Source organism: Pinus tabuliformis, chromosome 8 (genome assembly GCF_031772625.1).
Source record: "Pinus tabuliformis cultivar Carrire ecotype Pingquan chromosome 8, CPIR1, whole genome shotgun sequence".
In the NCBI taxonomy this organism is placed as follows: domain Eukaryota; kingdom Viridiplantae; phylum Streptophyta; class Pinopsida; order Pinales; family Pinaceae; genus Pinus; species Pinus tabuliformis.
In genome coordinates this window covers 692340123-692412211 of record NC_142294.1, presented here as the reverse complement: position 1 = coordinate 692412211, position 72089 = coordinate 692340123, and the positions used below count along the sequence as shown (strand labels likewise).

At 34.5% G+C, this 72089-nt stretch overlaps 1 protein-coding gene and 2 long non-coding RNA genes across 8 annotated transcripts; 2 read left to right on the top strand and 1 right to left on the bottom strand.

Moving 5' to 3' along the window:
- Window positions 1–16465: 16465 nt before the first annotated feature.
- Window positions 16466–17570, top strand: LOC149237500 (uncharacterized). Its single transcript, XR_016245286.1, has 3 exons — window positions 16466–16728; window positions 16833–17025; window positions 17227–17570. It is a non-coding gene; the product is annotated as an uncharacterized LOC149237500 (long non-coding RNA).
- A 29486-nt stretch (window positions 17571–47056) lies between these two features.
- Window positions 47057–51818, bottom strand: LOC149237499 (uncharacterized). The gene is made up of 18 exons (XM_089369297.1): window positions 51780–51818; window positions 51248–51430; window positions 51006–51144; window positions 50872–50906; window positions 50410–50477; window positions 50234–50361; window positions 50048–50086; window positions 49886–49929; window positions 49510–49688; window positions 49303–49413; window positions 49158–49265; window positions 49055–49119; window positions 48795–48892; window positions 47931–48073; window positions 47599–47682; window positions 47455–47514; window positions 47317–47358; window positions 47057–47132 (listed from the first exon to the last, which is right to left on the bottom strand). Exons 1-18 carry the CDS (start codon window positions 51816–51818, stop codon window positions 47057–47059), a joined length of 1641 nt encoding a protein of 546 aa, XP_089225423.1.
- A 4161-nt stretch (window positions 51819–55979) lies between these two features.
- LOC149237498 (uncharacterized) lies at window positions 55980–57013 on the top strand. 6 transcript variants are annotated; one of them, XR_016245284.1, is made up of 3 exons: window positions 55980–56225; window positions 56303–56349; window positions 56566–56765. It is a non-coding gene; the product is annotated as an uncharacterized LOC149237498 (long non-coding RNA). The 6 variants fall into 6 exon arrangements; XR_016245283.1 differs by having other exon boundaries at window positions 56303–56373; XR_016245281.1 differs by having other exon boundaries at window positions 56303–56468.
- Window positions 57014–72089: the final 15076 nt, after the last annotated feature.

Here is a 72089-nt window from a genome sequence, read left to right as displayed (position 1 = left end):
GGAGTGGTTTACTGAAGAAGAAATGGTTTATATCTGGCGATAATTGGTAAAGTTCGGAGCTCACCCGATTCCATTCATCGAGCGCCACGTGGCAGCGAAGGAGAGAGAGGAAACCGCTTTATCGGGTAGGTATCCCTCTCTCTTGTTGCTCGAACGATATGCGTGGTAGCCATTAGATCTTTTGAAAATGATCTAACGGTGGTGATTGGTCGAGTAGGGTGAGCGTATAATGTTGGTCGGATGAAGTGTGGACCGTGAGATCAGTGGGAAGAGTGACGGCGGGGGACACGAAGGTATGGGATGAAATCAAGAAATGTGCAAAGGGGGGGGGGCATATGGACGGAGAGGTAAGGTTTTCAGGGGCTTTTGCGCATTAGTGCACGTTTTCATGAGCTGTGAAAAATAATAATACATAGAAGGTAAAATGGATTAATTCCCATAGGGCCAAGCCAAATGTGAGTTTTGTTATGATGTGAGGGTTGGGTTAGGACATGAGTGAACGTGGATGGGAGTGGATGAATGAGAAAAGTGAGGTGATGGACTGTATGGGAACCTCTCCACGACAACAGAATAGACCATTTCCCTCCTTTAATATTCAAAATAGCAGCACTGCACCTTAGGGCTAACAGGTCCTGTCACTTTTCATAAACCAATTTTGTGCACTAAATAAAGCATAACAGATAAGGATACATCTTTGAAATTCTACATCTAATGAAAATTAAAGCAAAGCTTTCGTGAAGTTGTTTGTCCAAAACAACATTTAATCATTAATATTCCCATAATTCTAACTAATGCAAAATAACGTTTCATTTATGCATATGCATCTAATCAACTATCATTATGCAACATTACTAAATCCAAGCCAATCACATAGACTTCTCTTCGTTAAACAAGCTATTAAACAAATTTATTGATCAAAAGAGAACTATCACCTCAAAATGAGAACTCTAGCTAAAAAAAACCAAAACAAACATGAAAAACTAGGTTACAAATGAAAAGTTTTAATGCTGGAATAACAATGATTTTTCTTTGTGGTAAATTTTCAACATTTTTTAAAAATGGCAGTAAAAACATTTTTTTGTGCAAAAGACACCCTAAAAATGAAAAGTGTTGATTTTGGAGTAATGTCTTTTCTTTTGGGGGTAAATTTTCAACATTTTTTAATAATGATGTTAAAGATAAAATATCATGACTACCAAAAACTTTAAATTTCCAACAATTTTCAAGCATGTCATTAAAGATAAAATATCATGTCTTTGAAAATCCTTGAAATACCAACGATTTTTATGCATGACATTAAATATAAAATATCATGTCTTTGAAAAACCTTAAAATTCTAACAATTTTTAGTCATGGTGCTAAAGAAAAAGTACTTATACCTATTTTCAACCATAATATTAAAGATAAAATATCTTGACTTAGAAAAACATTAAAATCTTGATAAATTTTCAACCATGAAGTAAAACCAAAGATTATGACTACAAAAAAACCTTAAGGTTTCAAAATATTTCAAGCATGACATTATGAAATTTTTTATGACTAAAAAATCTTTTAAAATGAACACCTCAACGAACGAGTCATTATATCAAGATTAATTTTTTTTTTAATGCTAAATGTATAGCGATTTTCAAATCTTAGCCTAAGACAACTTGACACATTGCAACAAAAATTTAAAAATAAACCATCAAATTCACACACAGTGTCGATGAACTCGACCCATTGTAATGAAAACTTAAAGAACGACCGTGAAATTGACACATTGTGGGGGCAGACTCGATTCATTATAACGAAAACTTTAAAATCAACTATCCAAATGCACATAATGGGATTGAGTTGCTAGTCGAGCATTGACATGGACCTTATATATATATATATATATATATATATATGAAATATACAAAAGAAAACAAAATTTCAAACAATGAAAAATAAAAAACACCAAAATTTTAAAAAATAATAACAAGTAATAAAACATAAAAAAAAATAACTAAAAGACGTGAGACAAAAAAACTCAAATATAAAATATATATAAAAAAGACACAAGTAAAACAAACATAAAAATGTAAAATAAAAACAAAATTAATTTGTAAAGAAAATAAAATAAATAAATAATTTCAAAAAACACATAATTTAAGAAAAAAAATTAAAATTTAACCAAGAAAAAAAATAACAAATTTAACCAAGAAAAAAAATAACAGAAATATAAAAACAATTGTTTTAAAGTTCAAAAAAAAATTAAAGAAACCACACACTTAAAAAAAATAAAATTATTTTTTTATTTTTTATTTAATTTTTGTTTTAAATTTAAATTTAATTTTTCTTTTAATTAGTTATTTTTTTAACATTGTTTTATTTTTATTTTTTAATTTTTAATTTCTTTTAATTTTTTAATTTTTTTTATAATTGTTGGGTTATTTTTTAGTTTTTAATTTGTTTTTTCTTTTTTTTAAATTTAAAAAATAATGATTTTTGATGTTTCAGTTTTTTTTTTTGAATTAATTTAATTTTTTCCTAAATTATGTATTTTTTGAAATAATTTTATTTATTTATTTTTTGATATTTATTTATTTATTTTTATGTTTATTTATTTATTTTTTTGGTTTAAATTTCTATTTTGTTTAAGTTAATTTAGTATTTTTTTTACATTTTGATTTTTTTTGTCTTTCTATATATATTTTTATACTTGATCTTTTTTGTCAGTTTTTAAATTATTATTTTTTACGTTTTATTACCAACATGAAAATCACTAACATGTAAAGTTAAATATCCACTCTTAATACATTAGAAAATTCAAAGTGTAAAAAATAAGCCCTCTAAACAAAAATGGTTGATGTTGCATCAAAAAATTTCAAAATCATCAAGAAAATAATACTTGATACATAAAAAAATTTGAAGTGTCAAAAATAAGTCCTCCAAAACAAATGGGTTGACCCTGCATCATCACTTCTCAAGATTAGTATGAAAATCACTAACATTTAAAAAAACAAAATCATACTTGATACTTTAAGTGTCAAAAATATGCTCCAAAAAAATGTGTATTCTACATAACCACTTTTCGAAATTGGGTGATCTTTTTTCTACATCAAAAGAACAGATGATCGATAATTTTCTTGTTTGATCAGTAGTTATGTTATTAATGTTAATATATCTGAATGCCATCCAAATTTTGTTTAACGATCACAATGGAGACACCACATGTCGACATCACTTTATAATGTAATGTCATCGTTGTATTCATATGCACTGAATGTATTTCTAAAAGATGTAATTAACATATTTGTTAAATATAAGATGCATACCACCTAACATCATCATGGAATCATCAATTTGAAAATTTCTAAAGTTTAAACAAACAAGGTAATCAACATCATATTATTACTACTAGTTCTATCATTAAGTTGATAGAACCATCAAATTAGTCATTTAATGACATTATTGTGTCATGATCCAAGTTCTTTGAAACCTTCACAAACTTGCAGTCATTTGTATGCATTTCTAAACAAGCATCAACTTTCACAATCATTATAGTTTCTTGCATACAATACCATTATTCATAAAATCTTATGAAAAAAATAATTCATATAAACACTAATTTATTATTAATGTGTAAATGTCATTAACAATTACGGTAACAATCCAAATAACACCCACTTCAATAGTGTATTATTACCAATAGGCCAACAACATGAAGTAATCTTTCATAATCACTTTGTTTATAACTTGTAATAATCTTTAATCAAAATTGATTCATGCATATAACTTCAATAATTAGTCATGAAATACTAACTAATCAATGTTACCAGTCATCTTAAATTCAATCCAAATATAGCCAATACTTTAACGAGTACATCTAATACTTTAGCCATTATAGCCAATACTTTAACACTTAACCCATTTTTTATGTTTAACGTCCAAAGGGGTTCTTTAAATGTATTTTAAAACATTATGTTGTCTTATTCAAGGATAACCCCGACCTTTTACATACTTTCACTATTACATAGATCAATACATGCAGTCATTCTTTGCAAGTAGTGCATTGTAACTTTTTCCATGTTATTTAAATGCACCATAATCATTATTGTAATAATATGCATTTAAATGATTGTATTTCATCCTCATTATCAGTAATGAGTGTTAAGTATTTTTTTTAAATGAAATAGAATTTTTATTGTCCTTTGTCCAAATGAAGATTCAAATGTCATGAGCACATTTTTAAAGAAGACTAATACTCTTTCAAAGTGGCTATAAACATGCATCTTACATCTCATGTCAAAATAACCTCCTGCATATACCATTATGTAGTTTTTTTAGAATCATACCTAAGTTGATTCTCACTAACATCATACCTCTACTTCTTTTTCGCTTATCGATTCACAAAAGGAGCCAATGCTATGACCTTTTGCTCTCATACCACTTGTAACACCCCCTAGTAACTTCACGTAAAAAGCACATAACGATTAGAATTGTTTTATATAATTTATCAACTTGTATCTTTTGAATCAATATTATGTATTCCTTCATTGGCCATTAGATAAAATCTTCATCATTACATAGAGTAACTTTAGTAAAGGAATAGTAAGTTACATAACCATTAACAACTATTGTTGTAGCATATAAGCATAAACTTCTTGTTGTAATCTTACATCACTATCATTATTCACTTCATTAAGCTAGTGAATCACATCATTTGATTATGTAAGTGTTTCTTCATGTAAGGATGTAACAAAAAATAAATGGCTCAAAAGGAAAACACATCATTGGACATCGAGATACCCCGTAAACCCCGTAGGGTGAAAACCAGCAAACATTCAATTTTATTAAACACTCATGATAATGTTCATCTCTCACTCAGTGGCTATAAGGAAGTCCATCTCTTGACCATTGTCATAAATTCTTACAAAGATTTATCATATTAAATACAACATAACTAGCTATAACTTTCACATTCATCCTGATATCATTTGCCTACAAATACTTGGACATATGCCTCTGCAACCTAATTGTTTCCTTCAACAGATTATCCTGCGGAAGAAACTCCTTTAATATATGTGGACCACTATCTAATTTCTAGCCATAATATCAAACATGAACTATCTCTTTCATACGTCACAATCTTTTCTTGCAACAGCTACTGTCAGAAAATTTTGATATCATGATTAGATAAAATATTAATTAAACCAACAATACATCTTTATTAGTTATGTTTCAACATTTACTCAAGTGCATACATTAAATTGAAACAAAATATCTAGACACGCCTCTTTTATCACACATGCATTAATTAATCGAACATAGCTACCAAACATGTCTATTTGTCTTTTCATGTGGCCAGTTATGAGACATGTCTAGCCATCCATAAATCGCACGCGTAAGGAGAAATACATAAAGATAACCAAGGCATGCTCACTTGTCCCTATTTCACATGTATCATGAGAAGGGAAACAACTACAGTCTACTTCTATGCACAAAACATAGTAATATCAAAGAACCTCCGTGCTTATTGCCCTCCCTTCACGTAAGAAGAGGGAAACACTTTCTAAAATATATACATCACAACTACCACTATTTCCTTTACAAGTACACAATCCTTCAAAAAGGAAAACCACTACAACTATCCAAACTCTTTTAAAGGAAGAAATTAAATTAGCTGTGATCTTTTCTGCGTATAATTATATAAAATTTATTCAAAAGAAACTAGCCCCTTAGCTATCTTCTTTGTGCATGAAACTATGTATTATTTTCCAACAAAACTAACACAACATATATTATTTTTATGCATGCAAATGCATGTACCTTTCTAAGGAAAGCTACCATAATATATATTATTCGTGTGCACACAAATGGATGTTACTTTTCCAAAAACATCCTTTCCAAAAGCGAGGTATTCACAATAGATATTGTATGTGTATATACATGCTCTATTCCCAAAGAAAGCTAACATAGGAGTTACCATTTCTTGCATGCAAATATATGTTCTTTTCTAGAAGAAATCTAACATATTTATTGCATTAAAATAGATAATATTTTCCAAAAATAAAGTTAGCACAATATTTCCTTGGAATGCATAATATTTTTTGAAAGAGATTTATCATAATCAACCATTATTCTTTGCACATAAATGCACATCTCTTTTCAAGAGATGTAGAAAAATAACTATTATTTTGTTGTGCAAGGGTCACGTGTAACCCTTTTCAAGAAAAGTTACTTAGATAATTCATATATCATCCACACAAAATCCATGAAAACTTTATAATAAATGCACAAAATCTCCTTTCAAGGAAATAAATATATTAAACGAATGTGTGTGCAAACAAGAACCGTTGAAAGTTTCCAAGAATTCTAATGCATAAGAAAATGCAATTAAATGTTTCTTTTCCAAGGTATAACATAATACTTATTCTTTTCTGCAAGGAAATTCATGTTTCTTTTCAAAAATTCTAACACAATAATTATATTCTTTACTGTATATATATATATATATATATATATATATATATATATATATATATATATATATCCCATAATGGCTTATTATTTTCATGCAAGAGCAACATGTATAACTAAGTACAAAACAATATGTTATTTTTAGGAACACTAACACATTAGCTAATATTTTTATGTACATAAACACATATTTTCTTCCAAATAACTAACATCATGGCTATTGTTTTCTGCACCTCTATAGGTCTTCTTTTCCAAAACAAATCACAATAGTTATTCTTTCCATGCATACAAGAACACATATTTGTTTTCTAGAAAATAAATGCATCGTAGCTATTGTTTTATGCATGGATGCATATATTTCTTTTCAAGAAATAAAAAGTATAACAAATATCATTTGATCCATGTAATATAAATCTTTTTCTCAAGAAATTTATCCCAAATAGTTGTCCTCTTTGTTCATGCAATGCTTAATTCCTCCTAAACAAATTAATTGTTCTTTCTTTACATGCAAATGCATATTCCCCCTTTTTTTTTTTTTAATCTAATGCATAATAGCTATTCTTTTATCCATACAATACATATTTCTTCCTTGAGAATTCTAACCCCATAATTATTTCATTTTACATATGTAAACACATTTTTTTCATGAAAGCTACTGTAATAGCTATTATTTCCATACATACATGTTATTTTTAACATAATAACCCTTACTTCTATACATACAAATACATAATATTTTCATAAGCATTTTTCAAGAAAATAATCCTGGTTCTTACCACTACAAGATTCGTACACAAATTCAATAAAATAATTTTGACTCTTGTTATTTTTATTTTTTCATAAGCATTTTTCAAGAAAATAATCCTGGTTCTTACCACTACAAGATTCGTACACAAATTCAATAAAATAATTTTGACTCTTATTATTTTTATTTCATGCACATAAGTTCATATGTTTTCCTTTTTAAAAGATTAGCGCAGTGACCTTATACCATGCAGTTTCTCTAAAAGAACAACGTGGAAAATATTTTTATGGAAATGATATTCATTTGCATTCTTTTTATGCATATAAATATTTATTTCCTTTCCGAGGACATCTAGAAAAATAACTATTCTCTTGTGCATATTGAATTCAATATAAAATCTTATTTATGCATATTTACCATGCATCGAATATTTATACTTAATATAAAATATTATCTAAGTATTAAATAATTGCATAAAGAATGTCTTTTATTCATACTTCAAAAGTATTAAGGTGATATGGAAATTGTGTTTCAAGATGAATGCTTATTTATGAACACATGAATAATCGCAACATCACTATTGTATTATCATATAGGCATTTATTCAGTGTATCATGTAAAGCATGCAAACTATATAATACATTTCTCATGGTAATATTTTAAAATAAATATAGCATAATTTCCATGAAATATTATCACATACCTTCATATCTTGAAATATGCTTAACCATGATACAAGCCTATTCACAAACTCATTCATGGATACGTTATGGTAGCGTTGGAGAAGAAAACCCACTGGAGTTTTCTTCAATATTTCGCTCATCAAACCCCTGACTTACACTAACCAGATATAATGGTGTGGTGTGTCTAAAAGTCACATAAGAACATTGCACATGATGCGACAATTATTTTGACATAAATTCTTAGTCGAGAGTCTTTTCATGGAGCGTGAGAATGAAATATATTAACTTCCAATGTCAGTTGCTTGGTCATCCCTACATGATCTACCCCAAGCCAACCCCCGTTTTCCTTTACGACCACCACCGTCTTTAATAGTAAAGAACTCATAGGAAAGAAACTCATCGAATCAATTACACCAACTTACAACTATTCTTGGCAACAACCAATCTGAACTATGTCCACATATTAATCGATATGTGTGTAAATACATATTTATGTCCAAATATTAATCCATGTGTGTACACATATATAAATACATATTTATAAAGTCACAATGCCAACATTTCTGAATTATTGATGGAACAATTTAAATCAATATATTAAATTTCTACTATTTTTATTTTATAAATATATACTTTTCATTGGAGTTTTCATAGTAAGATATTATATGTAGATATATACTTATACATATATAACTCTTTTTATTCCATCATTGTCAATATTCAGTGTTGTTACCCATAAGAATTAAACAATTGATTTATATTACAAGTTTTGCATTATTTATGTTGCTTATTACCCTTTTCACCTCGGGTGACATTCTTTTTTTTGGTTGATACATGCCCTCAGGGGAAATACCAAAGTGAGTTTTCTAGTTTAAATCTCTTACCATTCTCCACAATAGAGGAAAATTTGATTATGCAGTTGTACTCTGCTAGCTACATGTAATAGATTTGAACATATGCACATAGAACTAAATATTCATGTACACATATCTACTTGTTACATTTACCAATCTTATGAGGATTCTTCCATAGATTTTAAACATAGTAGTGAAGCATTCTATAATCACATAGAAAATATGTCCTTTTTCCAAAATGAAATCACTCAATAAGAATTTAATCAATACCTATATACTTATCTAATTTCTTCCCAAATATATGTTAAACTCTTCCACGTTGCTCCCAACCATGCACTAGATATCCTATCTAGTTCCATTTGAGCTCCACTCATCTTTGTAAGGAAAACAACACAAAAATAATTTTCAACATTTACCTCCTAAACTCTTTAGCAGTTTCCTATTAATTATGTGGGTTCTAAACCAATCTTTCTCTCTCGCTAGTCTTCTTTGAATTTTTTTTATCTTTATATTCAATAGTTCCCTTATGCATGTTCAATCGCATGACATCTATTTACAATGATATAAACTTCTTTGTGGTCTTTCTCTACCAATAATCGTATTGGATATTGGGAAAAGGAGGTTTTTCTTCATTTTTGTTCGTGTCCCTTCTTTGGCATAAAAGATTTCAGCTATTTTCCTGACAGTTAGGAGTCAAATATCACATGGAAACCTTTAACATATTTTAAAAAATGTTAACACATTAAATCAATTTCTTCTTTTATTATTTAAAATAAATATTAACATCAACACATCATATCATTTTTATTTTCTAATTTTCAACAAAAATTTAAATATAAAATTCATAGAATAACTTTTGGAGGGGTATTATGTCTACCCTCCCATTAAAAGGGAACATTGTCCTCTATGTTTTTAGTCTTTCTTTCTCTATGGAACAACATAGGAAAGGCATCATTCATTTCATCATCCATATCCTTGGTGGCCTCCTTAGGCCCAAATTTCTCCCATTGCATTTTGACTTCAGCGATGGATCGATTTTCTAGTGTCACCTCTAATCCATAATTTGTAGAAGCTTGACCTAGAACTCTGCTTTTGGTTTGACCTTTAAAACATCCTAGCCAATTATATGAGCAGGACCATGTACATACTTTTTTAAAATAGATATATGAAACACAATATGAATGCTAATAATGCCTACTATTGCTAGTTGGTAGGTCGTTGGCCCTATCGTAGCTAGTATCTCAAATGGCCCACAGAACTAAGGGGTTAATTTTGGACAACTCCCCAATATGACGGAAATATTTTTTGTTCTTAATTTAATATAAAAATTAGCACGAACTTTAAATTATTTAAATTTCCTTTCTAAGTCTATGTAGGTATTTTTTCTTTCCTATGTTTCATTCATATTCTGTTGGATCTTTTTTGCCATCTCTTCCATTTTCTATACCAAATGAAGTTGTGGAATAGTCCTATCCTTAGGTTGAAAACAACTTAAAGGAACATGGCACTTCCTTGCATAAAAAAACTTGAAGGGTCTCATCTTGAGTGATGCTTCATAAATGATTTTATAGGAAAACTCTACCAAATACAGATTGTCCTCCTATTTTGTGGGTTGGTTCATTACATATGCGTAGCATATCTTCAAGGACCTAGTCAATTGTTTCTATTTTCCCTCAGTTTGTGGATGGTATACAATGCTCAAGTTCAGTTGCATACCCATCTGAGTGAATAGTGCCTTCCAAAAATTTGAATGAATTTCATGTCTCTATCTAACATAGCTATTTTTGCACACCATGAAGTTTTAACATTTATTCTTTAATACCTATGCTACCTATGTAGCTATATAATTAGATTGAATAGGTATAAAATGGGAAGCATTAGATAATTATTCTACCACTACTAAAATAGAATAATTTTGCTTTCATGTATGAGGTAATCCAGTAATAAAGTCTAAGGAAATCACCTCCCATTTCCCATTCTGGTATAGACAAGGGGTTTAATAACTAGCATAGGTGTTGGTGCTCCACTTTAACCTGTTAACATTCTTGAAATCTTACCAAAGTACTCAAAAACTTCTTTCTTCATTCCAAGCCAAAAAAAATCATTTTTAAGAGCAGTGGTCATCTTTTGATAACCCGAGTGATATGAAAAAGATCTCTTGTTGTGTTAATCTAATATTAATATTTTATTTACATTCGTAAAATAAAGTATGTCCTTGTATGTGAACATTCCACTTTTACTTCTTGCATAGTCATCCATTTTTCTTTTATCAATTTTATTTTTCATATTTTGACAAATTTGGTTATAATTCTAATATACTCTTGTTTCATGTTTAATATGATCATTAAAATTTGTCTCAGTTTCAGTTAATTTTATTTCATATACTTGTTCCAAACTTTGACTTAGTGCACCTGCCACCTTGTCTTCTTTTCTATTTATGTGTTTGAAGTCAAATTCACACTCAACAAGGTCATCCATCTGGCCTACCTAACATTCATGCATGGTTGGCTAAAATAATATTTTATGCTTACATGATCAGTAATCAAGGTGAAATTTTTACCAATTAGATAGTGTCTCCACATTTTAAGTGTGTGGATGAATGATGCAAACTCAAGTTCATAAGCTACATAATTCTTTTATGTTCTTTTAGTTTATGGGATTCATATGCCACTATATGTCCTTCCTATATAAGTACACCTCCAAGACATTCTAAGAATGTTTTAATATACACCTCCAATTATTTATTAGGGTGTTCTATTTTCAATACCTGGTAAGTACTAAGTAAATGATTCATGGAAATGCTAACTAAATGTTTCAATTTCTCAAATCTTTCCTGACACTATTGCATCCATACAAATTTCACTCCTTTCTTTTGTAAAGAGGTTATATGGTATGCTAACTTAGAAAATACTTCCATAAATTTGTGGTAATAACTAGTGATTCCCATGAAAGACCTTACATCCACCACATCATTTTGAAACCATCCAATAAATAATGGAATTTATCCTTCTCGAATCCACTCATATCCCTCATTTTGATATTACATGCCCAAGATATTGTGTCTTGTCTTGATAAAAGTCACATTTGTTGAATTTCACATATATTTGATGTTTACATAAGGAATTTATTACTGTATCCAAATTCTTCTTATTCCCTTCAAGGCTCTTTGAATATATTAAAGTATCATCTATAAAAATTAATACGAATTTGTCCAAGAATTGGTTGAACACATTGTTTATCATAGACAAGAAGGTAGTAGGTGCATTCAAGTCTGAAACGTAACATTGTAAATTCATTATTTACATAATGCATTCCAAAGTTTGTCTTTGATATGTCTTCTTATTTAACCCTTAGTTGGTGATAACCAAATATGAAATCTATTTTAGAGAACATAATCACTCCCTTGACTTGGTTAATCAAGTTCTCTATTTCACGTAAGGGATTTTTATTTTTAATCATCAACTTGTCCAACTAACAATGATCAACACATATCCGAAATGTTCCATCCTTTTTCTTAACAAATAGAACTGGTGCACCCCATGGTGACACATTGGGTTTGACTCTGTTTAATAATTTTTAAAATTGCATCTTCAACTCCATCCGTTCTAATACACTTATTCGGTAAGGAGCCTTTAACATCAATGTTGATCCTGGTATCATTCCTATGGAAATGTATATCTCTATCTTAGGTGGTAAACCCGATGAGTGGTATTCTGCCTTGATATAAAAATTTGGCATCCTTTCCTTGCATCATTCTTTAATTGTAATGATGATATCTAGTACACATTAATTAAGAAACATAATGGCAATAACAATAAAGGGCAATAATCAACAGAAAAAACAATTTAAAAACGGTATTACTTTCCGTGATGTGACCCACAAGAATAGGTGAAACTCTTGCTTATGCAGGATTACATTAACTCTGTATTAATTCCATTACGTAACTCTATGTATCAATTGTAGGAATTTTAGTATTCATTGCATCAGCTCAGAAACATTTTAATACGGTTTTGTTTTTCTTTTCTGCTAATCTATCTTTCTCATAAACTATTTTTCCATTAAATTAATCTAATTATCTTACATTAACTCTATGTATTAATAGAGGAATTTTAATATTTTAGTATTTATTGCATCAGCCAAAAGCATTTTAATATGGTTTCGTTTTTCTTTTATGCTAATCCAACTTTCTCCTAAACTATTTTTCTACTAAATTAATCTAATTATCTCATAAAATAGAATTTTACTTTTAAGTATTAGATTTTTCCACTAAATTAATTTAATTATCTCATAAAATCAAATTTGGGTGTGTGCATGTGAGAATTTTGTATATGTTTTTAAATTTATATTTTAAATTTTATTTTTAAAGTTGAAATTTTGTATATGTTTTTAAATTTATATTTTAGATTTCACTTTTAAAGTTGAAAAGTTAAAGTTAAACTTAGAAGAAATAATCTAAGTTTAAATTGATAAAATTAAAAAAATTTAATTTTAAAAATTCAAAATTAATTTTAATTTTTAGAAAAATCATTTTAATATAATAATTTCTAAATAATTTTGTAAAGTTTTACAAAAATATTTTAAAAAAATTTCAAAAATTAAAATTTTAATTAAATTTAATATTAAAAAAATTGACGGAGAAACCAAAACTCCTAAAAGAAAGTGAAACGAGTATAATTATTAAAAAAAACTACAGAAATCATAAATCTAAGTTTGGCCACTCCTAGAGTTGTATAGATAAAAAAAATAGGTACCACTTTTTTCAACACAAAAAAAAATAGTGAAACAAGTATACTTATTAAAAAAACTCAAATACAAATGGTATATCATAAATCTAATTTTGGCCACTCCTAAAGTTATATAGATAAAAAAATAGATAACACATCTTTCAATTGTATTAAGGCTCAGAAGTTAACAATTAATCATATAATTAACCTATCACCAAGTATTTAATAATGAACCCATCACCAAATATTTTTCAAATGTCAACACCAATTATTTTAAGATGTGTTTATTAATATTTTTTATTTTCTAAGATACCATCACGAATTATTTTGTTTTATAATAAATTTATTAATAATTAAAAATTATTTAATTTATATATTCTTGTTATTATTATTATTATTTTATTTTTATTTTTGGTTCTAATATCACATATAAAAATCAAAATCAATAACAATTAAAAAACATCTGAATCAACCCTAATCCATAAGCATCTATCCACCAAAATAACCCCACAACAACTTTTAAAATATAAATATTTTTTTAATATGTGTTTCCAATTACAATGAATTTGAAATCCTAAAAATCTTATTCACACAATTACAATCCTAACAACCTTACCGACACAGCTTTCAAATCCGAAAATCCAATCAATTAATTTATACATAAAAATTACTTTACCATCTTATCGATGAAATTATACATTGCCATTTTTAATCTCTTGCCTTTCGCAAATAATTTAATTTTATTTAAATATATGCATTGCCAGTTCTAATCTCTTGCCGTTGACAAATAATTTTATTTAAATATATTGCTATAGTAAGACAAAAGCTTACTAGAAAATTTTCAGCGGCCTCTCTTCTTTTATTTCAGCAGTCCACTACATAAGACCATGCACTAACCATTCTGATCTCTCGGCCTTTGCAAATGATCTCTTTGAAGATATGAAGTCCTAATATGGAAGTCTCGTGTTAGGCTAATTAAAAAATAATTTACTGGACAGGTTGTGATCCATTAGATCTGTCAACCAACAGAGAATTGTTTAGCAGGTGCGATAGGACACTTCCGTGAAGGCGAACAGCTAGAAACAGTCTCGAAGAAATATAGGTGGGACACGTGCCACTGATTAAGGAGAGTAAATCGGTCGAAGTCACGAGAACCATCATTCTCATTCTGTATAGTGCAAAGCGCGCCGTTGATGGACGGGAAAAGCAACGAATTGTCGGTGTTCGGCAGGAAGATCCAGGAAGGAACATGATTCATCTTCGTCTTTCATTCCAGATAATTCTATGGAATGTCGTGAAATTTCATTTCATGAGATGGCAGAACCCTATAAAACAACAGAGCACTGCAAACAAATTTGTGAAGACTTGTTTCAGTTTCTGCGTTTTTCTGCTTCGCTGCAAACGGATTTGCGAAGAATGGTTTCAGTTCCGTTTTCGCGAAATGCAATATTTGTTGATTTGGGCACCACATGCAAATTGTTTGCCCTGTCACTTTGTTACCATACCTACCGTGAATGCAAATGCAAGTGATATGACAAAAAAAAATTGATAGATTAATATAGTTTAGTTTTGATATAGTTTTAGTGGGTTTAATAGTTGATAAAGTTTAGTTTTAATATAGTTTTAGTCAGTTTAATGCTTAAAAATTGATAGATTAATATAGTTTAGTTTTGATATAGTTTTAGTGGGTTTAATAGTTGATAAAGTTTAGTTTTAATATAGTTTTAGTCAATTTAATGGTTAAGAGCATATAATTTTTTAGGAGATGTGTTTTCTCTTCATAAGTTACAAGTTCAAAACCAGAAAAATTAAACCAAAAAAGATAAGATAAAATATGTATGCCTTCATAAATTTTTAACAATCAAATTACTACATAGAAATAAATCCTTGTCCTAAACAAAAAATCTATATAAAAAAATCTACAACAATTTAATATTAATATGTATTTAGCTTAAACTATAACAATGTACTGTATCATACCCATACCCATATATATTTTATTGAAACTACATTGCAATACATTTTTTAATTAAATCAATTATATTGTAATTACTAAAAAAATCAGTTATATTGGAATTACTCAAAAAAATCAGTTATATTGTAATTACTCATGACTTATTAAAAAGCAGTGTCCTGTATCATACCCATATATATTTTAGGGAAACGACATTGCAATACATTTTTTAATTAAATCAGTTATATTGTAATTAGGTCGATTGAAATAAATTTATGTAATTTTACATCAAAAAGTAAATTTCTCTTCTATTAATTTTGCGAAAATCGATGAAGCTTAAGTGAGGTTTAGCAATTCTGATCCAATAATTACTGCAGCTCTGTGTTCAAGTTATGATACCTATTTTTTAATCAATTTTTAATTAAACTATTTAGATTATAATTAGGCCGACTGAAATTTGTTTTTTAAATTACCGTAAGTGAAAAGTATAAATATTTTATTATGTGATCGATCAATGTACATAAATTCATGTAATTCTATAATTTACCTGATTATTTATTAATTTTAACGCATTAAAATTGAACTTAAACTTGTAAAATTAATTTTTTATTAATTTAAAAAATCAATTGTAACACCTCCTGCACCTCAATTAAAAAAAAGAAAAATACTATACAGGTAACGAACATTCTCATTTACCACTATATACTTGCTATTTTCGCTTAATGAGAATATAATGAGAATATTTTTTTGTTAATTCCCGGACATGAAGTCAATATAACTTGTTTTTAACACTTTATAACACGGGAATACATCTCTGCTTGTTTAGTTCGAGAGAATATATATATATATATATATGCCAAGTTATGATGTCAAGCTGCACTAACGAGTTAATCTTTTGGTTTATATTTATAGTACATTAACAATGGTTTATAAAACCCATAAGGTTGGCGTTAATTGACATGTCCATGTCGCCATAACCCGCCGGAAACTTCTGCACTTTCAGATGTTGACGCAGTAGTCCTCCACCTGTCCTTGCAGTATCTGGTGGCAAACATCGAACGGTGGAAATCTAACGTGAATCTGGGCGGTCAATTTGGGTGGAAGTTATGATGGTAACGACCTTCCCTCTTCGCTCACGCCGGCTCGAATCATTCGAAACCCTAGCGAACGGTGGAAATCTAAGGTGAATCTGGGTGGTCAATTTGGGTGGAAGTTACGATGGTAACGACCTTCCCTCTTCCATCACGCCGACTGGAATCATTCGAAACCCTAGCGTTCTAGAGGTTGTAGCTCTGCGACCAAAATTCTTCAACATGGAACCGAGGTAACTAAGTACACGGGAATGCTCGTCTATTATGGTTGTTATTGTTCCCCTTTACTCTGGTTGCTATTGAGTATTTATTCGTTTATTACATTTCCCAAGCTCAGTAGGTTTTCCATGCATCTGTACGTTTTTGCTCAGCCGAGAGATGGCAAAGAAGGTGAATACACAGTCCCTGCTCCTGGTAAGGAATTACATCGGAATTCCAAATTAACGAACAGTGAGTTTTTCTAAAGCTCTCCCTGCCTAATTTCGTTCGCAGGGTTACGAGGATTGAGCTTCTCCTGAATAGCAACTCAGGTAAGGTTTTTACAGCTTCCACTTACCCTGTTCTATTAGTTTGCCAAATTTGTATCCCTTTCGTCGAGAAATTCGATAAACCCGACCTTCCAACAATTGCAAGTTTGTTGTATTTGGACTTGCTATGGTGCGGTCACTCACTTTAGAGTCTGCTTAAAGATTGCCCACGTTGCTGAAATAACTTATTCTAGCATGTTACAGGTTCTTGGTGACCATCCATGTTATCGGAATTTCCGACCTTATTATTCTCTGAACAACGCCACCCCTGCTTCTCTATTTGAGGTCCTTAGGGTTTGAGGTCCTTACCGTTAGAAGGATGCCTCGATATGTGGACTTGCTAGCCCTAGGATTGGAGGGTTAAAGTGTATATTTCTGCTTACAACTTTCCTTCATAGTCCTTTATGTAATCATTGTTATATAGTTTCTGGCAATTGGGAGTTTCGTTTAAGAGGAAAAAACTTTGCATTGTCCCTTGTTGTAATTTTATCATGCCTCTCGAACTAATTATAATCAATTGAATTGTTAATAATTGAATTATTTTTTTTCTTGTTGAGTTGCGGCCTGTTATAAAAGAACATTCCCAATATTCTACATTGTATTATTTATATCTAGGGTATGTTCATTTGTTGATTCTATTATATGACCTACCAATGGGTCATTCGTATAGCTCTATATTTACTTCTACGCCACAACTGCTGCTATTATAGTTTTGTGCTTGTAAAGAACTGTGTTTGGCTTCTTTCTTTCTTTCCTGTGGGTTCTAGACTTCACTGTAACTGGGTTGGGGTTTTGACCTTTAAATTTCTTGTAATTAGTAGCCATATTCCTTACATGCAAAATTACCTTACTCTGTTCCATGGTTTTGACCCTTAAATTTGGTGTAATTAGTAGCCATTCCTTAAATGTACTTAGTAGCCATATTCCTTATTTGCAAAATTACCCTACTCAGTTCCAGGAATTTTGGCTTGTGGCCTTTAAATTAATAATGTTATTCGTGGATTTATTACCCTACTCGGTTCCAAGTATTTTGGCTTGTGGCCGTTAAATTAATCATGTTATTTTTAGCTATTCTGCTGTATTGAAACCCTTAAGGTTACCTTGAAGATTTGTTTCTCAACGTGGATTTATCAATATAATTTATACTATGGGTTTTTTAACTACACCAGGTACTGGTTTTGAGCAAAGAACATTTGTTTACATTTGTTTTATACATAAATGTCTTGGTCCTAAACATTTCATTGTATTGCATATATCTTTTGTTGGCAGTTGCTTTGCAGCTATTTCTTGATTAGACATATTTTTTCAGATTTATAAACTTGTTGACATTTAGTGGCTATGCATAAACCTTGCTTGGTTTATTGTACGTTATACATATAAATGTACAAGTTTTATATATAAATGTATTGGTCCTGAGCATTTCATTGTATTGCATATATATATTTTTTTCGTTCTTAATTTATAAACTTGTTAATATTTAGTTTAGTTCTGAACATGTTTTTTTCAAGTTATGGTTAACTTTTTTGTAATGGCTGAATTTGAATTGCAAATTTTGTCTTTGGTTCAATGGCCTACTTTTGAAAATTGAATGTGGAAATCTATGATCTTGTCGGCTCTTTCTGCCTTAGTCATATTCTGGGTTCCTTTCTTGGACGTGTCCTTCCTTGGAGGAAGTGCTTTCTAACAGTTTTATATATATATATATATATATTTGTTGCTCTCAGATTACTCCTCCTGGTGGTCGACTCGTCGGAACTAACAGTCGTGCCTCAAAATCTTTATTTATTGAAGAGTTTGCCGGTTCTCAAATTAGTATTTATAACACATTTCACAGTTTAATGAAGGAACTACCTCTGAGTATTTCTCTTCTCTTTAGCTTATTATTTAACACTGTAAATTCTATATTCAAATGTTCAAGAATTAAGGGGGCCCTGCCCTTTCTGCAGGGCTTGCTGCTTACTTCAATAGAATTCTCGGTTGTTCCACGAAGGATTTTCCTTTACCTTTACATATGGGAACAAACCTATTCCAAAATATTAACCCTTTCTTTTTATTCCTTATACAAATCTTTAACTGAGTTAGGGTTTTCCTTTACCTTTACATAGGGGAACAAACCGATTCCAAAATATTAACCCTTTTTTACTTCCTTATACAAATCTTTAACTGCGTTCTTATTTCATATTCTTGCCAACTTCAGGAAATTGTTATAATAGGTTACTACTACGAGTCTTTCTATACAATAATAGTTCTATTCTGAAACACGTCAATATAGACCACAGTTATGTCCTAGAAAATTAGCAGTAAGTGTACTTATCTATTAACCGAGAAATTCTTCTGTTCCATATAATGAGTTGTACTAATTATCTCAATAATAATATTAAATATCCATTATCCATTTCCCACATAGGCTGACACAAACATAGTCTTTTACATAATCATGTACAGGAAAATTATACCATTTCCTTTCAACCAGTCACTGTTCGTTGTTGAAAACAGATGATACAAAGGAACCATGGAACCATACTTCTTCGTTCAAAAAAATGATACAAAGAAACCATGCTTCTAGAACTACAGAAATTACTTTCATATTTCAGAAAAACAAGAAAATGCTTATATGCTCCCGTTAAGGCTCGTCTCTTCAGGGAATACGGTAGCAATGAAGTTCACTCCACCCGATCAATGAGAATGGTCCTCCTTACCATTTCTCCCCCACGCCAGTTTCATTCCCAAAACAGTCATTTACAGTGACCTAACCAAGTGTGTTACAGGGCATTAAGACTATACAATCTATCCCAGGTGCTCACACTCATATGTATGGCTTCAGGATTCCACTGGGTCTAACAATCTCATGGGTCTAACAATCTCAAGGGTTCCCTACGCTTCTTTCCTTCCCTTATAACAACATGTACAAGGAACTAATTTCTTTTTCTCTCCCCCACAATTTGTTCAAGCTTTTTCTCATTCTCACTTACCTTATGCTTCCCCAATTGTGATGATTTATCTCTAGGGGTGGGAGTAATTGTCCCCCCCCACAATTTGTTCAAGCTTTTTCTCATTCTCACTTACCTTATGCTTCCCCAATTGTGATGATTTATCTCTAGGGGTGGGAGTAATTGTCCCCTAACTTTATGTTAAATGAAACTTTTGCTTAGTGACTTTTCTGGTAAATTCCCTGGCTAGCCATAACCAATTTTTTTTTAAATAAAATCAAAATAACTTCAAATATTAAATTTTCAATGAGGCTTCCACAACCTAGAGTTTACTAAGTTACTGTAGAAAAAGTAAATTAGTTGTTTAATTTTTATTGGGGGGTTGTTACATCTTCATCTTCTCCTGAGCGAAACATCGTCCTAGGTGTTTGCTTCTAGCCCTTCGCCCTAGCCCTTCGCCCTAGGTGTTTGCTTCTAGCCCTTCAACCTAGGGCGAAATCTGCTTCGCACAACCCACGGCTAAATCTGCTTCCCACTTGAAATTTAATCTACTCAAGTTATCTTTGTTGGCTAAAGTGCCTTATATGCACTTTATTTTGTGATATAGAATTTTCTTGTTGTTTGTATTTTTCGATTGCAGGTGACGAGGTCTGACCTACATTCACAATTATCAAGGCTATCATTAGTCTTCTTCAATCATTATGTAAGAAACATGCATATCCAATAATCATGTCAATCATTACAAGCATCATTAATCATTGTTGGTGTGCTTATTAAAGGTTGTCAGCATGCTGAGCAGGTTGCACAACAAATGTTAACAAAAGTTAACAGTCTGCATTCAAAATTAACAACATTATTGCAATATCAGTATTACTCTCAATAAATAATTTTCAGAATCCATTCATTGTTCTTATCTTTGTGATAAATTGAAATGAGCATGTTTTCATGCTCGGTAGCATAATTACGCCTTTTAGCTTAATTCTACTCATCACATTTGCATTAACCATATATAATTAGAACTTAATATAACTTTCGTTTATTGTCATTTTTAATGTAGTTATATTGTTCTCTGCCTTGTCGAAGTAATGCAGTGATGCCCGAATTTGGATGCTTTGCTATTTCCTTTTTAAGGGAAAACCAAGGATTCATTTGTTATATATATTATTCCTTTGTCCATTATATACTATTCACTTCTTCCTTTGTCATATATATCTGACATGTGACTACATGTGGACATGTGACTACATGTGGAATGGTTAATAAACCATAATTTTGCCTCAACAAAAGAATTATCTTATTTCAGTACACTTGTTATCATTAATCATTTCTTTTAATAACATCCCTAGTGACTTGTCTTAACCTAATTACTACTGTGCTATTCTTATTAGTCACTTCCTCTACATTGATTCTTGTTTTAAGAGAGTTAATTTAGTGAGATATTGACTGTTTATCAACTAAGGTGAACTATAAAATGGTTCTTTGCTTCACAACTACTGCATCATGCCATTGTCCAAGTCCACTGAATACTTGAAAATGGTTAATCATGCAACTGTGAATATCAAAATCAATGTGGCCTAGTCTACTTCCCTTCTGAAATCCCTAGGTGTACGATTCACCTAAGATAGTCATGACTACATCATTGAACTTTGCGGCAACAATCTCCTTTGTGGGGTAAACCTTGAAGTGCCTCCACCTTGTATCGTAGCTTCTACACATAATTATTGGTATACTGTAATTCCAAGTTCATGGTAGGCAACATTTTCTCATTAAAGGGGTATAAACAATTACTTTTATTTTTTATTAGAAAGAAAATGCTACATTGGATAAGAAAGCCGAGCAGTTGGGGTATTCTAGCTTAAAATATTTTAATATGAGAGAGGCACCAGATTTAATGAGCACTCCCGCAACTACTAGATGACCAAAATGCAGAGCCCTATGCAAACAACTCTATCTCAATTCTCTATTGCTCACGTTCCAATTAGTCCCAGCAACACGAAATTTTCTTACTATTGGCACATGATTCTCATGTTGCAATGTGAAGGGAAATAGACCCAAATGTGTTCTTTTGTGTCAATGTTTCCAGCCTTTATACTTAATACGACCAATACAACATCTATGCCAGGGATTGGTCTTACCCTAGCAGAGCAGAACGCTTGATGATGATTGACGAGCTGTGGTTTTCTTTGATTTCCCTCATTGAAAATTTGAGCTCCATACAATGTTAAAACATGTTAAATACACATAATTTATTCAATAAACTCCCACTTTACCACATTTCTAGAGGTACTCTTCCATGGAATATCACCCTGTATAAGATTAAATCTTAAGAGTTAAAGAAACCATGGCACTCCATGGTATCAAATTTCATTGAAGAATTGTGTTGGTGTGCATTTCCAAACTACCACAACTGAAATACACGGTAAGAAGCTTCACAACACTCCCTCTGGAATCCACTTCAAAATTTGAATTTTTAGGTCTATCCTAGATGTAAATCCCAAGTTATTTATGCAAACCAAAGACCCTAAGATGAAATTGTTTCCATCTTAAGACCATCTGGTTGCAATACTTGTGAAGAAGTGCCATATAATTCCCAAAATTAAATCAAATGTGGTAACTTGATGTATAAATTAGAATGAACTTATAGATATTTGTAGTACATAAATATTGTTGACATGTAATCATAGGGATTGGGTGAACAACTATAATTAATGTAAATAAAAAATAGAAGAAATGGAGAGTCATCGGAGATGAACTGAACAGTGACTCCCTCTTTTACATAATAATGAACACCCTGAATGAATAAATCAATTACAATTGAGGTGTTACCTCCTGGTATCAGAGCCAACTCCATTTTTTGGCATCCCTTTCTGCCATTGTAGCTCCCTTCTTCCATTTCTTTCATAAATTTGTCATGAATCCTTTGCAAACTGACATCTCTGTTAAATCCCTCAGAAATTTCATGCATTAATGAATGCAATGGTGTGTTAAACCTTGGATTTCATGCATTATTGAGTATATGCAGTGGATTTGTTGTGGGAACGCTACAAGGAGGTGTGATTTCCTTCTATGGCCATATGTTTCTCGGTGTGGTAGCTCTACCCTAACTAGTATTTTGCAGACACAACTTCAAGTTGTGGTGAGCCTCCTCCAGGCCGCATGAAAGGCAAATTATATGTGGTATACATTGTGTTTTTTTTTACCACTATGTTGTGTATAAGAGAATATACGCTATGTGGTATACTTTGTTTGGCAGACCTCCCCTCCACCTGCATACCATATATATCACTGTTTTGTAATATGATGTGTTTATTTTTACATTTCTTTTGAATCTGTTGTGGTATATGCCTCCACAAACTGTGATTTGGATCAATATTCAAAACCACGCCCATTATAATACCACTCTCCGTCTAGTCAAAATGTTGCTCCCTCTAATACTTGCCATAATACGCTCGATTCATAATACTTGCCTCCTTCTAACGCCATACGATACACCTGTTGGCTTATAAAACTTCACATACTCCTGCTTATAAAACTTCACATCTCTCTGCTCGTGCCCGTCATCCAATCCTTCTGCTAGAGGAAGCCTATTAGTGACCTAGGCTTTATTATCGTAAGCTTCACCATTATTCCCTACGAAACCCTGAATTGAGCTCTGGATTTGTTGGTGATTCGAATCTGAAACCACCCACTTGAATATTTGGTTCCTCTAGACTGGCACCTTGAATGACCAGATTCACCGATTCTTTGCCATTAATGATTCAAAATATGTACAGTGGTCAAGTTGGGATACCACTTATTTTTTAAGGACAAGGAATTCGTCATTTGGGAAAATAAGAACAGCAAGGCCTATGTGTTGGTTGCAGCATCAGTAAATGAAGAGGTGAGGCGCCATATTTCACCATTTTCAAATGCTTTCAAAGCCTTACAAAAACTGAAGGAACTCTCTGACTCACACTCTACACTTGAAGTTGTTCAACTCATGATTAAACTCTTCACCCTTGAATTACAAAATAATGATCCTCTTGCTCTTGCATCAGAAATAAAATCTATAATGCATGATATCAAAGTCACTAGATATTCCTTGCATAGCTTTTGTCAAGGCACTTTTTCCCACTTACTCAAATTATCTTGAGTCATTGCAAGCAAATGGAAATCTCAAGGATATTACCTTTGACTCCCTCATGAAAAAATTTGCTGAAAGAGAGAAAGATTTTGGGAAGAAGACAACTCTTGAGTCTTTTGAAGAGGTTGTGTGCCTTTCTCATAGAGAAAAGAATCTTGCTCAAGATTCTCCCAGAGGAAGAGGTGGTCAAAGAGGAAGAGGAAGAAATTTCAGAGCCCGGGGGGAGGGGCAGGGCAGACACTCTCAAGGAGAAAAGTCAGATTTACATTGCATACACTAGAAAAGAGATGGATCACATGATGCATCCACATGCAAGTTGCCTTGGGATAGAATTGAGCACATGAATCCACTCACTATGTTGTGGCACAATGTAATATTGGAGTAAATGAAGGCTTATTTAATGTTTCACTTGCTTCTTGGAAAAATGAGTGGTTGCTTGACTCAGGAGCAACTTTCCACATGAATTTTAGAAGAAATTTTTTTGAAGAATTTACTGACAATGTTGATGGAGCAGTATACTTTGCAGACAAATCAAAACTCAAGCCATCAGTGCTTGACACAATCAGGTTTAAATTGCTTGGTCTTTCACACTTTCTTCTGCATCATGTTCTATATCTCCCACAACTGAGGAGAAACCTGTTGTCCATGGTCCACATCCACCAGCAAGGAAACTCCATTCGTATGTTTGATGGCAAGCTTGAGGTGAGAAAAGCATCAGACCACTCAATTGTCATGATTGGGATAGAAGAATAAAGGCTTCTCAAGCTGCAGGGTACCTCTACTTGTGCACAAAATTTCTCATACAATTCTCATTATGAAGAAGGTACATTTCCATCAAGTTTATTATGGCATGCGAGATTTGGACACTTGAACTATGATAGCCTCCGCTTGTTGAAGAAAAATGGTGTTGCTGGTTTGCGTACAATTCCTAGGAAATTTAAGCAATGTGATGTTTTCACACTAGGAAAGCATAGAAAAAAGTCTTTTCATGATTCACATTCAAGAGCACATATAGAAAACTTGAACTCATTCATTCAGATTTATGTGGTCCAATTCTTGTTCCTTCTGCAAATGGAAATAAATATATGATGCCATTTATTATGACTACACCAGAATGTGTTGGGTTTATTTATTGAAGAACAAATCTGATGCTTTTCAAACATTCAAGAACTTTCATACATGGATTGAAAATGATGCACAATCTCATATTGGCTCTATTCGCAGTGATAATGGAAAATAATACACTTTAAATGAATTTGAAAACTACCTTTGCCAACATGGGATCAAACATCAAATGACTGTGCCTTATAATCCCCAACAGAATGGAGTAATTGAAAGAATGAATAGAAAAATCTTAAATATGGTACACTCCGTGATGTTTTTCAAAAATGTAAAATTGATGTTTTGGGCTGATGCAGTTCCATGTGTTGTATATGTAAAGAATAGATGTCCATCTAATGCTATTAGAAACAAGACTCTTTATGTAATGTGGTATGGGCACATTCCTTTGGTAAAAGCATCTCAGGGTCTTTGGTTCCACATGTTATGCCTTAATACTAAAGGTACATAGAAACAAACTTGGTGCAAGAAGTCGCAAGTCTATCTTCCTGGGGTATTCAAACACCTCCAAAGCATATCGTTTCTATGATGAAGTCAATAATTTTTTTTTTGTATTTAGATATGTAATCTTTCTTGAATCATCCAAAACTGACAATGTTATTGAGCGGCAACTTAATCGCTTGGATAGATTTGTAAATGCAAAATCATTTCAAGAAATTGATAATTAGATTCCACATCTTGAAGGGGGGATTCCTATACTAGATCAACCTGTGGAATCTTCTTCTAAAGAACTCTCTCACCCACACGAAACTCCAACAACGGATGATACTTTGAGTGATGTGATTGACATAATTGGGAGACGTAATCTTGGTTTAGTCTCAACTCAATCAACGAAGCAGCTTGGACCATCTGAGAAAGGTCCCCCAAAGTGGCTGACAAAGACACTTGAAAGTGTTCATCCTAATGAGGTTGGAAAGGCAAGAACTAGAAATTCAAACTGGCAAAATGGAGGTGATGTAGATGACTCTGATTCTGCTGTTGATATGGATGCTTCTTATGATTGTGAATTGAATTTGTCTATAGATTTTGAACCAACTTCCTTCAAAGAAGCTGCCTCTCATGATGAATGGAAAGAAGCGATGCAAAAGGAGTATGATGCCCTAATAAAGAATGGCAGGCTTGTGGCAAAATGTTTTGCACAAAAGGAATGGGTCGATTATGACGAGACTTTCACCCCCACAGCAAAATGGGATACCATCTAAACACTTTTTGCCCTAGCAGCTTAAAATGGTTGGAAAGATCATCGAACGGATGTAAAAACTGCTTTCTTGAATGGAGATCTAAAAGAGAATGTTTTTATGTTCTAGCCTGAAGGATTTGTTGTAAAACGACATGAACATAAAGTATGCAAACTTGTGAAATCCTTGTATGCCCTCAAACAAGCACCGCGAGCCTAGTATGAAAAATTAACTGAGCATCTTTTGAAACTCAATTTCAAACATTATGATCTTGATGATGTAACTTTGTTTGTCAAGAAGGTTGGAAAAAGCGCTGTATATCTTGTGGTATACGTAGATGATCTTTTGATGACACGGAACAATGAGAGCTACATTGCTTCCATAAAGAAGGAATTGAGGAAAGGTTTTGAAATGATTGATTTGGGCTATGTTCATTACTATCTTGGTATTGAAGCAAATCAACATCCGAAGTCCATATTCCTTTCTCAAAATAAGTACATTGGAGATCTGTTGAACAGGTTTGGCATGACTGAATGCAATCCTCTGACTACTCCAATGGAACAAAACTTAAAGCTCCGATCCATTGAAAGAATTTGAGGATGCAACAAAGTATAGACAACTTGTAGGAAGTCTCAACTACCTAACTACTACCAGACTAGACATTTCGTTTGATTTTGGAATCCTCTCCAAGTTTATGCAAAATCCTTGTGAGGGACATTGGCCTGTTGCAAAAGGAGTTCTAAAGTACTTGAGGGGAACTCAAGACTTTGGAATCAAGTATACACAGGTGGGTGACTTCAGCTTGATTGGATAATCTGATTCAGATTCCGATGGAGATAAAGGAACTAGGGTATCTACTTCTAGTTATGCTATGAGTATTGGATCAAGAGCTATCTTATGGAGATCACACAAACAATCATTTCTAGCAGATTCCATAATAGAGGCAGAATATGTGGCAGCAACACTTGCAACAAAAGAAATTGTGTGTCTCAGGAAAATTCTTGAAGATTTGCAAGTAAAACAAGTACAATCGACTCCACTCATGATTGAAAATACCTCGACAATAAAGTTGGCCAAGAACCCAAAGTTCCATGATCATACGAAGCACATAAATACAAAATATCATCTGATTTGACATCATGTTGAGGCAAAAACAATCCATCTTTGTCATTGTTCCACTAATGAGCAGATTGCAGAATCTTCATGAAAGTGCTTGGAAGAGAAAAGCTGGAAAGATTCAAAACGATGCTTGGACTTACCAACATCCCTTCAGATTAAGAGGGGGAATGGGGAATGTTGACACCTAATTATAGGGATTGGGTGAATAGCTATAATTAGTGTAAATAAATAATAGAAGAAATGGAGAGTCATCACGAGATGAACTGAACAATCACTCCCTCTTGTATATAATAATGAACAACCTGAATGAATAAATCAATTACATTTGAGGAGTTACCTCCTGGTCTGACAAAGATGATGCTCTAAGAACATGATATTCCATAAACATATTCCTTTACAGATCCAAAACACATGTTGACATGTTGAGAAATGTTACAGTGAATATAATTAGTCATTCAGTGACTATTGCTCGAAGCGATCCAATCAGTTAAATCACATCTATTCTTTTGACTTAAACATTTTCCAAGAAGTATTAAACAGGCAAGGACCAAGTTAAGGAAAGTTTTGGGTGTATCATATGGCCTTGACATATACTGATATTTATACACATTTTCCTTTTGATTTGGTGATTTTTCTAGTTGGTCCATAACATCTAGACGACAACAAATCATGCAACTAATATTCTTGCAGCCGATCAAATTTCTATAGTAAACTTGACCTTTTCAATCATGAGGCAGTCATAACATAGATGAACTAGTGAATTGTTCCATGATTTTCTATTGAAAATGTGTAACTTACACCACCATGAGCCCTTCACATCCATGAGGCGTAAGGAATTCAAGAACTATCTAGATTCCTTTTCTAATGTATTTCTTTTACCATATCTTTGGTATTGGCTTTAGCATTGTTCATTTAGACTTACTAAGTTCGATGTAAAGATGATATTTTCTTAAGAATTAGCAACACTATTCTCCGAATTTCTTCCATGCTAATTTTGAAAATTATTATGTTACTTTCAACTCAGAAGCCTCAACTATGTTGCTAACTCCATTATTTTTGAAGCTATATTTTCCTTTACGACTGTTATAATTGTTTATCACAATTTGTCTCCATGTGACTAATATTTAATTATAATCTTTACTTAATCTAAAAATGGAGGTGAATTTCTTCTTCTCCAAAACCAAATACCATTCTCCAACGCTTTACAAGGAAATATGGGTCTTCACACTAAGCAAGTTTTCCAAAAGGTCTCTTCAAGTTATGAGTTAGTTTTCAGATGTAAACTTAAGCATAACCAACACAACATCATATAACTCATACATGTATACATGTAGAGTAGAACAAAGGATTTTTTGATGGGGTTTACCCCTCTTGGGCCACATCTTTGGGCCTGCCAACATAGCTAGACCACTCCATGTATTTAGTGGAAAATGGAATACATAAAACTCTGTTGATAAGCATGTGGCTATTTACATTTCAAGGAAATGTTCTCCTGCAAAGAACTCTCACAAATAGAAACATGACAACCTACATTCATAATGAAAAAATCAACAACACAAGGTGTCTCTTACAAAGACCCTATACTCCAATTGAAAATGAGCATATAAGAATTTCAATTTTACATTGAAGGAAAGTTTTGGGTGTGTCATATGGCCTTGACATATACTGATATATGTACACATTTTCTTTTTGATTTGGTGATTCTGTTAGTCGGTCCATAATATCTAGACGGCAACAAATCTTGCAACTAATATTCTTTCAATCGATCAAATTTCTCTAGTAAACTTGACCTTTTCAATCATGAAGCAGTCATAACATAGATGAACTAGTGAACTATTCAATGATTTGCTATTCAAAATGTGTAACTTACACCACCGTGAGCCCCTCACATCCATCAAGTGTAAGGAATTCAAGATCTATCTAGATTCCTTTTCTAATATATTTTTTTAACCATATATTTGGTATTGGCTTTAGCGTTGTTCATTTAGACTTACTAAGTTCGACGTAAAGATGATATTTTCTTAAGAATTAGCAACACTATTCTCCGAACTGCTTCCATGTTTATTTTGAAAATTATTATGTTACATTCAACTCAGAAGCCTCAACTATGTTGCATACTCCATTACTTTTGAAGCTATATTTTCGTTTACCACTGTTATAATTGTTTATCACAATTTGTCTCCATGTGACTAATATTTAATTATAATCTTTACTTAATCTAAAAATGGAGGTGAATTTCTTCTTCTCCAAAACCAAATACCATTCTCCAATGCTTTACAAGGAAATATGGGTCTTCACACTAAGCAAGTTTTCCAAAAGGTCTCTTCAAGTTATGAGTTAGTTTTCAGATGTAAACTTAAGCATAACCAACACAACATCATATAACTCATACATGTATACATGTAGAGTAGAACAAAGGATTTTTTGATGGGGTTTACCCCTCTTGGGCCACATCTTTGGGCCTGCCAACATAGCTAGACCACTCCATGTATTTAGTGGAAAATGGAATACATAAAACTCTGTTGATAAACATGTGGCTATTTACATTTCAAGGAAATGTTCTCCTGCAAAGAACTCTCACAAAAAGAAACATGACAACCTACATTCATCTTGAAAACATCAGCAACACAAGGCGTCTCCTACAAAAACCCTATACTCCAACTAAAAATGAGCATATAAGCACTTCAATTTCACATTGAAGGACAAAAAAAGGATTTCCTCAACAAGACTTAGTCAGAAAATTGTAGAAGAGATGAACTATGCAAGTAACAACTGTTGCAGTAAACATCTGGAGGTAAGAAATCTCCTACAAATCGTTCTTCATGCTCAAACACTTTCAAGAACTGCTCTAAAACACTGTTTGATCTATACAACCATGAACTTGAACTTGCAAAAAGTTACTTTAGATGTCCTCAAATCATCAAATAGAGGTCACTATTGGATCTAGAATGTCCAAAAAATTGTAGGTAGACTCTTATTGAGCTCCAAAAGGAAAAAAACTCACAAAGATATCCTCTACAAGATTTCCTTGTAGTTTTTTTGTTATCCGTCTTACAAATTGGACTAACATTCTAAGTGTCCTATAAATTCTCCCTGTTTTCTGTTGTGGAGGTGAAAAATTTTCCCTCCGATAGTGCAATTTCTTGGACAATTCAATTTCCAATAACCCCTTAATGTCAAAAATTAAGGCCACATGGTCATGTGGTCATGGGATGGGATTTAATGCCTGCCCTTGCTGGTCTAGCTCCTTAAGATTCTAGTTGTGGTCATATTATTGCCATAGGATTAAGGGTCGGGCCAACGACTAGCCCTAGTCGTCGGGACCCAGTTCTTATCGTGCCATGGTCAAATTGTTGTGACGGGACCAGGGGCTATCCCCCTATGTAAGAGGCCATCTATCAACACCCTTTTTTCTCCACATGTGAGGTCATATGCTTCCGGTCCATATGCCCATGACTAGGGCCTTACCTCAATCCTCCTCATATCAATGCTTTTTCGATACTGCTAAGGCTCTATGGGAGCATCATGACCAGGGGCCAAGTCTAGTCCCTAATCCCCATCCTTCTGTGCTATGATCATATCTTTTCGCCATGACCAGGGGTCGAGGCTGGCAGCCCGACTCGTCTTCCGAAATGAGTGCCATTGTAAACTTTATATATAGGTTTTGTTCCTATGTATTGTAAGAACCACCATGAGCCTAGTGGTAAGGTTCTTCATTGTTGAATAGGATGTCGGGGCTTCGATCCACCCACGCTTCTGTCCGACCCATCATTCACGAACCAATAAAAAATGACACAAAACTAATGAACCAGGACATTCCATGTGTCAACAACTGGTTGGTATGCACCCTGCACAATCACCTTGGCTAATTTCAGCTATACGAAAGCCTAGTCAACTGCCCAATCAACATCCTTGCTCATTTTTTACTCTTGGGCTAAATGATCAGAACGCAATAACTTGAGAATACGGTGTTAGATTGAGGTGAAATGAACGTCATTGGATTCAAAACGGTGAGCACTTTGAATTAATGAAAATTTCAAGACTTTATGATCACTTTAATTATTGAGCTAAAATTTGATCACCAAATCATACCTCCCCACAAGGAGCTTTTGGACTCAAAATTTTTACTTTTCCTAGTAAATAAAATAAGGTTGAAATTAAAAATCACCCAAAAACTCAATCCAAAATTTTCACATTTCAATTGGTTCCGTTCAATCCCCAATCAAGGCACTTCACTTATCTTCTTCATGAAGACCTATTGTCCTGTTAAGAATTGAGAAAAAAATTCTTATCGTTGATGCAAGAAAAAACAATGATGAGTGGAATTTGAACATTCTCTTTAATATAATATGTGTACCACTCAAAAACAACTTCATCTTGAAGTTCAGTTGTTGAAGACAAACTTGACTCCATCTTGGAAATCAGAAGCAACATAAAAGTTGCTTTACTGTATTCACACTAAGCTTCTATACAAAAGTACAAGGCTATAAAATTTTCAATGATATAATTGACTTTTCTTACAAAAAAATAGTCATCTTATACAATCTTAAACAAATATTATATTCACAACAAGTTCCATCTTGAATACTTGCATTGATGTGTACATGAAAAACTTGTAGGCAATCTTGGATGACAACTTATACACTCCAAAATTCCTTCAACATATGGACTTATGAAAAGCCAAATACATAACATCAATGAAAACACATACTTGTTGCACATAGTGACTATTATTTTTCGCTTTACAAAAGTACCTAAATAGGTAAACAACAAGAAGTAATTACAAATTTAGAAAGCAAATTTACAAACAATCTACCCAATTTTTGCCTCTCCTAGGCTTATGGGTTATCTTTTACATCAATTTTTCCTTGAAGGTTGCTTTAGGGTTGTTCTGAGTCCTCTTTGCTACCTCTTTCTTCCCTTGCATTAGGTTGCACAATCTCTTTTCCCTTCTTGGAACGAAGCTCTTGATGTAATTTCCAACATCATTCATTTCCATGCTCATGCATCATGCAATGGGTACAAAAGAACTTTCTCTTTCTTGCTGACAAAGAAGTCCTCTCATGTAAAGGAGATTCATTATGCTTCATGCATAGAATCTGATCCATTCACTTAACCATTACAATGCATTGCTCACAGACAGCCACAGAATGAGCAAATGCGTCACAAAGAGTACAAGGGTTTATGTTCCACAAGTAGTCAGAATTACCATCATCTGGAAAAAAACCCATCAGATTTATAGCTATCTCTCGGGTTGCAAATTTGATGATGTGAGGTGGAAGATGACATGCAAGGTCCCTTCGAGCATTCATCTCGCTTGAGAGACAAATGAACAATGTCACCACCATCTTGGTGTGACATATCATCCTCCTATGATTTTTGTGCCTCAAATCATTTAGAGCATTCTTCAAGCTACCTTTGACCATATCCCAATGCTTGATACTCTAGTGTCTCTTTAGCCATTGATTTCAAGGCCTTCTCCTTCATAACCATTTTAGAAAGAAGCTTCATACCAATGCCTTTGGTATGTTTCTAAAATGTTGCAGAAGAGGTGTTATGAACATAAATAGAATGAATTGTACTTGAAATTCTTATTACCTACTTAAACTTTATATTCATCTTTTCATCTTCTAATGATGATGACAACATTGCAAATGGATCTAGCCACCCACTTGAATACCCTGAGTATAGGTTCCAACAAGAGAGGACTATTCAATGGACTTGGACTGTTTCGAACCTTGCTACATTGCAACAGGTAGATCATCAAATCACGTGAGCTATAGATTTTGAGGTAGAGAATATTGTGGATGCATTCATTCATTATATACGTAATTACGTCATTCGAGATATGTCATTTTGCGCATCCCCAAAGGGCCAAATTAGGCTATTTCTTAGGTCTACGCAGGTTCCCCAGCTTAGGGGTGTCAAGTAGCCGTAAAACACACGCAAATGTTCAATTTACTTATTGGGTGGGGGGGCTTTTGGTCAAGCCTGCTGTCGTATCCTTGAAAACTAAATTCCACTTACTAACTAGAATATCGTGAGAATCTTGAAGATGCTTACAAAATGCATATGCATCATTTTCCTCATAAGGTCCATAACTACTATTTGAACCATGGTCACATATTGGTTTCATTTTGGAGGTGTCATTTTCATTCACGTGAAGGGAAATTTCAACAACTTGTTCCTTTAGAAGATGTTGAAACTAAAGGTGCATATGCCTCTTCTACTCTTTAGTCATTTCTAGCATTATTCTAAACTCAATGTGCTCCATTCGGAGAGCCAAATTCGTCTACTCTAGTTCTTGGGGACTCTTTTTTCCCATTCTTGCAAACTTGCCAGATGAGGCTATGATACCAATTGATCTGGAAATGGAGGAGGTGATCAATTTCCTCTTCTCCAAAAAAAAAGGACCATTCTTCGACGCTTTGCAAGGAAAAATGGGTCTTAACGCAAAAAATGTTTTCCAAAAGGTCTCTTCAAGTTATGAGTTAGTTTTCACATGTAAACTTAAGCATAAGCAACACAACATCACATAAATCATACATACATACATGAAAAGTAGAACAAAGGAATTGTTGACGGAGTTCATCCATCCTGCACTACATCTCTAGGCTTGCCAACATAGCTAGATCGCTCCATATATTCAGTAGAAGGAGGAGTACATAAAAATTTGTTAATAAACATGTGGCTATTTTCCCTCGAGGGAAATGTCCTCTTGTAAAAAACTCTCACAGAAAATAGCATGAAAACCTACATTCATCCTGAAAACATTAGAAACACAAGGCATCTCCTAGAAAGACCCTATACTCCAACTGGAAATGAGCATATAAGAACTTTAATTCCACATTGAAGGACAAAAACAAAGCTTTCCTCACCAAGATATAGTGAGAAAAGTATAGAAGAGATGAACCTTGCAAGTAAAAGCTACTGCAGTAGACATTCAAAGGTAATAAAACTCTTACAAATCCTTCTCCATGCTCAAACACCTTCAAGAATTGCTCCAAAACATTGATTGATCCATACAACCATGAACTGGAACCTGCAAAAAATTCATTTAGATGTTCTCAAATCAACAAATAGAGGTCACTATTGGATCCAAAAAGTCCAAAAACCCCTAGGTAGATTCTTCTTGAGTTCCAAAACGAAAAAATCTCACAGTGATATGCTCTATAAGCTCTCCATGTAGTTTTGTTGTTATATGTCCTACAAAATAGAGTAAAAGTCTAACTATCCTACAAATGCGCCCTATTTTCTGGTGCGTCATGACAATTTGATGCTTCGACGGTGCAATTTTTTGGACAATTAAATTTCCTAATAACCCCTTAAGGGAAAAAATTAAGGCTGCGTGGTCATGTGGCCATGGGTTGGGCCTTAGCGCTTCCCTCCACTGGTCCATCCCCTTAAGATTTGGGTTGTGGCCATATTATTTCTACAGGATTGAAAGTCGGTCCACCGACCTACCCTAACCATTAGATCGCCTTTCTTATCACACTGTGGTCACATTGTTGTGACTAGACCAGGGTCTATCCCCCTCCATAAGTGCTCATATGTTGGACCCCTTTTTTTCTCTGTGCATGAGGTCCTATACTACTGATCCGTATGCCCATGACTAGGTCCTTAACCCAAGCCTCCTCCCGTCAGCGCCTTTTCAATTTGGCTATGGTTCTATCGGAGCATCATGGCCAAGGTTCAGGGTTGGTCCCCAAGCCCCATCCTTTTGCACTATGGTCATATGTTGTCACTGTGACCAAGGTACAGGGTTGCTAGCCCAACCCATTTTTCCAAATGAGTGCCATTAAAAATTTTGTATATAGGTTTTGGCCATATGTATTATAAGAACTATCGTGAGCCTAGTGTTAAGGCGCTACAATACTGAATAGGAGGTCCGGGGTTCAATCCACCTGGGCCTCTAATCGACTATACCAAAATTTTGATGCACCTTGGGGGTCCAACATGGTAGCGTGTGATTGGGCCATGTGGCACCTTCCCATTGGTCCACTCAATCGTTCACGAACCAATAAAAAATGACCTAAAACCATCAAACCAGAATATACCAAGTGTGAGCACCTGCTTGGTCAATACACTAGTACAAAATGACTAATTAGTTACTAAAAAAACTAAAATTTTCATATAAACAACAATTTTTTAGTCGTGACCAATAGTAGCTAATTTGTAGTATCTTATAACGCAACCAAGTTTTAGTGATTTTTAGCTTAGTCATTAATTGGTTTCCTAAATTTTACCATCTAGTAGTATATTTAGTCATAAATTTTTTATTGGTTTAGACATTAATTGTCACAATCAATGACCAAATATAAAACAAAATATATCACTATATGAATCTTTGAGAAAACCAATTAATGACCAAAGAAATATGACCAAAATGTTGGTCGTGTTATAAGATATTGTAAATTAGCTATTAATAATAACATATATATGTACATTTTAGTCATCATTTGAAACCAATTAATGACCAAAGAAATATGACTAAATTTTAGTCATGTTATAAGATACTGTAAATTAGCGACTAATAATTGTATATATGCAAAATTTAGTCATTTTAATAAAAAAATTATCATTTGCAGGAGTCATTTATTTTTTTTTGGTATTTTCATATTCATTATATAAACGATTGATTTAGTAGTTTCTATTCATTTCATTTAATTTCATTCATAATCATTATAAACAATTGATTTAGTAGATTCTATTCATTGAATTAAATTTCATTCGTAATCATTATAAACGACTAATTTACTCATATATTCATTTTATTCGTGTTCATCATTAATTAATATAAACTACTAATTTAGTAGCTTTAGATTGATTTTATGTGTTCATTATTAATCAACATAAATTAATTAGTATGATTTTGTGACTAAATTTTTAAAAAAATGTCATACAATGTGCATCTTTATCTAATGTGATAACTCAAAGTTACATATGTTAATTACAAGAATAAATAATATCAAGTCCAAATAAAAATAATCAACCATATAAATTTTATTATATAAAATATCAAGTATTCCAATATGAGTTTCCAATTTAATATCAATTGGACTACAATAGCAGTATGTTTGTGAAACCATAATAATTATTCATATCATCTAATTGAAAATTCCAATGAACACTTCGACAAACTGTTTGTCCTCATATAGAGCCCCTAAATGTTAATTATAACAACATAGATGAGCCAAGAACTTTGCTGAGATTCAAGCCACAGGTTTTAAAACCATTATTGAAACAAATCAGTCACTATAGCTTCTGGTTATCCTCATACAGAGCCCCTAAGTGCTAATTATAACAACATACATGAGCCGTGAACTTTGCTTAGATTTAAGCCACAAGTTTTAAAACCATTATTGAAACAAATCAGTCACTAAAAACTATATGTAGAGATGCATCTCATGCATTTTCCCTACTTGAAGGAAAGGATATTTTGATGTAATGATGGCTAGGAGTGTACTCTTTGAAGGGTTGTCAATTGCATCTCTTTTACTAATTTAAGTATCAACATTTTCAAAATAGTAAAGTAGAAATTAAAAAATATGCATAAAAATCTAATGAATTGGGCCAGAGTTCAAACCTTGTCTAAGGCCACTTAGTTGTTTGTTCACATCCTTCTTTTTTGTGAAAATCATGGAATTTACTGAAAACTCTGTAAGTTCCAAGCGATAACAAAATTTCCTCTGTCTAGGTTGAGGTATAAACAATTTTGGCCATCAAAAACAGGTTTGTCTAGAACAGACACTATTGTAAATACTGCTCTGGCACCATATTTGTTGTTAATTATGGTGTTTGGAGTAGGGGTTGACATATGGATTCTGGGTATAATTTGCGTAAGGTTTCTGAGACACCCAAGTACATCAATAGTGTAAAAACATTGTAAAAAAATGCCCAAATAGAAAAAATAACTACCAATGCATCGAACAAACAAGTTTATCAACACTAAAATCCCGACAAAAATTAAGAACACTAGTGATAATGGTATTATTTTTTATATCAAAAGAGTGACAAGTGAAGAACCCATTAAGGAAAAATAGCTTTGAATTTTGAACAAGCCTAAACAACAATGCTGTGGAAAATTCTCATTACAAAACAAACCTTAGGAGCCCATGTCGCAGAAGACTTCGAGCATAGGTTATCGTAATCCCTCCATAATTATATAATGAAAACCTTGAGGGAAAAACAAAAAAAAATAACCCTCCCAACCAACTGAACACATATTTTCCTACAGAATCGATGTTGCATTATTCAACTACATAATCAATGTTGTGTTATTCAATTCGCCTATTTGCCCTAAATATTGTAGATTTTGGAGAGGGAAAAATGTAAATGTGTAAATTTTGGCAGGGGGAAACTCTCGCTGTGAAGAACTTGTGTAGAATTTGGAGAAGAAGAATTGTCCTTGATAGTCCACCAAGCCATTAAAGTGACTTTTAAACACAATGCATCCAATAATGTTTTAACACCAAGTCATTAAAGTGACTTTTAAACACAACACGTCAAATAATGACTGTTGAACAACACGTGGAATAAAAAATAAATTAGAAATGCCCATGATGGTCCTTCACATTTCACATGAGGGTCACTTGTCCTCACCCCTCGATCTCCATAACATAGCATGTAAGCCTAAATGGGGGTCACCTTTCCTAACCGCTTAGTCTCCATAACGTAGCATCTAAGCCTCAAGGATGCCCTTTAATGTTGCATCATGCTAATTTGATTGGCTTGTAGTGTCTGTGTCAAATTGAAACAATTTCTTAGTTGGTGGATCCGTGAGAGAGAACTGTGTCGGGCCTTAGAGGATCCCAAATTTCCTGAAAAATAGAACTTCATTGAACTCCATATGGAGACAACCATCTAGAATCTGGATGGTATCCTTATGTTCTATTCCTTCCAAAGTCTTGAGAAAATAGTGGGTTCATCAATAGCTTATTCTCTCAGGTAGAACCCAACTATGAGAGCTATACACCCTTATATCAGTTGACTAATAAATTGATCTATATAGTAATGAAAGAATAAGTTTGTGATGAATGAGCTTACAAAGCTCAAATGGTTTGTAAAATGGTGATCTATTATATGTACCTTTTTCTTTGAGTTGTTGTTCTTATGATCGACGAATAAAGAAACTCTGAGCTACCTATCTATTGGAACTGACAACATGGGAATGGGACAAGTTGAAGGAAGAATACCACCTTGAGTGTGACGACCCTTTTCCTTTGGATAACAATAACAAGTGGTGAATTTGCTTCCTTCTTTGATGCTGATGGGTACGCTGCAACTTCAACTGGGATTGCTTCAAGGTTCATGTCAGGCCAGGGTAACTCCAGACTTGGCAGAAAAGACTGATTGATTATTTCATTAGATAACTATTGTTTATATACACAAATGAGACGGATCAGTTCATCTTCTTGATGACTATTCACGTTCCAGTTTACCCAACCGCTGAGGATTAGGTGTGAACATTCCCCCCCTTAATCTGAAGGGATGTTGGTGAGTCCAAGCATCGTTCTGAATCTTTCAAGCTTTTCTCTTCCAAGCGCTTTGGTGAAGATGTCTGCAATTTGATAATTTGTGGAACAATGACGGAGATGGATTGTTTTGGCCTCAACATGATGTCGGATCAGATGATATTTAGTATTGATGTGCTTAGTGCGATCATGGAATGATATTTAGTATTGATGTGCTTAGTGCGATCATGGAACTTTGGGTTCTTGGCCAACTTTATTGCAGAGGTGTTATCAGTCATGAGTGGAGTTGATTGTACTTGTTTTACCTGCAAATCTTCAAGAATTTTCCTGAGCCACACAATTTCTTTCGTTGCTTCAGCTACTGCCACGTATTCTGCTTCTGTTGTGGAATCTGTTGGAACTGATTGTTTGCGTGATCTCCAGGAGACAGCTCCTGATCCAAGACTCATAGCATATCCTGAAGTAGATACCCTAGTTTCTTTGTCTCCATCGAAGTCTGAATCAGAGTATCCAATCAAGCTGAAGTCATCCACCTGTGTATACTTGATTCCAAGGTCTTGAGTTCCCTTCAAGTACCTTAGAACTCTTTTTGCAGCAGACCAATGTCCCTCACAAGGCTTTTGCATAAACCTGGAGAGGATTCCAACAGCAAATGAAATGTCTGGTCTGATAATAGTGAGGTAGATGAGACTTCCTACAAGCTGTCTATACTTTGTTGCATCCTCAAATTCCTTTCCTTCAATAGATGTGAGCTTCAAGTTTTGTTCCATTGGAGTAGAAAGAGGATTGCATTCTGTCATGCCAAATCTGTTTAACAAATCTCCAATGTATTTCTTTTGAGAAAGAGATATGGATTTTGAATGTTGGGTTACTTCAATGCCAAGATAGTAATGAACATAGACCAAAGCAGTCATTTCAAAACTTTTTCCTAATTCTTTCTTTATGGATGTAATATAGCTTTCATTGTTCCCTGTCATTAAAAGATCATCTACATATATCACAAGATATACAACTGTTTTGCCAACTTTCTTGACAAATAAAGTTGCATCATCAAGATCAAAATGATTGAAGTTGAGTTTCAGAAGATGCTCAGTTAGTTTTTCATACTAGGCTCGTGGTGCTTGTTTGAGGCCATACAAGGACTTCACAAGTTTGCATACTTTATGTTCATGTCCTTTCACAGAAAATCCTTCAGGCTGGGACATAAAAACATTCTCTTTTAGATCTCCATTCAAGAATGCAGTTTTTACATCCATTTGATGGACTTTCCAACCGTTCTGAGCAGCTAGTGCAAAGGGTGTCCGGATGGTGGCCCATTTTGCTGTGGGGGCAAAAGTTTCCTCATAATCGACCCCTTCCTTCTGTGCAAAACCTTTTGCGACAAGCCTAGCTTTGTGCTTGTCAAGTGAGCCATCAGCTTTGTATTTGTTCTTGTAGACCCACTTGCAGCTAATTGGTTTGGTTCCAAATGGAGGATCAACCAGCTTCCAAGTGCCATTCTTTATGAGGGCATCATACTCCTTCTACATCGCTTCTTTCCGTTCATCATGAGAAGCAGCTTCTTTGAAGAAAGTTGGTTCAAAATATGTAGACAAGTTCAATTCACAATCATAAGTAACATCCATATCAACACGTGAATTAGAGTTATCTACATCACCTCCATCTTGTCGGTTTGTATTTCTGGTTCCTGTTTTTCCAATTTCATCAGGATGAACACTTTCAAGTGTCTTTGTCAGCCACTTTGGGGGACCTTTCTGAGATAGTCCAGGATGCTCTGTTGATTGAGTTGGAACTAAATCAAGATTGAGTCTCCCAATTCTATCAATTACATCACTTAAAGGATCATCCGGTGTTGGAGTTTCATGCAAGGGAGATTGTTCTTCAGAAGAAGATTCCACTTGTTGATCTAGTATAGGAATCTCCCCTTCAAGATGTGGAATCTGATTATCAAACTCTTGAAATGATTTCGTTTTTGTGAATCTATCCAAGCGATCAAGTTGCCGCTCAACAACACTATCAGATTTGGATGATTCAAGAAAAATGACATCTCTAGATACAACAAACTTTTTATTTACTTCATCATAGAGACGGTATTATTTAGAGGTGTTTGAATACCCCAGGAAGATACACTTGCGACTTCTAGCACCAAGTTTGTTTCTATGTACCTTTGGTATTAAAGCATAACAGGTGGAACCAAAAATCCTGAAATGTTTTACCGAAGGAACATGTCCATACCACAATTCATAAGGAGTCTTGTTTCTTATAGCACTAGATGGACATCTATTCTTTATATATGCAGCACATAGAACAAAATCAGCCCAAAACATTATCTTTACATTTTTGAAGAAAAGCATGGATCGTACCATATTCAAAAATTTTCTATTCATTCTTTCAGCTACACCATTCTGTTGGGGATTATAAGGCACAGTTGTTTGATGTTTGATCCCATGTTGGCGAAGATAGTTTTCAAATTCATTTGATGTATATTCTTTTCCATTATCAGTGCAAATAGACCCAATATGAGATTGTGCATCATTTTCAATCCACTTATGAAAATTCTTGAATGTTTGAAAAGCATCAGATTTGTTCTTCAATAAATAAACCCAACACATTCTGGTGTAGTCATCAATAAATGTCATGATATATTTATTTCCATTTGCAGAAGGAACAGGCATTGGACCACATAAAATCTGAATGAATGAGTTCAAGCTTCCTATGTGCTCTTAAACGTGAATCATGAAAAGACTGTTTGCTATGCTTTCCTAGAATGCAAGCATCACATTGCTTATGTTTTCTAGGAATTGTAGGCAAACCAGCAACACCATTTTTCTTTAATAAGCGAAGACTGTCTTAGTTTTAATGTCCAAATCTAGCATGCCATAACAAACTTGATGGAAGTGTACCTTCTTCATGATGAGAAATATATGAGAAATGTTGTGCATGAGCAGAGGTTCCTTGCAGTTTAAGAAGTCTTTCTTCTTCTATTCCCCTCATGACAAGTGAGTGGTCAGATGCCTTTCTTACCTCAAGCTTTCCATCAAACATATGAATGGAGTGACCTTGCTGGTGGATGTGGACCAAGGACAGCAAGTTTCTCTTGAGCTGTGGGAGATATAGAACATGATCCAGAAGAAAGTCAGGAAGACCAGGCAGTTTAAGCCTGATTGTGCCAAGCCCTGATGACTTGATTTTTGACTGATCTGCAAAGTATACTGCTCCATCAACATTGTCAGTGAAATCTTCAAAAAAATCTTTCCTATGAGTCATATGACAGGTTGCTCCTGAATCAAGCAACCAATCATTTTTCAAAGAAGCAAGTGAAGCATTAAACAAATCTTCATTTACTCCAATGTTACATTGTGCCTCAATATAGTGAGCGGATTCAGGTGCTTTACCTTTGTCTGTGTCATCAGTTTTACCTTTCTGCTGGTTTCTTCTCTGCTCAATTTTGTCCCATGGTAGCTTGCATGTAGAAGCATCATGTGATCCATTTCGTTTGCAGCGAATGCAATGCAGATCTGCCTTTTCTCCTTGAGAATGTCTGCCCCCCTGCCTCTGAAGTATCTTCCTCTTCGTCCACCTCTTTCTCTTGTAGAATCTTGAGCAGGATGCTTTTCTTTATGAGCAAGGAAAACAGTCTCTTCAGAAGATTCAGGCATTGTCTTCTTTCCAAAGGCTATCTCTCTTTCAACAAACTTTTTCACAAGAGAGTCAAAGGTTATATCTTTAAGATTTCCATTTGCTTGTAATGACTCAAGATAATTGGAGTAGGTAGGATAGAGTGCTTTGAGAAAGGCAATAAGAGGGATATCCAGCTCAACCTTAGTGGATTTAATATCATGCATTATAGACTTTACTTCAGATGCAAGAGCAAGAGGATCATTATTTTTCAGTTCAAGAGTGAAGAGTTTAATCATGAGTTGAACAACTTCAAGTGCAGAATGTGAATCATAGAGTTCTTTCAGCTTTTGTAAAGCTTCAAAGGCAGTGGAATAAGATGAAATATGACGACTTACTTCTTCATTTACAGATGTTGCGATTAATGCATAGGCTTTGTTGTTCTTATTTTCCCAAATGGCGAGTTCTTTGTCTGATGTAGGCTGCACAGGGTCTTTGTCTTCTTCTCCGACACACACTCCTTTCCACAACTCATTGTAGATGAGGGTGTGTTTTACCATCCGGGACCATTCAGGATAGTTCTCCTTGCCAGTGAGAACTATTCCTACCATAGAGACGATTGAATGCATTCTGTAAAAAATACTTCTGCTAAAAAAAAACTTTTGCTGATAAAAAGAACTTCTGCTGATAAAAACTTTCTGCTGATATACAGTGAAATTGTACTCAAAAGGGCAACAGATTTCAAATTCTTTATGCACTAAGTTTTCTTCAAATGTCTCCAAAATTTTATAAAATATCCTCCACAAAATATTCAAACAGCGTCCAAAACTTATTCAAACAGCTTACAGCGCATTCAAAACTTATTCAAACAGCTGGTCAATATATATATGCTGGTCAATCATCAACAAGGCATATACATGCGGTTTAATACCAAACTTTATGGAAACATATACCACTCGGACGGTGCTAATAGTTCTCTGACAGGAGCTTTCAGGCCTTCGAATAGTTGTAACCATCGCTGGACTTCTTCCACAGAATCATCCAATCTTCTGCACAATTTCACCTTTAGGAGGTGCTGTCGTTTGGAGCTCGGAGGGAGCGCAATGGACTGTCTTTCATCTTCCTTTGGCGTGATTAATTCCACCACCCTTAACAATAATAACAATACCTTGCGCCCAAGGCTTGGGGTCTGTCACGCGAAGAACAACACTGTATCAACGATGCGCAGCAGCAGCCTCAAAAACATATAAAATAACCATTCTTCCAGGTGATGGCATTGGACCAGAGATTATGTCTGTCGCGAAAAAAGTGTTGCGTCTCGTGGGCTCCCAACAAGATGTAAACTTTAAGTTCAATGAAATGCTTGTGGGTGGAGCTGCAATAGATGCAACAGGAGTTCCTTTACCAGATGAAACTTTGGCTGCTTGCAAGCAATCAGATGCAGTGCTTCTTGCAGCTATTGGCGGCTATAAATGGGACAATAATGAGCGTCATTTGAGGCCAGAAAGTGGATTGCTTGGACTTCGTGCTGGACTTGGTGTGTTTGCAAATTTGCGGCCTGCCATTGTTTTACCTCAATTAGCAGACTCTTCCACTTTGAAGCGAGATGTTGTTGGTAGAAAGCGTCTTGCGAATGCAGGGAAGTTTCTCGCGTCGTCTCAGGCTTCCTGACAATTGTGAGATCGACAGGGTGGAGGCAAAGATGGACAAGGGTGTGCTCACCGTTATTATCCCCAAGACGCCTGTTCGAGAGCCCCGTATCAAGACCATTCAACTTTCTGAGTGAAAGGGAGGGAGGGGCGACGGAAAATAATTTCAATACTAGCTGGTAAAAGATTTGAATCTGATACGTCGTTTCCTTTGAGATCTCCTCAACAGAAGGATTTCAGAGCAGGTGCATCAGGTGTGGACAGAGGCAATCAATGCGCAGAGAATCAATGATTTTTAACGGATGCGCATAGAATTAATGACACTCAGGACAGATGCAGCGCTCATGACAGAGGAGCGCTCAGGACAGAGATAAGGGAGTTACAAGGAATCTGGAACCTGGCTCTGATACCATGTCAGGCCAGGGTAACTCCAGACTTGGCAGAAAAGACTAATTGATTATTTCATTAGATAACTATTGTTTATATACATAAATGAGACGGATCAGTTCATCTTCTTGATGACTGTTCACGTTCCAGTATACCCAACAGCTGAGGATTAGGTGTGAACAGTTCAAAATTGAAGCTCCTTCTTTTGCATATGAAAGCTATGAAAGCTCTGAGACTAGGCGAAGGAACCCTGGAATAGAATAGGATGTTGGCTTTCAAATAGGCTTTCTGAATGGAAGGTATGTCAGCCAAATAAATCTTCTTCGCCTAGGGATTATAGAGTGCTCTAGGACCTGTGTTTTACTATTAGAAAGTGCATGTTTGTAAGCCCTAGTTGCTTTTTATTAGTCCTATGATGGTATCTATGCTTCCCTTGTTCATTTTAATACACTTTCTATCACTTTGTTAGCTTTGCCTCTACACTTGATCGAGTAAGTCGAGTGAGCTTACTTGAATTGAGCGAGCTTTAGTGTAACATTACCCCAGGGAAGCTCTTACTGCAAATAAGTCCTTACCAATAGATGGCAGTGAAAAAACACACAATTATGAGGACCCTTTATTTTCCTCCACTGGGCACCTAGAAAAACACAACACAACTATGATCAATTCTGTTCTATCTATCTTTAGTTCAACTTTGGTTCCATAGACACCACAACAACACCACAATAGACACAACAACGAGAGGTGGCAACTTAAAAGATTAATAAATGCCAAGAGAAAGCCCATCAGTCACATCAGAAAGGATGTACTAATTCCCGCATAGAAAATACCAAGAAGCTAGCATTTTGTAGTGGTAGACTAATGTTAGCATCAGTGGACATCGCCGAAAAATGAACAACACAAAGCCAAGATAATATATTATTTCAGCCTTTCTACCTTGGTAATAGGCCAAATTAAACGGTAAATCACTATGTGCCTAAAAACTTTGATTATACTCTATGAAATTGGATTAGCAAACAACTCAACTAATATTAAATTCATCGACTAATATTAATTTCATCATTTTCGATTACTATAATGCCATGCCGAGACGACAGAACTAAAATGAAGAATGTTATTACTTTTGTAACTAGATATAAACTATTTAATACTTTTATTCAAATTTTAAATGGTGTTAAACCACCTAATAATCGTTTTACTTGTCAAGGGATAGTTTTAATGGTTTATATTAATGGTGTTAAAGTCATTTATTTTGGTTCAAATCCTTCTATTAACCTTGACGTATGGTTGTGTGTTTTGCACAAAACATTTAGAAAGTAGAGTCCAACGGTTTCCACTTCTTACCTAATCAGTGAGACTTTATTTAATAATCAATTCACCTCATATTCAATTAGTTAACGTAATTATCAACTCTCCCTTTATATATATTAATTATCTCATTTACTTAAAATATGACTCCGTCATAATTTATATTCTAAATTATACAAGTCAAACTGTAGAATATAGAATATCATAGTTGAAAAGGCAAAAAAAAATTGTAAAAATTATTAAAATTATGATACAATTATTTCACCTCTAATATATAAATAAAAAAACTTATTAACACTTGAACCTCTTTGTCTTTCATCACAAATATATTTTTATGAGTATGAGGATCTAAAAAGGTTTAACAAAGTACTTTTAGTAATTGAAGTATTAGCAAGCGAAAAAACCCTAGATTTAGAAATTACACAAAATTCTTAAATAAATATCTAATTATATATCACATCCAATTCTATTTCTTGGGTTCAACTAAGAAACATTTTAATATGGTTTTGTTTTTATTTTCCGCTAAGCCAACTTTTTCCTAAACTATTTTTTCACTAAATTAATCTAATTATCTTACATTAACTCTATATGTATTAATTACAGGAATTTTTGTATTCATTGCATTAGCCGAGGCAGGGCATTTTAATATGATTTTGTTTTTTTGTTTTTCTTTTCTTCCGATCCAGCTTTCCCATAAACTACCTTTCCACTAAATTAATCTAATTATCTCATAAATCGAATTTTAATTCTAAGGATTAGATTTAAGATCTGATAGTAAATTGAAACAAGGACAGCTGCGAGGCAGCGAGTCCCTGCATCAAGTTATTTAAGGTCTACTGACTCCCGAGCACATGAGTTTGTGAAGATGAGTTAGCACATGCTATCCTAAGAAATAGAAAGCCAAACAACAGCAGCAAAAACAACTTGTTAAGAGTTCAAAACACTTTCGAAAAGGTAATGTTGGTTCAACTACTAAGTCATTCAAGCAAATGGTTTGTTTACATATGCCTTATGGTTTCAGCCACAGGAATCAAAACGAACAGATTATAACATAACACACATCGACCAAATGAGGCTAGACAGAATGTTAGCCAAAACCCAAGTAGGCAAACTAAAGCCTTGTGTGAGATCAAGTCCACCACTCGGTTGCTGCAGAAGCAATGTCAAGCTTATTAGTCCATATCATTAACAAAACAAATCTCACACTGAAAATGCCAAATACCTTGGCATCTACTAACAGATTACACGTGTTTCACAAATGTAGAACTCAAGGCTATACCAGCCTTAGCATCAAAGATACTCGACGTGTAAAGGAAAACTTGAAAATTCAGCCGTTTATCTAAAATACAAAACCAAAATTCCACTAAGCTATTTCATGCAAGTTCTTACCTTGCATCGCCTACAAAATCATTCGAAACGACAACTCGGTTGCTGCAGAAGCAATGTCAAGCTTATTAGTCCATATCATTAACAAAACAAATCTCACACTGAAAATTCCAAATGCCTTGGCATCTACTAACAGATTACATGTGTTTCGCAAATGTAGAACTCAAGGCTATACCAGCCTTAGCATCAAAGATACTCGACCTGTAAAGGAAAACTTGAAAATTCAGCCGTTTATCTAAAATACAAAACCAAAATTCCACTAAGCTATTTCATGCAAGTTCTTACCTTGCACCGCCTACAAAATCATTCGAAACGACATCTTCATCAGTGTATCCAAGGATGCCTTTTAGCGACCCTTCAGATGCGGCCCTGACCATGTATACAACACATTATAATACTAATCAAGGCTTTAAAATATGATACTAAGAGTGATCAGAGAAGAAGCATAGTTAAGGCTCCAAGATGATTAAGAGTAAAAATATGACACTAAGAGTTATCAGAGCAGAAAACATAAGCCATAATCAAAGCTTAATTAAAGATGACACTAAGAGCACTCAAAGCAGAAACTATTTTGGAACAATATAATGTTTTATCGCGGCAAGGTAAAAGGACAATACTTCATTGCTGCTTTTATATCATTGTAAGATGTTGGTTTCTCAAGGCGACATGTCCGATCCACAACTGAGACATTGGGTGTTGGTACACGGAAAGCCATTCCAGTTAGCTTTCCATTCAACTCTGGAAGGACCTTCCCAACTGCCTGTAAAATATAATGTCAAAAAGTCACCATAGATATCCTATAATCTCCATCATTATTCATTGCAAGCCTAACAAACAACAAATTCCACTTAGTTCAACAGATATAAAGGCAATAAAACTAAATGAGAGAGAGAGTCGAAACAGGGGAATTAGAAAACAACTCTTCCCAAGTGCTAGCTTTTGAGTTTGAAGAAAGATCCTGGCTAAAGGATCTTATATGACTCTTTGATTCTGACAGAGGAGGATCTGATGTAACTACATCTTATAATAACCCTGGACAATGTTATGACCTTCTAAGCTTAAGTCTGAAACTCTTTTACTAATGATTTGAATTGGCCATGATAAAAAGACGAGAAGAAAATTAACTAGCTAGGACAAGGTTAAAGTGGATACCGATTGCGCATGAATTACTTTTCTGACATAGGGATTATTTGCCCAAATGTCCGAAAGAGAATATTTGTCCTGTTTTGCAGTATGAACCATTTTGTTGGTAGAATGTGTTAGAAAAGATCAAGTATAACAACTGCAATTATGAAAAAAGTAGAATGTATTAGAAAAGATCAATTATAACAACTGCAATTATGAAAAAGGGGATGAAATGTGTAACTTTACACAAAAGCATATCAACGTTACAATAAGGAAATACTCAGGCAACTTGAAACATATCCATGAAATTTTCCATCAATCTATATATAGAGGCCCTTTCAGTCAGATATGCATACCTTTGCAGCACCAGTTGATCTTGGAATGATATTTTGTCTAGCACCACGACCTCCACACCAATCCTTCATAGATGGACCATCTACCGTCTTCTGTGTAGCTATTTCTAGAAATTTCATTTCTTTGTCAGATATATACATTTAACAAAAAACAAATTACAGGGACAAGAACTGAATACACATCAGATAATAACATAAGAAATTCATAACAACTTTATTATCATGTTAAATTCAAGACTTAAAACAAAGAGGCCCATGCCTACCTGTTGTTGCATGAACAGTGGTCATGAGGGCCTCAGCAATACCAAATTCTTCATTCACCACCTGTAGCCAGTCCATGAGTATTCATTTCAGTTTTTACGGTGAGCTAATTTTGACACATAGTTATGACTCAATGACAATGTTTGCAGGAAGTACATTTGTCGATGGAAAAATATAGATGCAACAATCTTAAGTACATTTGTCGATGGAAAACTATAGATGAAAACATAAAAAATACAAAAATTACCACAAAAAATATACCTTAAGATGTGCAGAAGCCTTCTCGGTTGTCGTAAAAGCTCCAGATGATTCTACAACATACTCAGCTCCATAGTTACCCCAGGGAATCTCTGAAGGATCCCTGTAGCAGTGGTTTCCAAGAGATCATAGCATCATTATTCTCTAAATCATAATTATCAGTGTTTATTTACACATTGGTTAATGTTAAGGGGCATACCTTTTAGAATTGACAGTAATACTGTGACCATCAATTTCAAGAGTCGTATCATCAACAATATTCAAGCTCCCTTTGGATATCCCATGAGTTGAATCATACTTAAACATGTAAGCCTGCCAGCCACAACCGCAAAACAGAAGTTTAGTCAAAATTCGGTCAATAGGAATGCTACAGTAATGCTGTAAAAAAAAATTCAGAATGGTATAAGGCACAAGAAAAAATTCCATCAAGTTAAAGTTCAAAGTATGCACTGAAATTAACCCAAGGAACTTGCTCAACGTAGAGAAATTATCCTACAGCAATTGCTTGCATGCTAAGTAACAAATTGCTAGAGTCAAGCACACCTTAGAATCCAGAGAAATAAAGTCACTTAAACAAAAACATCGTCATGCAAAAGCAGCCTCCCAATACGACCAAATCCTGTACACAGAACAGTTTTGATCTTACTTGTTTGATCGTGAATATTCTTAGTGTGGGTTACATATCACAATCTGATTAGAATATTTATACATAGGAAACAATAAATAAAGGTACTCACCATTTATTCCTATCTTGGTCCTCTCCTTTCCCGAGGATTCTGCAAAAATAATGTATGATTAAATTTTTTTAGTAATTACTGAATCCAAATGCAAGACATTGCCCACGAAAAAATCTGTCAATCTGATTTATTTCCTGTTCTAGTTCTAAAGAAGACAACACAGAGAATGGGCTTGCTAGTACTTACTTTGAACTCTAGGAGGGGCCTCTGTTGCAGTAGCTCTAACTGGCTGCAAAGTCCTAGCACTCTGACATCTGTTAAGAGAACACGAAAACACATTACCTACCCGTAAAGCGTTGTGAGAATATTGCTCCCTTTAAGGTGAAGATGCCAGTCTTAACATTAAAGAGCAAATTTAACACCGTAAAACTATCACTGGATCTTCAGAACCCACTGCAGCATTAAGCGTCGCACCCGAGATTCCGTAATACTAATAACATAGTTCCAACTTAAACGTAAGGATACAAACACGCAATCTTTACTGTTTCAGCAACAACTCAATGTATGCTTACAACTCAGCCCATGGTAATCAACCTGCCGAGATGGATTCAGCAGATCTGCTCAAAAGAATCAATGAGGGTGTATTTTACACACCCATGGCAAGAAATCGAGAGTCTAACGAGAGATGGTCGGATCAAGACTAGGCAAATACGGATGTGGTAATAAACAGGCTAGTAATAAAAAGAAAAAACGAATAATTAAAAGTTATATAAAAAATTATTAAATAAAATAATATGACAATTAGAATATATAAATATATAAAAGTCGCCACAGCTGGACCACTGGACTTCATGCTACCGCATGGATACCAAGTGTCGTGTTACCTGCACCCTAAGATCGCCATGATCGAGCGACGAAGCTGGAATACGTTGTAAGTAAAGATAAGAAATCAAAGAACCATCCAGTATATGCCGTATAGGAATCCCTAGGATGTTTCAGCCTGTGTGTTGATCCTGACGGTACAGAAAAGCCAGAGACATATCAATCTGTGGTGACTCAACCAATTCCCCCATATCTTCCTCTTCTTCCTGTTCTGGGTTCATCTTAATGACTTGGGAGTAGGTAGGTGATGTTGTGAACGGCTTGCTTTCTTTGCGCTGTTAGACAACAAATTCCATGCCTTCAGAAAGATGGAATAATCTGTGAATTGCATGCAGTGTTTAGCAGTGGCTGAGCGGTTTTTTTGGCTCATTCTGATACCAAACCCATTGCTGCTTCGATGATCTCTTCAGCTCCGGCAATTGCAGTTACCTTGGTGGACGAAGACGACTTGCAGAGGTTTGGCAATTGGGTTGAACGCGGCGCATTCTGTGAAAGAGGGCAGGAACCATGGTGCGCAGCACCATTCTGATAGGTAATAGCCCTGAAAAACCTGCTTCCGTTCTGTTCAACAGGAAAATGATTAGCTAAAATAAAAGTTAAAATGCTCATTTGTTTGCTGAAAACGTAGGATTATACAAATATTACAGACTGGTAGTTATAACTTAATGCAAAAAGAAAGGACTCATAACTGAATGAAGTCGAGCTCCTGGCTAGTAATTTCACCTTAAGAAGCAGGCCTCCATCCAGGAAGCAGACCTGCGTCACGGGAGTGCTTGGAACCTATTTCCCTGTGGCTATACCTTCCGCTTCCGCGCCTTCTCAAGTTTCAGTACTTCATATGTTCTGCTACGATGCCCTTTCTCTTTCGCACTCCTCGGACAGAGGGCTGAACCTAATTTCTCATCATCACCATCCGCTCAACTGTTTCAGGAACCCGACTCATTGGCATCGTGACCTGACAGACATGAAAAGAAGGCCGCTGCCCATCAGAAATGCGGGAATGGAGTCCCTGACGACCACGCTCGACGCAGTCGACATCGAAGAGAAGAAGGAGCCAAAGATGTCCAAGGCGTCGAAGCCCAAGAGGAATCTGGAAGACATATGGAGGGAAATCCAAGGCGCCAACAACTGGGAAGGGCTGCTTGATCCCATGGACGGCATACTGCGAAAGGAGATCATCAGATACGGAGAGTTTGCCCAGGCCTGTTATGATGCTTTCGATTTCGATCCCTTCTCCAAGTACTGTGGTAGCTGCAAGTATCATCGCAAGGATCTGTGCAGAAGCTGTGGAGTACTCACGCCAACTGGATGGGCTTCATAGCTGTGGCCACGGACGAAGATGAACATAACAGTTTCGATATTAGTTTGCCACTTGTATCCCCATGCATAACCATGCCACTTGTTTTATTTTCTGTATATCTATGAGATCACTGAAAAAGCAATATTAATCTCTAGCATTTGTACCTATCGAATTAATGCTAACATTAAAACAAACCCGTTGACGGTTAGCGAGAATGCAGCAGGCGCGTAAAATCAATTTAAGCTATGGTCGGGCCTCTTCCGCCTCGGGAAGACGCCAAATAAGATGGCAAAAGCTAAGTTCGAAATAAAGCTTTGGTTATCCGTCACAGCGCGTTTGAGAGCGTTTGAAAACTTTGTAATAAGCACAATATAACACAGTAATAAAACTTGAAACTAATGCTATCTCGGACCCGATCGATTACAATAGTCCCTGCCGAATGCCAGATGGCAGGGACTAATAAGAGGTTTGTAGAGGTTGGTATAGATTGTCATTCGAATTTTAACTTTAAGCATTAGATTTAAGATTTGATCGTAAAATGAAATAAGAGATTTTTAGTAGGTTGGTATAGATTGTCATTCGAATTTTAACTTTAAGCATTAGATTTAAGATTTGATGGTAAATTGAAATAAAAGGTTTGTAGCACGTTGGTATAGATTGTCATTATAAAATATGTGTAAATTTTATATATTTTTTTAAATTTATATTTTATATTTTATTTTTATATTTGAAAAGTTAAAATTAAACTAGGTAGAAATAATCTAATTCATAGTTTAGATTGATAAAAATAAATTTTTTAAATTTCAAAAATTCAAAAAAATAATTTTAATTTAAAAAAATCATTTTAATATAATAATTTTTAAATAATTTTATAAAATTAAAAAAGTCAAAAATTAATTTTTTTGTTGAATTTAATATTAAAAAAATTGACATCAAAATGAGGAAACCAAAACTCATAAAAAAAATAGTGAAACAAATATACTTATTAAAGAAAAACTCAAATACAAATCATAAATCATAAATCTAAGTTTGGCCACTCCTAGGTTTTATCTAATCTATGTTTGGCCACTCCTAGAATTTTATAGATAAAAACATAATTAACACTTCTTTCAACTCATAAAAAAATAGTGAAACAAGTGTACTTAAAAAAGGCTCAAAAAACAATATATCATAAATCTAAGTTTGGTCACTCCAAAAGTTATATAGATAAAAAAAAATAAGTAACACGTTTTTCAATTGTATTAAGAGTGACGGGTTAACAATTAATAAATCTAAGTTTGGTCACTCCTAGAGTTATATAGATAAAAAAATAGGTAACACCTTTTTCAATTGTATTAAGAGTGACGGGTTAACAATTAATGAGATAATTAGGCCATCACAAAGTATCTTTTAAGATGTCATCACAATATTATTTTGGAATGCGTTTATTAATATTTTTTTTTATTTTTAAGATCTCATCATAGGTTTATTAATATTTTTAATTATTTAATTTATATACTCTTATTATTATTATTTTATTTTGATTTTGTCAAAATCCAAGTCAACCCTAATCAAGGGTCTATTCCACCAAAATTACCACGCAACAACTTTTAATATATAAGATCTCATCACGAATTATTTTATGATGGGTTTATTAATATTTTTAATCATTTAATTTATATACTCTTATTATTATTATTTTATTTTGATTCTATCAAAATCTAAGTCAACCCTAATCTATTCCACCAAAATTACCACGCAACAACTTTTAATATAGATAATTATTTTTTGAATATTTGTTTCCAATTACAATGAATTTGAAATCTTAAAAACCTTACTCACACAATTACAATCCTAACAACATTTTTTTTTTCACCACGAAAAAAGCTATATAGATATTTTGTATTAATAAAAAAACAGAAACATGTGCATCATTATAGTTATGGCATCTGTTGTGGTAGGATAAAAATAAAACCATAGTCCTCATGACCTCATGGTGACGGATATGTGTATCCAAATCAAAAAACTGGAACATAGAGTGTGAAATATAACATCGGACATATCTTCGAAAAAAACTAGAACATAGAGTGTGAAATATAACATCGGACATATCTTCGAATAGATTCAATGGGCCATTGTATAGTATGAAAAACCACATATGTGTGAGACATAAGTAGGGAAACAAAAATCTTATCTGATTGGTATCACAAAATAGTGAATTGTGTACCCGTCATTGAGAAATCTTGGACCTGGGAGGTGTAGTTGTCCACAGAAATCTGCAGCCTCCATATGCCCTGCGGGCGATGTAAGTCCCTGCTTAGACAAAATGTCTGCTCTTCGATTTTTTCCTCTGGCAATGTGGGAGATGGTGTAATCCTTCCTGCTGAGCCACCAATCCTCAATCCTGTTTAACCAGCTTGTAAGGTGTATATTTCTGATTCGACTTTTGGACAGAACATGATCGATGGTGACTTTGGAGTCTCCAAAAATGTGTAGCAATCCAAAAACATCTAAATCAACCCTAATCAACATACATCTATTCCACCAAAATTACCACACAACAACTTAACCTTTAATATGGATAACTATTTTTTGAATATATGTTTCCAATTACTATAAATTTGAAATCTTAAAAACCTGAGTCACACAATTACAATCCTAACAACCTTACAACACAAAGCTTGGAAATCCGAAAACCCAATCAATTAATTTATACATAAAAATTACATTACTATCTTATCCATAAAACTATATATTGCCATTTCTAATCTCTTGCCTTTGCCTTTGGCAAATAATTTTATTTAAATATATTGCTATAGTAAGACAAAAGCTGACTGATTTTACTGTTATTATGTCTTTTCTCGTCATCAGTCAATTTGTTCTCTTCTGGTATGTTCACTGTTATTATGTCTTTTCTCGTCATCAGTCAATCTGTTTTCTTCTGGTATCATGGGATAAGGCTTGCAGCTTAACGGCGAGTGATCTGCTTCAGCAAAAGTTTTGTACTATATTCTGTTTTTTTTTGTTAATATCAAAGCTTACTTACAAAAAAAAGACAAAAGCTGACTAGAAAATTTTCAGCGGCCTCTATTATTTTAAGGTCGTAAGACAAAAGCTGACTGGAAAATTTTCAGCGGCCTCTATTCTTTTAAGGTCGTAAGACAAAAGCTGACTGGAAAATTTTCAGCGGCCTCTATTTTTTTAAAGTCGAGTATATATACTTATGTAGATTTTTAATAGATCCCTTGTACCATAAACAAAAAAAAATCTCACATACATCAATTTGATATTTATTAAAAAATAATATATATATATATATATATATATATATATTAAAAATCAGTGTCCTGTATGGTACCATACCTATATAGGAAAAAGACATTGCAATACATTTTTCATTTTTTTAATTAAATCAGTTATATTGTAATTAGTTCGATTGAAATAAATTCATGTAATTTTACATTAAAAGAAATAAATTTCCCTTTTATTAATTTTGCTAAAATCGATGAAGCTGAAGTGAGGTTTCGCAATTCTGATCCAATAATTACTGCAGCATTTTTGTAATCAATTTTTAATTAACTATTTACATTATAATTAGGCTGATTGAAATTTGTTTTTTTAAGTACTTGTTTTTAACACTTTACAACATACGGGAATAAATGTCTGCTTGTTTGGTTCGAATATATATATATATATGCCAAGTTACGATGTCAAGCTGCACTATCGAGTTAAGCATTTGGTTTATATTTATGATACATTATCAATGGTTTATAAAACCCACAAGGTTGGCATTAATTGACGTGTCCATATCTGGGTTTAACATTGCTCGTCGCCATAACCCGCCGGAAGCTTCTGGACTTTCAGCTGTCGACGCAATAGTCCTCCACTTGTCCTTGAAGCATCTGCTGGCAAACATCGAACGGTGGAAATCTAAGGTGAATCGGGGCGGTCAGTGTCTGTGGGAGTTCCGATGTTAACGACCTTCCCTCTTCCCTCACGCGGACTCGAATCATTCGAAACCCTAGCGTTCTAGAGGTTGGACACTCTGCGACCAGTGTTCTTCAACATGGAACCCAGGTAACTAAGTGCACGGGAATGCTCGTCTTTTATGCTTTACTCTGTTTGCTATTCCTCAAGGTCAATAGGTTTTCCAGGCTAGCAGTTCTGCACGTTTTTCCTCACCCGGGACACGGCGAAGAAGGTGAACACTCAGTCCTTGCTCTTGGTAAGGAATTATATTGGAATTCCAAATTAGCCAGCAGTGAGTTCTAAACCTCTCCCTGGCTAATTAAGCTTCGCCTGAATAGCAACTCAATTAAGGTTTTTACAGCTTCCACTTACCCTATTTTGTTAGTTTGTCAAGTTTGTATCCCTTTCGACGAGAAATTTGATTAACCCGACCTTCCGTCAATTGCAGGTTTGTTGTATTTGGACTCACTACGGTGCGGTCACTCACTTTAGAGCCTGTCCCAAGAATTGCCCAGGTTCCTGAAATAACTTATTCTCGCATGTTACAGGTTCTTGATGACCATCCACGTTATGAGAATTTCCGACCATATTATTCTCTGAACAACGCCTCCCCTGCTTCTCTATTTGAGGTCCATAGGGATAGAAGGATGACTGATATTTGAACTTGCTAGCCCTAGGATTGGAGGGTTGAAGTGTATATTTCTGGTTACAGCTTTCCTTCACAGTCCTTTATGTAATCATTGTTATATGGTTTCCGGCAATTGGGGGTTTCGTTTAAGGTGAAAAACCTTTGCATTGTCCCTTCTTGTTGTAATTTTATCATGCCTCAGGAACTAATTATAATCCGTTGAATTGTTAATAATTGAATTGGGTTTTTTTTTGAAGTTGCGGCCTGTTATAAAAGAACATTCCCAATATTCTACATTGTATTCTTTATATCTAAGGTAAGTTCATTTGTTGATTCTATTAATTGACCTACCAATGGGTCATTGGTATAGCTCTATATTAACATCCATGCCACAACTGCTGCTATTATAATTTTGTGCTTGTAAAAAGTGTGTTTGGCTTTTTTCTTTCTTTCCTATAGGAGTGTGTTTGGCTTCCTTCTTTCTTTCCTTTTTGAATTTCCATCATTTTTGAATTTCCAGGCTTCCCTGGAACTGGATTGGGGTTTTGGCCTTTAAATCTCTTGTAATTAGTAGCAATATTCCTTACATGCAAAATTACCATACTCGGTTCCAAGGTTTTGACCCTTAAATTTCTTGTACTTAGTAGCCATATTCCTTACATAGAAAATTAAAATTACCATACACGGTTCCAGGGTTTTGACCCTTGAATTTCTTGTAATTAGTAACCATTTTCTTTACATGGAAAATTACCCTAGTCGGCTCCAGGTATTTTGGCTTGTGTCCGCTTGTAGTCAAATTAATCATGTTCTTTTGAACTATTCTGCTGTATTGAAACTCTTAAGGTTAGCTTGAAGATTTGTTTGTCAACATGGATTTACCAATACAATTTATACTATGGGTTTTTTTAACTATGTTGGTCCTGAACGTTTCATTGTATTGCATATATATTTTGTTGGCAGCTATTTATTAATTAGACATATTTATTCAGATATATAAACTTGTTGAAATGTAGTGGCTATGCATAAACTCTCGCTTGATTTACTATACAAGTTTTATATATAAATGTGTTCCTAAACATTTCATTGTATCGCATATATTTTGTTGGCAGTAGCTTTGCAGTTATTTCTTAATTAGACCTATTTATTCAGATTTATAAACTAGTTAACATTTAGTTCCTAACAGGTTTCTTTCAAGTTACCGTTAACTTTTTGCTAATGGGTGAATTTGAATTGCCAATTTTGTCTTTGGTTCAATGGCCTACTTTTGAAAATTAAATGTGGAAATCTATGATCTTGTTGGCTCTCGTCATTTACTTGCAGAGTATTATTTACTCATTTTTCAGTGAAAGGGTATTCTGAGTTCCTTTTGTAGGACGTGTCCTTCATTGGAGGAAGTGATCCATAACAGTTAATATATATATTTTGGTGGAAGTGCTCTTACTCCTGATGGTCGACTCGAGCTGACCTATCGGAACTAACCGTCATGCCTCAAAATTTTTATTTGTTGAACACAATTCACAGTTTTATGAAGGAACTACGTCTAACTATTTCAGTTAATATATATATATATATATATATATATATATATATATATATATATATTAACTACTTCCAAATTTTAATTGTTAGGCCCACACCATAGATGTAATTTCCATGTTATTTATGCAAACCAAAGAGCCTAAGATAAAATTGTTTCCATCTTAAGACGATCTGGTTGCAATATAATTCCATATAAGTGAACAAGTTCCATATAATTCCCAAAATTAAATCAAATGTGGTAACTTCTTGTATAAATTTGAATGAATTTATAGATATTTGTAGTAGAGAAATCTGATGCTCTGAGAAGAAGATATTCCATAATCGTAATCCTTTACAGTTTCAAAACACATGTTGACACGTCGAGTGAATATGATTAGTCATTCATTGACTATTACTATAAATGATTCAATCATTTACTTCACATCTATGCTTTTGTCTTAAACATTTTCCAATAAGTGTTAAACAGGAAAGGACCAAGTTAAGGAAAGTTATGGTTGTATCATATGGCCCTGACGTATAATGATATATATACACAAATTTTTTTATTGGGTGATTCTGATAGCTTGTCCAATGGCAACAAATCTTGCAACTAGTCTTCTTTCAACCAATCAAATTTCTCTAGTAAACTCGACCTTTTCAATCATGAGGCGATGAAAACATAGATCAACTAGTGAACCGTTCCATGATTTTATATTCTCAATGTGTAACTTACACTACCGTGTGCCCTTCCCATCTATAAGGCATAAGGAATTCACATCCATAAGGCATTATCTACATTCCTTTTCTAATATATTTTTTTACCATATGTTTGGTATTGGTTTCATAAGGCATAAGGAATTCACATCCATAAGGCATAAGGAATTCAAGAACCATCTAGATTCCTTTTCTAATATATTTTTTTACCATATCTTTGGTATTGGCTTTAGCATTGCTCATTTAGACTTACTAAGTTCAACGGCATAAGGAATATCTTTGGTATTGGCTTTAGCATTTCTCATTTTGACTTACTAAGTTCAACGGCATAAGGAATTCAAGAAGAACCATCTAGATTCCTTTTCTAATATATTTTTTTACCATATCTTTGGTATTGGCTTTAGCATTGCTCATTTAGACTTGCTAAGTTTGACGTAAAGTTGATATTTTCTTAGTACTTGCTAATGTTATAATTGTTTATCATAATTTTTCTCCATGTGACTAATCCTTATTTAGAATTTTTACCTGATCTAAAAATGGAAAATGGAGGAGGTGATCAATTTCCTCTTATCCCAAAACAAGGATTTTTCTCCAACAGTTTGCAAGGAAAAGTGGGTCTCAACACAAACAGGTTTTCCAAAAGGTCTCTTCAAGTTATGGGTTAGTTTTCGGAAAGGTCTTTTCAAGTTATCGGTTAGTTTTCACAAGTAAACTTAAGCATAAGCAATACAACATCACATAATTCATACATGCATACATGAAGTGTAGAACATAGGGTTTGTTGATGGAGTTCACTCCTCCTAGGCTACATCTCCGGGCCTATCAACATAGCTAGACCACTCCATAAATTCAGTGGAAAAAATAATACATAAAATTTTTGTGATAAACATGTGGCTATTTCACCTTCAAGGAAATGTTCTCCTGCAAATAAATCTCGCATAAAACAACATGAAAACCTACATTCATCATGAAAACATCAACAACACAAGGCATCTCCTACAAAGACCTTATACGCCAACTATAAGAACTTCAATTCCCAATTAAAGGACAAAAGAAAAGCTTTCGTCAACACGACATAGCGAGAAAAGTATAGAGGGGATGAACCTTGTAAGTAATAACTATTGCAATAAACATATGAAGGTAAGAAAACTCCTATAAATCTTTCTCCATGCTCAAACACCTTCAAGCACTACTCCAAACAAACTGCTCCAAAAACCGATTGGTATATACACCCAAGAACATGAACCTGCAAAAAGTTCTTTTAGATGTGCTCAAATCATCAAATAGAGGTCACCATTGGATCCAGAGTGTTCAAAAAACCCTAGGTAGACTCTTATTAAGCTCCAAAAAGATAAAAACTCACAAAGATATGCTCTACAAGTTTTCCATGTAGTTTTGTTGTTATCCATTTCACAAATCGGACTAACAATCTAACTGTCCTACAAATTCTCCCTGTTTTCTGCTATGGAGGTAACAATTTTGCTCTTTGATGGTGTTATTTGTTGGACAATTAAATTTCCCAATAAGCCCTTGAGGGGAAAAATTTAGGCCACATGGCCATGTGGTCGCGGGTTGGGCCTTGACACTTGCCCTAGCCGGTGTAGCTTGTTAAGATTCGGGTTGTGGTCATATTATTGCCATTGATTGAGGGTTGGGTCAACAGTGTGCCCTAATCACCATGACCCTTTTATTATCGCGCCATGGTCACATTGTTGTGGGAGGACTATGGGCTAGCCCCCTTCGTAAGTGCCCATAATGTATGTCTTCTCTTTAGAAAAATGAGAATTTTTACTCTCTTTCTCTATCTCTTTGTAAAATAAAGATTATATCAGTTACAATGCATGATGCAAATCATGTTCAACCAAGGTTCCCTGTTTTGGAAACCTAGGCTCTCGTACCACTTTATCACCTCCCCATGACTGAAGTCACTCAATTTTTTTTTTTTAAACAATAATTAGAGGTAAACTTGAGACTATAAGATGCTAAGGAAACATATTTATCGATGATTCTCTCCCATCAAAAGTTGCATTACTTGTCATGCTTCTTGTTTGAAAATTTAAATTTAACATCAACGGGTAGAAAACCTCTTGTTTGAAAATTTAAATTTAACATCAACGGGTAGAAAACCTCTTGTTTGAAAATTTAAATTTAACATCAACAGGTAGAAAACCTTGTGTTTGAAAATTTAAATTTAACGTCAACAGGTAGGAAACCTGAAGAAGGAAACATTCCATCAATGTTATGAGCAATATCTTTTTTTCAAGAAAATTGTTATTCACTAAAAACTTATGGTAAACACTCATACACATTATTTATTATCAAAGAAAGCAATAAAGTTTTTTGGTCAAATTTTTATCACAAGAAAACATTGCATTGCAGAGTATATAAACTCATTAATTTTTTATCACTAGAAAACATTGCAGAGTATATAACTCTCTAATTAATTATGCAAGGGTTTGGTGGAAGTTTACTCCCGAAGAACCCCTTTATTTTTACTCTTTTTATTTTCCTTTCTCATCCCAATTTTTTAATATACAATTGAAAACATGGCTATAAATACTAAATGTTGATCCCACCATGGTAATCCACCACTAATTTAATCCATACTTATTATCCTACCCTACATAAGTGTGAGTTCTAATAATCTCACATTCTATACTTTTTTTTTACCTTGCATAGACCTAAACTTTGACCACTTCGTATTTCCAAGCTTATGCATCTTATTAGTCCCTGCCATCTGGCATTAGGCAGGGACTATAGTAATCGATCAGGGTGGAGTTAGCATTAATTCGGTCGGTTGTGCTGTGGTTATACGAAGGTTACGAAGGTTTAGATCAAGCTTGTGTACCCTCCCCGCCAGGATGCCGAAAGTCCGATGCTCTGCCATCTTATTTGGCCTCCTCCCGAGGCGGGAGAGGCGAAAGCTTAGCTTAAGGGGAATTAACGGGAATAGTTTGCTGACCGTCAGAGGCATTGGGCGATTAATGCTAGCATTACTTTGCGATGTTTGGGATTTTAATTAGGCGTGTTTAAACTTTTATACATTGCAGCGTATTTGGAGGCAGCTGTTGTGCATGCAGGGGCTGTGCTACATGCACAGCAGCTGTGCAGTTTGATGTGGCCGCTTGCTAGATGTTAAGGTAGGGGAGCCAACAGAGACCATCCAGCATGTAACTTTGTTAACAGCAAGTAACCCTGTTAAAACATCGGCTCTGGGCGTCCCGGGGACGGACTGACTCCGAGAGCGGAATGTACTGTAGACATCCCGCCGGAAATGGCGCTTCTGTTGAAGAAAGCTATGGACGGCATGGAGAAGTAGTTCCGAAGCCTCCTCGGGGAGCTGTCGCCAGATTGTCTCGTCCATGACTGCGTGCAATATTGGGGGCAGAGCGCGGTTGCGGAGATGCCTGTTCCAGCGATTTATTTCTGTGTTTTTTCCGCTACCTTCTGCTCTCACGTCTTTCACCCTTAGAAATTGACGAACCAAGATCTAACTGCGGAGGAGATGGCGACGTCCCCCGGTGCTTCGATTCCTGTCTGTATCTCTCTGTTCTAGATCTTTCTAATAACCTTTTTTTCGGAAGCATTCCTGTGGCTATTAGCAAGTGTGAGAAGCTGGTGGGGCTGGACTTGAAGAACAATAATCTGAGCGGAAGTATTCCTTCTGAACTTGCAGTAATGCGCGCTCTAGCAATTGTGGATCTCTCCATCGACAATCTCACGGGCACCATTCCAACCAGATTTGGCAGCTCAGCTTCACTGGAAATTTTCAATGTCTCTTATAACGATCTCTCCGGCTCTGTTCCGACCGATGGGATGTTCAGAACAGCCACGGCTGATAGCTTTGCGGGGAATCACGGACTCTGTGGAGGAATCCTGCCCCCTTGCAACCCCATTGATACATACAATGTGTCAGGCATGAGTTTGCCAATGGCGTGGCTAATTATAATGTTGGTTATTATCGGTGGAGGCTTGGTTCTTGTAGCTGGAGGGCGGTTTCTGTACAAACGTTACTATAGCTGTAGCCAGGGCCTCGAGAACGAGGACAGCGACGCCTGGCCATGGAGGCTGACGGCCTTCCAGAGACTCAACTTCACCAGCAGCGAAATCTTGGCTTGCATAAAGGACTCCAACATCATAGGAATGGGAAGCACCGGTACAGTTTACAGGGCCGAGATACCCCGAGGCGAGGGCGTCGTGGGTGCAGGTAACGCGACACTTGGTATCCATGCGGTAGCATGAAGTCATATTATTTTATTTAATATTTTTTTATATAACTTTTAATTATTCGTTTTTTCTTTTTATTACTAGCCTGTTTATTACTACGTCCAGTCTCTTTGCTAATCACCATCTACAAATCCCCCAAGTGCCCTTGCAGGTTGGATCACTAATCCTGCCCCTGTGCCTCATACTTCACTTTCTACAGGCCCTGTAGGGCTTAGTTCAGCAACAAGTCCAGGTAAGTTGTCTCTGCCTCTGGCTGGGATGCAATCTCATTTCTTCGATTTTATAGCAATGGCATGTTTGTATAGATAGTGATATATGTTTTTTAGTCTTTTTGCTCAGAGTTTTGCAAATACTTTGATATGTAGTGATTAAATAGTCTGTAGACATATTTCATTCTTGACCATAGAACTTTAGTAAAACTCTTGTAAAAATCATTTTTTAGCTGCTATGGTGAAGCGTCCGAGGACCCCTCCAGTCAACACCCCACCAGTAGATTACCAGTGTGCAGATCCTGAACATCTCTTGAAAAGATCAAGGCCAGTTGGTCAGCCAGGCGAGGAGGTATTTGAATAGTATTATTTTTGTTTGAACTTTGTCTCATTCTTCAAATTGAGAGTTTAGCTTTTGTTGTCCCATGTTTAATTTGTTAATTTTTGCACTCAGAAGAGTTAATTTAAATTGATTGGTATCTTTGACGAAAATATCAAGGATAATTTTAGGGGCGAATGTTCGCCCTTTGGCAAAATTAAGGGGTTTTAAATTTTTAGTGGGTGAATATTTTGTATCATAGTACATTTTTACAAATCAACTCAAATAGCCCACCTTATTTTAAGGGAGAGGGTAAAAAAGGTAAATTTAGCCCTTGAAATTAGGACTTACAACCTTCCATTCGCCCATTTTCAAGAATAGGTTTTATTTAAGTGAATCCATTCGCCCATTTTCAAGAATAGGTTTTATTTAAGTGAATCGTATGGGCCAAATACCATATTTATAAAAGAGGTATGGTAAATTAATAAAAATATAAATAAATGACAGGTATGGTAAATAAATAAAATATTTTTTATATTTACTCCATAAGTCACCTTATATACATGTAACGGTGTAAACAAATAAAAATATAAGTAAAGTGGAGGTATGGTAAATAAATAAAACGTATTTTTATACTTACTCAAACGGTATGGTAAATAAATAAAAATATAAATAAACTAGACCTATCGTAAATAAATAAAACCTCTTTTTATATTTAGTCCATAACCTTCATTCTATTTATGAAGTCTCAAGAAAGAGGTTTTATTTAAGTGAATCCTATGGGCCAAATACCATATTTGTAAAAGAGGTATGGTAAATTAGTAAAAATATAAATAAACGAGAGGTATGGTAAACAAATAAAACATTTTTTTATATTTACTCCATAAGTCACCTTATACTTACGAACACTCAAAAGATGGGTTATATTTAGGTGAAACCTATGGCCAAAATACTATGGGACAAATACCATGGACTAGATTGTTATTAATACCATGAAAAAAACCATTATTAACCCTAATATTAGAATTAATAAAAATAAAAATGGCACATGGTATTGACCCATGGTACTCACCAAAATGGCACATGGTATTCACCTGGAATGTAGCCTATTTAAATGGGTGAATTAAACCAGCATGTAGCCTATGGTAAGATTCACTAGGACTTTACAAAGTTATATTATTTAGTGAAAGACACGCCAAGATCTTACAAGATTTTATAATTGAGTAAAATATTCGCCATGCCTGGTGAGAGATTCGCCAAAAAGTTATATATACATATTATATTATTGATAAAATCGCCTTCCATTTTTCCTATATACCATGGAGATTCGCCCATTTATTATATTTATAAATTTAGGGGGGGTTCTTAAAATTTTCCCTGGCAAATATGAGTGCTTGGCTGTATTGTTTTCAACATTCGTAGTTAATTTATTAATAAACTTGTTGCAGGTTAGCTATCATGGGACAAATCATCTTCAGTGCCTGTATTCGCAAGATCCCTCCACAAGTAGCTCTGGTGAGGCATTAACGGCAGCAGTAGCATGAATTATTTCGTGAAGCCCTGGCGATGGGGGACCAATCTCCTAGATTCACAGAAAGTATGCAATGACCAAACTTACCGATTCACAAAAGGATGGCTCTTAGTGACTCTACAATATATACTACACAGCTCGATTTCATTAATAAAATGCAATGCTTCTCTTAAATATTCCGCAACATACAAAACACAAATACAATAGTTCACAAAAATGAACAAAATGCTCAAACAGTTACAGTTAAAAGACAGTTTATGGTACTTATGCTACCTATCCCTTATGCTATGTAGCTGGCTGCTATGTAGCTGGCTGGCTTTCTAGCTTTCAGGTTATGGGTCTGGATCGAACAGCTACTAGAGAACACATATCTGTTTATTCTGAATTTTCAGGCAGGCTCAACTTGACACAGGGACTCGTTGCGTCGCAGCTTCCCTTGTTTATGTTTCAATAAGGATTGAATACATTAACATTTGATTTAAGAACTCAGATATAAAGCAGGAATGGCCATCCAAAGGGGTACAGGTGGGATAATTTTGATAAGAATTAATTTATTTTATTGATGTTGATGTCACCTGTCACGGGCGTATGTTGTTATGGTTAATGGGAAACGTTAGTGTACATTCGACATTAATGTTATAATTACTATGCTCTACATCTCACAAGTTTCTTTGGTTTAAAATATCTGTATACCCATGTTATCATCCCAAATTCTTTAATGTTGGCCCTACACCTATTTTCTTCTTATCGCAGAGGTGTTTGCAATATGGGGTAATATTTATTTTTTCTAATGCTTCCCTAGTGTCATTACAACTTTTGCGAGTACTGGGGAAGCATCCAACCACCACAACAATTTTTCGTCCGACACGGGTATAACCTTTGTCTAGCGAAGAATTAGCCTATGAGCTCTTCTACAATATTTCTACAGTTCTCAGTCACGGATCGAGGGTTTTTTGTTTTCCTAGATCCTCTTGGACCTTTTCTAGAATTTTGGTTTCTTTGCTTAGAATTATACTATATTTATTTTGATTCTTAGGCCACTCTGGCCACGATTTTGCTTTGTGTATTTAATTTAGAAACTCTGTTAAAAATTGTATTTTGACTCGCAAGGGTTTTTAATGTTGTATATTTTTTTTTATGAAAGGGGTTCCCTTGTCCCCTTTGGTACATTTTTGAATATAATTTTGTCTTTATGGAGAAAGTCGAAAGGTGCAGGCCTTTTTTTTTTTTCTTAATAATTTTGTTCTTCTTTAATACTCTACTACAAAACTTAAATAAATTCACCTCTAAAATTTTGTTCTTCTTTAATACTCTACTACAAAAGTTAAATAAATTCACCTCTAAAAAATCATACTAGGGTTTACAATGTTCAAACGTTGATGGAACAATTTAAAGTTACATTTCATTTTCTAGCACTCTGTATTACTTTAGTAATTGTCATCAACTTTGGTTGTATTCATATAAATACTTAATCTTTTCATGAGTTTTGTTTTCTGGTACATAAAGAAAGACTCACCTTTGAAATATCGTCTAAGCAAGAGAGTTTTATGAGTTGTTGTTGTTGTTGTTCTTTTTTTCTACCATCTACTCAGCTCAGGAAACTTGGCTAGATACCCTAGTTCCAGGGACTATGTCGAGCAGGTTGACTACAAGCTAACATCGACACACTAACCCTTGAACTAGTGCTTGCACTTTTGTTTTATTTTATATAAGTTAACTAAAACTAGTTGAAGCAAACAATTGTGGTATCTCTATATCTTTCTACCAATTTTTATACTTGAACGAGAAATTCTGGTTCCCATTTATATTCAATACCTCTTGCAGAAACAACAATTTAGGTTATATGCAAAGCCAGAACATGTATATTCACCATAGAGGTATGATACCTATATGTGCCAAGACCGCCTAAGGCCTCCCAATCATAAGACAGTTCCTCACACAACCTCAACCACAGTGCCTTCCACAACTCAAAGGAGTATGAAAGATAACCCACAAGAAGTTCTCTACTACAAGGGTTTACACCAACATTTATCTCCCACTGGTGACTTGGTAGACATTATCCTTCTCTCCCACAGTGGCCCCAAGGTGGGAGTTATAGGTAAATGGCATATTTCTCCTGCCATAAATATTTTCCCAGTGTCTCTTAGTTCCCAATAGCTTTTTGATGTTCTTCTTTTGTTATTTCTAACTCTTGGAATATAACTAACTCCTTCAACTTACGTTCTTTTGACTCGAAGAGGGATTTTTAACTCCACAAGTGATCTTGTCACATTTTCTTTGGAACAGTCTTCTTTTGTTATTTCTAACTCTTGGAATATAACTAACTCCAACTTACTTTTGAATCGAGGGATTTTTAAATCCACAAGTGTTCTTGTCACATTTTCTTTAAGTATTATTTTTAGATATATTTTTTAACACAACTACATACATACTTTGCAATCCTAACACACTAATCATATCTACTTTGTAATGTTCCATGCATAATTAAATACAATTGTAGCATAATTATAAATAGATGATTGTTTCATATTACTAACTATTCGATCGAGATGAAAAAATCCTACCACTTTTAATTACCTAAATATTTAATTAATCATAAAGTTTGACTCATCTTCACAAGTTACCTTAAAATTGATTTGCCTTGCAAAAGCATGGCATGGAAATGATTTGATGGAACTCTCTATATTAGAAATTCTATATAAGTTTGATGGAACTCGTGAGACTAGAATTTTGTATAAGGCTTATATTTGAAGCAAGAAATTGGGCTTGAGTTGAGTTCCTCATAGTGCACTCTTGGGGTTTAGATGATGGATTTCATGGTGGTCTTTAGGTCAAAAAAATGAGGATGTGAGTTCCTCATAGTGCACTCTTGGAGTGCATTTGGGTTTAGACGATGGATTTCATGGTTGTCTCCAAGAAAGACAAAGACGCCAGGATTTCATGGTGGTCTCATAGAAAGACAAAGACGCTAGGATTTCATGGTGGTCTCCAAGAAAGACAAAGAAGCCAAAAAATAACGCACGGATCAAGGATTTTTCTATATTTTTATGATTATTCTCTGATTGTTTGTTCTTGGTAGGAATCTTTTTAGCTTCAAGCAACTCTTAGGTTTTAGTACTTGTTTAGTCAATTTAGTGTTGTTTAAATTGCTATCATAAATTGTCAACCAGGAGCTCGTAAGCTGATGAAGTGAAGGTGTACTATATGTACTTAAGCAACCTCTTAGATCTTTTTGTCGTTTGGGGGTGTTGTTTGTGGTCAATTTAACTTCCTAAGATGGAGTGATGATTTTATAAACAGATGAGTGATAGTGTGTGTAAGGTGATTTCTAAATGAGTGAGTGTGTGTTGTTGGTGGTTTCTAACTACCTTTTAAACTTTGCAAAGAAAGAGATTGAAAGAAATAAATAACTTGAAATGAACTGAAAGCAAAGAACCACTTTCTAATGGCACTAGTCACTACTCATGTTGCTGCAAATAAAAAGGTAAGAAAATCACTTTAAAAACCAATGATAATGTTCATCTCTTCCTAACTCTCTGCTTCCAACATATGGTACTATGTAAAACACGATTAGGAAGTAGTTAGAGATAAGTCTAAAAAGTGATAAAGCTCTAAATGACAAATTATAACACCACTGTGCCTTTCTCCAGCATTCTGCTTCCAGCATACATTGTTATGTGTAACAAGTGAAGAAAGAGTTAGTGATATAAGCCAAAAGCTACTCAAAGCAAGCTGTAATTTATTAGTATTCTGATCTCTTAAAGATGAACAACTTATGATAAGGATGCCATCAATGTGTTAGCATACAGCTTGAGAAACTAAACTAGAATTTAAGCTAGAAAATCAAAGTAAAGGCAGCAACTATGAATATGACAACTGAAAATACCATCAGATATAAAGCAAATACACAAAGACAAAAAAATCCCGGGTTAAAAACCTGCAAAAAATAATACTGATCAGTTTAAAATAAATGTTGGAAATGAAATGGCATGAAATCAAATGGTACACTATTATACATGATGAAAGAAATAGAAATTGCTGAAAGCAGGAAAATGAAATCAAACACTATGTACACGAGCTGTCATAGATGGGGGCCCTCCATCCACGCAACCAACTAAAAGATCAACTACGAAAAGGTGAACAGAAACAGTCTTCTTTTTATAAAACCAGCATGTCAAAGTACAATGAGAAAGTGCTGTAGAAACAGCCTTCTAAAACAGAGTTTTTATAACAAAATCAACGCAGCAATTACAGGATTCAAAAGCTAATCTATAAGCGTTGGCACACGCTTTATTTATAAGCACAGAGGCAACTACCCTCTGCGTGAACTAAGCAACTACAGCCTAACTTATTAACTACACAACAACACACAGTTTTAACTAATTAACTTGTGCAGCAACACGCAGGCAACTCCGTGCACTTTTGAGGGAAATGGTCATCATGGGAGGTAAATCTATGTTTGGATCCTATCTTTAGCTGTCTTCGTGGTGTGGAGGAGTTGCCAGCTATAGTTCCGTGTCCCAACTGCTCACGGCTCCTATGCCACCGTTTAGAACTTGACCGTTTGACCGAGGGAACACCTGCGTTGACCAAGGGCATACGTGACTGGTTTGGCTCAACCAATAGCATACGATCCATGTGTACATCCAACCCAACATGCCCATGTGGCCCGTTCCTTGAGAAGACACGTGGAGCATATCAAACAACAAAAAGGCTGCGGAATCTCTGAATAGCTGCGGAATTGCTGAACAACTGCGGAATTGTTGTATATGTTCCAAAATTCTAATCAAACAGTCAAACATTAGCATAGTTAACAAACCCATGATAAAAAGACATGTAATGCAATAATTTGAACAAGTTAATGGAGAAAAACATGGAAAAAGGAAGAAGTGAATGGGAAAAAGCTTTTGGGAAGATGGCTAAGTGAGTGCAAGGTTGAGGCTCAACATACCCCCACTCTGAGGGTGTTGCATGTCCTCATGCAACCAAAACTTTGCATAATCCTTTAGTTCATATGCTCGGATGCCTCTGCTAAGACATCCAACCTTCTTCTCTTCCTCTTTGTTGCCAAACTTGTTCTCGGTTTCTTTACCAAGCACCTGAATTTTAAGTTGATCAACGCCTGGCTCAACTTCTTGTATTTTCTCTTTAACTTTCTATTCTTTCTTTGCGAAAGGCCCAAATGGAGCATGGTGTTGTCATGGATCATCTTGTCCAAGTTACCTTTCTCTTTCAATTTTTCATTTTCATTTTTGATGTGGCGATTTAGAACTTCTAGTTCAAATATTTCTTGCTTCAGAGATTGAACCTGTTGTTCAAGGGGCAAGACTGTGCTAGGACCAGCAACAGATTGCTCCAATGTTTCTAAATAGTCATATGCTTCTTGCTGAACAGGGTCAATATCTGGAGTTTGCCTTGGTCTGAATTCAAACTCTTGAAAACTGCTCTCTCTTTCTTGTTGAAAAGGGCTTTCCTCTCTAGGAGGACTTGAGTCAATGTCTAGCTGAATTTGCCTCTTCTCAGGTGTGCTCAAGTCAACAAAATGGGATTGTTTTCCTTTTATTACACTTTTCCTTTCTATGAGCCTTCTACTTCTTCTTACTTGTATGCTAGTGCTTTTCTTCTTGGAGATGGCAGTTTCCTGAAGCTGAGCAAGCCTATGAGCCAATGTTTGGGTATCTTCTTCGGTTGAAGGCTCAGATGAAGGGGATGGTGTTTGCAAAATAGCTTTTCCCTTATCCCTTTTTTGTCTTTTTGTTTTTCTACCCTTTTCCCTCTCTTTTTGACCAGTTTCCAAGACGGTTTCTTGGGCAATTTCTTGAAGAGTTTCTACAATGATTTCTTGGACAGTTTCTTCTACGTCAGCAGTTTATTCTATATCAGTATCCTGGGCAGCAGTTTCTTCTACATCAGTGTCTTGGGCAGCAGTTTCTTTTTCTTTTCTTCTACTTCTCTGGGGCACTTTAGGAGAGCTAATAGAGGCTGGTACTTTAGGAGAGCTAATGGAGGCTTCAGCCACCTCCTGAAAATGGTTCCTGATAAGGAATTTCTCCCATGTATCTTTCCTAATTTTTAACTACTCTTTAATTAGTATTTTGATGAGGCCATGGTGGTATAGGTGTGGCTCAATATTATCCACATGTTTTTGCACACCAGCACTCATTTTCTTTAAACTAGATAGCAGGAAATAAGGGAGATTGATGGTATGTTCACCCATAAAATGCATCATTATCTTTGTGTGATAAACATACATTGTACCAAATCTGCCTTCACATGTCAAAAATTTCTGCACTAGCAAAAGTAAGGCAATCCATTCCTTTTTAATGTTACTTACAGGTATTCCTTTGGTGAAGATAGTAGTATCCATACCTGGATTTTTCAATATGTTCTTCCATTGTTGGCTTTCAATAGTTCGATTCTTGAACCATCGTTCTCCAGTACGAGGCAAAGCAGTTGCTTGAGCCAAGCTGCTTTCTGTGACAGTGAATTGCAAGTCCCCAATCTCCACAGTGTTTGTTTTCCCATCAAACGACCGAGCAAAGGCCTTGGTAACCTCTTTGTGGTATCCTTTAAATTTCTGAATAAATTTTAACCACTTGGCCTTCTGCAGGGCATTCCTCGTTTGTGGGTAACCGTCTAGAAATTTTGAACCTTCCGGCTCTGCTCTCAATAGCTTGCCCATTTCGGTTACCAACTTCTCTTGCTGCTCTGACAATATTGTTTGGATGCTAAAGGAAAGAGACTTCACGGGAAATCAATGCTCCTCAGCGTAAATTACGGCTGAAACAGAGAACTACACGGCTACAGAAGAATGACCGTAATGAGA

Excerpts from the sequence above, each read along its gene's own strand:
- LOC149237499 (XM_089369297.1), bottom strand. The coding sequence starts at position 51,818 with ATGCCAATGAGTCGGGTTCCTGAAACAGTTGAGCGGATG. Across the intron at positions 49,266-49,302 it reads CATCTTAAGGTATATTTTTT|TTTTCCATCGACAAATGTAC; the intron begins GTGGTAATTTTT and ends TTTCATCTATAG. Across the intron at positions 48,893-49,054 it reads CACTGTTCATGCAACAACAG|CTACACAGAAGACGGTAGAT; the intron begins GTAGGCATGGGC and ends TTCTAGAAATAG.